The sequence below is a fragment of the Camelus bactrianus genome, chromosome 10 (assembly GCF_048773025.1).
Source record: "Camelus bactrianus isolate YW-2024 breed Bactrian camel chromosome 10, ASM4877302v1, whole genome shotgun sequence".
Classification (NCBI taxonomy): Eukaryota; Metazoa; Chordata; class Mammalia; order Artiodactyla; family Camelidae; genus Camelus; species Camelus bactrianus.
This window is the reverse complement of record NC_133548.1, coordinates 12,390,865-12,462,953: the sequence shown is the minus strand read 5'-3', so window position 1 is coordinate 12,462,953 and position 72,089 is coordinate 12,390,865. Positions and strand designations below refer to the sequence as shown.

The 72,089-nt window shown below is 39.2% G+C and overlaps 4 protein-coding genes and 1 pseudogene across 4 annotated transcripts in view; all 5 read right to left on the bottom strand.

Moving 5' to 3' along the window:
* The window catches only part of LOC105081026 (olfactory receptor 5G9-like), a 1,570-nt gene extending 1,561 nt beyond the window's left edge, over positions 1–9 (bottom strand). The window contains exon 1 of the mRNA XM_010970146.3: positions 1–9. This exon is cut by the window's left edge and continues 1,561 nt beyond it. The gene's annotated coding sequence lies outside the window, so the exon portion shown is untranslated.
* Positions 10–10,776: 10,767 nt separating this feature from the next.
* Positions 10,777–11,719, bottom strand: LOC141578942 (olfactory receptor 5G9-like). The gene is given in 2 exon segments (XM_074373023.1): positions 10,777–11,287; positions 11,289–11,719. Coding segments are annotated over 2 exon segments (942 nt in total).
* An 11,518-nt stretch (positions 11,720–23,237) lies between these two features.
* LOC105081024 (olfactory receptor 5G25-like) lies at positions 23,238–24,173 on the bottom strand (annotated as a pseudogene).
* Positions 24,174–27,737: 3,564 nt separating this feature from the next.
* LOC105081022 (olfactory receptor 5G3-like) lies at positions 27,738–28,676 on the bottom strand. The gene is given in 1 exon segment (XM_010970143.3): positions 27,738–28,676. A coding segment is annotated over 1 exon segment (939 nt).
* A 5,502-nt stretch (positions 28,677–34,178) lies between these two features.
* Positions 34,179–35,117, bottom strand: LOC105081021 (olfactory receptor 5G3-like). Its single transcript, XM_010970142.3, has one exon. It carries the CDS (start codon positions 34,989–34,991, stop codon positions 34,179–34,181), a length of 813 nt encoding a protein of 270 aa, XP_010968444.3. The 5' UTR covers positions 34,992–35,117.
* Between the last annotated feature and the right edge of the window lie 36,972 nt (positions 35,118–72,089).

The window sequence follows — 72,089 nt, the reverse complement described above, 5'->3', positions numbered from 1 at the left end:
CAGAGGCCTCACAACAGATTGGGTGGACGGATCTTCAAAAGGAGGACACAGGAGAGCATTGGAGAGGATATGACTTAGCTACACACAACGGCTAAGGAAATACAGGCAAGATAGAAGCCAGCGCAAAAGATCAGACCTGAAGCTACAATATTTTAAGACTCTACAGAACCCTGTCAGTATATGGATGAGAAAACGTCAGCCTAGAAGCTCGAGTTCCTGTAACTAACCTTTAGCAGAGGTGGTTCCAGAATAAACCCAGTGACTGCAGCTTCAGTGAGTTCACCAGGTGGACGCACACCTGGTGAAGGGACGCAGGAGAGTGGAAAGGAGGCAAGCTGGAGAAGAAGGAGCAGCCACTCCGTTTCAGGCTGAATGCTGTGCACTTGGTGATGATACAACCCAAGGCTAAGTGTATGTTCTCCAGTGGCCCTGGAATCTACCCGACTGGCCCTGGGAACCCTGACTTTTCTTCATCTGTGAGGCAGGATTACACCTATGTTGTAAATTGTTGTGAGGATTAAATGAGATAATGCACGCAAAGCAGCATCTTATTAAGAACCAAGATAAGTGCAGGATAATTGTTGGTATTTTTGCCTTATGTACTCCCTTTAATAAGGCTGAAAACTAAATATCATTATTTCACCTTGTTTTTTAATGGTATCTTTGATTTTTAATTATATTATTTTTTTATTTATTTTTCTTTGACAGGAGGGAGGTAATTAAGTTAATTAATTAATTAATTAACGAAGGTACTGAGGATTGAGCCCAGGACCTCGTGCATGCTGAGCACACACTCTACCACTGAGCTCTACCCTCCCCCCATTATTTCACTTTACATAAGAGGAAGACTGAAGATCAAGGCGTGCTCATAACGCTAGCAACTGGCAGAAATGGGCTTAGAACATGTATCGGTCAAAACAGACTGTGCTCTTTCCTTCTTCACACTGTGGAAATGTTTCCTGTGTCTTCACAGTTCCTTTCACCTCAATGAACATCAAAATTCATTGCAATATGAGTACAGGATAATGCATTTTTGGCTTCCGACTCCTGGTGTTAGGTTCTAGCCAATGGCCATTGGTAGGAAGGCCACTGGATAATAGAGTGTCAAGCTTAATATCCCCTTTATGGAAACAGTATAGGGAAGAAGCCGGGAAAAGAGCCTAACTTGTATCACCTCTGTATCATCCATATATCCTTTTTCACCCACTTATAAGGGTAACCTTGGTTACATCAGCTGATCTCTTTCAACCTAAGTTGCTTCATTCATTCAGTGTGGCTAAAACCCTTGATCTCCCAGAATTCTCATCCACTTAGAATGAGAGGGTCGATGAGCGCTCAGAAAACTTCTTATACTTTACTTTTAACTTTTCTTTTTTACCAGCCCATGAACACTGGAATTCAACAGCAGCCTTATGCTGGACAATTTCCTTCACTTCTCTAACTTGAAATTGATCATTCGACTTTCGCAAGGCCTCCTCTGAGGGCAAATACTACAGCTAACGTGACACCCTTCACTACAGGGGAATTAAAGAAAAAGATGGATTAGCCAGTGAAGCTGTCCACCCATCACACTCACCTCTTGCTCAAGTCTCTTCAAAAGTCTAACAGCTCCTCCAGGATCAGTCACTATCGTCAGTGCTAACTCTCAGTCTTCCACTTGACAATTGCCCAGAAGTCCTCAACGCTTCCTTGTTAGTCTCGGTTCCTAAGCCTGCCCAAGCCTTCTCTGCACATTTTAATGTCTCGGTTTTTCTTTGTGGCTTGGTGCTTAGGATAGAATGCAGTGCTCCATACGGGGTGGGGACACAATCAGATCTCAGGTTCAGAGCCCAAGGATAATATCAACACAGCCCATGACAGCCTTGTCTGAGCAAGGAAATCACCCCGGTGGTTTAGACCAGGTTGTGAGCTGAATTCAGTGCTACTTTTCCCCTGATCCTGCTGCTGCAGTGTCTCTGTCCCATTTCATACTTACTGGTTATAGTTTGACCCAGTTGCAGAACCTAAACGTATCTCCCCATGTCACCCTTTCTGAGACCTTCCTCAGTCATCAAACAAGGATGAGGATCATGCTGATCTTGGCCAGGAACCACATATATCGCTTACTTTGATCCCACTTTCATTTGTGTTCTCCTAACTTGCTAAAAGTCAGGTAGAAAGAAGAACAGATAATGATGCAGAAGGTCGCAACTTACGTTTTAATGGGCTCCCTCTTCTTTAAAGATGACAGGAAGAACTAAAGCAAAAATGAGCCAAGTTTCCCAGGGTTCATCTCTTCCCTTAACGTGGCTACATCCACACACACAAAAATGGGTCAGAATTTTCAATCGTCATTTAATTTTATTCTGTATTTTCTTCCAAAAAGAAAACATGGAAGACTCCACTGTAACACACATTCAGCAGCTTCATCAATTAGCTAAAATCTCCCTGGACCAATTGCATCATTTTGTCTTTCTTGTTGCTATGGAAGATCCTCGCTCCCCAAAGTGTACCATATCCTGGGAATGAGCTGCTAAGGGAAAGATCAATTAAAGTTTTGCTTCATAGCATAAGGAAGCCCCATGAGATGTATTTTCTGGTGATTTTATGTTTGTTTCTAACTGAATATAGGCTCTCCATTTTCTCTAGTTCCAAGCTAAGCAAGGAGACACTATGGAATCCTTTGTAAATGAAAGTAGCAGAGACGATGGTGCCACTGGAGGATGTAGCTTTCCCCATCCTTCTTTCTTATGCATTAATGTTTTGGGAGCAAGGGCAAAGAATGTGGGAAATGGACTTTCCTCAAACACAGTATTCACCACACATTGCCAAAGAAGTTCATCCTCCTGAGACTTTGTCCAAAACACGTAAAGAGTTTTAGATGCATCAGGTAGTCTGTCAATTTCATTTGCTTAAAGAAATGTCACCTGAAGCTCTCTGCTCTGTTTCCACATCTAGTGCACAGTTATCATCTTGGGATGTCCTTTAAACATAATTCTTCATGTGTGCATCATGGGTGAAAACATGCGTAAAAGAGATGGGTGTGCCTGTGCCTGAGAGCGAGGAACGCGTGCTGTTAGGCAGCCTGAGCGCTCAGAGAATGTAAGCCATCAGTAACCAATCACGAAATCGCCCCCTAAGCCAGGATATAAAAACAGGAAACACAAAGGATATAAAAACAGGAAACACAAAGGAGTGGCGCCATTTTTTTCCTCTCTTGGATTGGCCTGCTCCCATTTCTCAGGGTGTACTATATTTCACTACCTTTTTACTTCACTAATAAAATCTTCTGTTTATATAACACTATTTATCTCTTGTTAGAAATTCATTATTTGGGGGGGGGGTGACTAAGAACCCAGGTAACTTTTATTCCCCTACTTTTACTAACAGAAGGGCCAGGCAAGGATTAACTTAAATTCAAGGGCTCACAGCTGGAAACTCAGATGTTGCAGATCATTTAGAATGATTAACCACATTGGTAGAAATGACACTTGGCAGCAGACAGTAGGGGAGTCATCTGTGGAAGGAAATCTGCTTAGTGAAGTTGATGCGTTTATATTGTTTAGTCTTTTATTATCTTAATACTGATCACTGCTTCTCAAAATGTTTATCTGTATTTATACAGGCACCATCCAGATGAAAATATAAGTATTTTTTTCTTGTACCATAGGAGAGAATTACAGTGGACACCCAGGGATTTATGGAAACACAGTTTAAGAAATAAGAACTTAACCAATAAAGTGCTATGAAGTATATTACTCAATTGGGAACTGTCAGAGTGAGGAATGTCAGGGAAAAGAAACCACAGATTGAATGAAGTGACTCCCGTTGGCAATTTATATAGAAAATTTCCATTGACAAATTACCAGATTTTTATAAGGATTTTTTTCAAATTTACATTTCATTGAAAAAATAGATTATCAATGTATATAAAACATTTCATTAATAAATATACCAAGAAAAATTCAAAAAGTGGTAAATGGGACATAAAAGTCCAGGCATAGTGACCTACTAAGAAGATATTGTAGAACAGTAAGAGTTAGAACCAGGTGATTCTGGGACCAAAGCAGAAGACTGAATAAAACAGATGTCAGTAAGACTTCATACATATGACATGGGGGACAGTTGGATGAAGGGAAAAGAGAGCTTGAGAACGAAGAAGAATTTATCTGACATCTGTGTCTGCCATTTCCTGCGAGGCATCAGGAAAGTCACTGCCCTCTTAGGACCCTCAGTTTTCCTTGTCTCTTGAATGAGGACAATTCCTACCTTACAGAATTATCTTAAAATAATCTCTACAGGACTTACAACACCACTCGCTACTTAAGAATTTTACATCACCTCTTCTTAAAGAGTGTTTTAGTAGCTCAACAGACAGTAGCATTTTACAATTACCATTATTATTAATAGTCAAGTATTATTTCATGAAGAAAAAAATGATTACTCTTTAGGTACTTTTTAATTCCTGAATAATCAGATCAAAATACAAGTATACAAAAACATAAAACATAAAAATAAATATTTGCCAAACACTCCAATCTATGGTCAATATGTATTTAAAGATGAATATAGTAATAAAAAAGTTTTAAAAATACATAATTTTATTTTTTAAAGTTGTAATGGATAGACTAGACAATATTTGCAGCTAATGTTAAAAAGTCTTTTATTATCATTATGGTGACGTAAGGAATTATAAGAACGTCGATGGAGTAAAAAATCTGTGAACCATGTGTTTCCAGAACAAGAGTGCCATAATTCTGTTATGTATAATAAGAAAATCATTTTCCCCCTTTATGCTTTAGTATCACAAAATAAGAAAATGAAAATAAGAATGTTAGAAGAGATGAGAGATTTTAAATTTTTATGTGTCATGAACTTTAAAGAATCTGTAAGACATTTCTTTTCCTGTACGGAGGTTCAAACACAAAACTTGTATACAGTTTCACAGCCTTTCAAAATTAGCTCTTAGATTTTCAAAAGCTTTTTTCAAAGCCTACTATGTTCACAATGCTTTTGATTATGAAAAGAAACGTTAGTGGACAATTTTACTGTGATTGACACGCTGATGCTGCCACCTAGTGGCACAGTTTAACAACATCTTAAGAAGGAACCACGTCAGTCATTGCACAAGAAATGGTGCCTACTCCTTATTTGAACAAGCCTATACTCACAGAGACCGTGCTAATCGGAGATGAATAAAGAGCAGAAGGGAGAGGGGTTCATTAAGAATGTGAAATAGTGCATCTCATAGTGCTGAAAGTATAACAACTTTGACAAACTTTGACCCTCGTGTTCAAAAATAATACTAAATATTTTAAACTAGGTTTAAGAATTTAGAGAATAAGGTCATTTTGAGGGAATCTTTATTAACATGAAATTGGAGCAGGACTAATATCAACCTTAAAAGTTAATAATGTTTTTCATTTAAAAGTCTACAAACAATCAATGCTGGAGCGGGTGTGGAGAAAAGGGAACCCTCTTACACTGTTGGTGAGAATGTAAATTGGTGCAGCCACTACAGAGGACAGTATGGAGGTTCCTTAAAAAAATAAAAATAGACTTACTATATGATCCAGCAATCCCACTCCTGGGCATATATGCAGAGAAAACTAATTCTAAAAGACACACGCATCCCAACATTCACAGCTATTTACAATAGTCAAGACATGGAAACAACCTGTATGTCCATCGACAGATGACTGGATAAAGGTGTGGTATGTATCTACAGTGTAATATTACTCATCCATAAAAAATAATGAAATAATGCATTTGCAGCAACATAGATGGCCTTAGAAATCACCATTCTAAGTGAAGTCAGTCAGACAGAGAAAGACAAATTTCATATGATGTTGCTTATATTTGGAATCTTAAAAAAAAGATACAAATTTTATTTACAAACCAAAAAAAGACTCATAAACATAGAAAACAAACTGGTTACCGGTGGGGGGGGAAGCAGGGGGAGGGACAGATTAGGAGTTTGGTATTAACATATATACATTACTATATATGAAATAGATAAACAACAAGGACCTACTGTATTTCTAGCACAGGGAACTATATTCAATCTCTCATAATGAGCCATAATAGAAAAGAAACTGAAAGAAATATATATGTATGTATGTATGTATATGTAAAACTGAATTGCTTTGCTGTATACCTAAAACTAACATTGTAAATTGGCTACACTTTCATAAAATTAGAATTAAAAAAAGTTAATGATGTTTTATCACATTGTCTCCAAAATGACCTCAGATAGATTTAACAAACTTCTAGTGAATAACCTCTTCAGTGTCACATATTGTCCTAGACTCCAAAGATAAAGAAGTAGTGTTTACCCAGGACATATGATAAGGGAGGATTCTTCTCTTTCTAGGCTACTAAAATTTTATCAAATTAATCAGGAGCAGATGATGTCTTACGCCTTCCTAAAATTTATAGAGATGATCATATGGAATTTTTGTTAGCCTCAAGAATATCAATAAGAAGAAGAATAGAAATATCACTCACAATCTTCTGAGCACTTATCTATAAAATCTTATTTAATTTTATATTAATATAGTGCCCTACATAATGTTGTCCCCATCTCATAAATGACTATAAGAAATTTTTTGTTTAAATTATCTGTAATATTAGATATTGATTCTTATTTTGAATTTTGCAATATGTAGTCTTACTTGCATAACCTGAACATAATTGTGACATTCCCATTTAAATTAATTCTCCTTCTCTCTCTCTCTCTCTCACACACACACACCCCCCTAAGCATATTAAAAATAAATGTTTTTTTTTTCATAGAGTGTTTCTCACATTGGTAGAGGATAGGAAAGTATGAAAATGGTCTCTTTCTTGTTTGAAATCATCTTCTTTAAACCTTTCTCTCTATTTCCTCAAAGTTCCATTTCAGTGTTTATCTGCCGGACCAGATCTCCCATTGCCCTTTGGCAACAGAACCACTCTTTATCATAGAAAACTTGTCCATCTCACAAGTTTGGTGGGGCTGTCAGTCATGAGACCCTGCCTCCCCCAAACCACAGAGGTAAGTACTTGGTCCAGTAGGGGAAGTCAGTGAGGGAACCCCAACACTCTGGACACAGCCACCAGATCAGTAAGCAAGGACTGAGCCAAACTCATAGCATTGGTTTCTCTTGAAGGGTGTCAAATGGAGAGGGAGAAAATGAACAGAAACATTTTCTCCCCTGTCTTTTGAATTTCATTATCTTTTAATGCACTAAACCTAACAATCAAGCCAAGAGTCAACCAAAGTGCAGTGTGGATGCTCCGTTCCCACACTCTGTCTCCATTTGTGTCCGTTTGAGTTAGGATTTCCTATTTCTATGATAGTAAACTCAAAATAACAGTGACTGTTAAAAAATATTTAAAGGGATTTATTTTCTCTGTCATAAAATATATCTAGAGGTAGCCAACATAGGGCTGATACGGCTGATATACAACATCAGGAACACAAAAGTTCCCTCGTGGTCCAAGATGACTGCTTAAGGTCCAGCTATTAAAGCTGCATTCCAGGCCATGCAGTACAGCTTGTCCTAGTGGAGTCTCCAGACATTATGAGATGAATAAAATCTAAGACTCTGAGACCCACATTGTTGCTGTCATCAGTTCAGCTCCCCAGGGCTGCAAGAGTCAAGTATTATGCGAGGAGGATGCTGGACTGTGCCTTGGATCAATTACGGAGCTGAGACTCAAGAGTAGCCACTGGTAAACCATAAATGAATTCCTTAGCATTACCATTATGTAACTGTCCTTCTCCCAGATTACTTCAGAAGTGTCCAGAATCACTCACTCATCCCAGGGGTTATGTGGGGCTACAAAGCTCCCTGTGGGCCCCAGGCTCAACCAGATCTACCTCGATCCCAAAAACTCAGGTGTAGTAGGATTTTGGTCTTTTATTTTTAATGTCGCCTATTTTTCCTAGTCCAAAATCATAGATAAAAGAGATCAGAATTGTGACTCTATCTTATAGCATCAAAGTTAGATATTAGAAGTTCAACTGCCAAAAAAAATTCACTGGGGGTTGAGGCAGGGAGAAACGAGGAAGTGCTCTAGAACTTCTCTTGGTGCAGAGATCTAATAACGAGGTTTTGAGGACATGTCTGGGGTTCAAAGTCAGGATGAAGTGCAGTCTCCTGGAAGCAGAATTTGACTTGCTGAGCATGAGGTTTGAACTTTGATTCTTTCCCTGGGAAAGGAGGGAACACGCTGGTACCCAGATGACAGAAACATTCTGATCAGGCAGCCACGCCTCTGCCCAGATACTGAGAAGCACAGCTAAGTGGCCTAGAAGCACAGGAACATCCCCAATCCATTTCACTTGCATAGTTCTTTTTTTTTTTTTTTTCCATTTCCTGGATATGAATTTATGTCTTAGCAAAAAAAAAAATCTTCTTTATAGTTACTCCTTTTGGTGGTAGGACTTCTGTGTTAGAGACCCCACTCTTTTAGAGAAAGCGAGGAAAACGTGAAAGACTGAGTCATAGAGAAGTGATTCCCATGCGGCATAGAGATCATTTATGATAAAAGCAAGAGTGGAGTAGAGGGCTGCGCCCTCTAGCAGCTCAGTGGAGTCTCACAATGGCAGCAAAGAAGCAGACAGAGATTATCCAGACGGTTAGACCACTGATGTGTGCGAGGACTCCAGACACAATCAGAGCAACAATCTGGATGCTGGGAACTCTGGATGAAGTGTTCATTGTAATATTTTATTATTCTATACATGTAAAAATTCTATAATAAGAATGTTTTTAAGTAAAAATATGCTGCATGAGGTGCCAGAATATTTGATGGTGAATAGTCGGGAGGTGTTTCATAAATGACCATGGAGAGTAACTGGAAATCAACAGGGGTCATGAAGTACGGTGGTGTTCACGAACACAAAAGCATAAACCCTGCCCCACCACCCTGACACAGCATCTGTGTCACATGGCAAGGAGACAGAGCTCTGGCTTCTAGAAGATATCCATATACCACGGGAGATAAGAGGAACCCCTCGCCAGCCACAAGAATCTACAGAACTTCTGCTCTAAGGCACAGATCAAAACACTGATAATTAACCTTCCAGCAAGAGAAAGAGAAGTCACTTTAGTTCACCACTAGCAGCAAACATATGTACATGTGAAACTGTTCATCCTCCATCTAATTAATTGCTTCCACAATAAATATTATAAATTAAATGGAGGAAAATTTTCAGTTAGCATCCGGATCCTTTTGATAGCATGCTATTGGCACTATTTCTGTCTCTCTGGTTATGTGGCAAGGGACTGATCCCTTCTGTCTGAGACAGTTGCTTCACTGAAACTATGATTATCACCAGCCTGTAAACCATTTCCACTTCTTGGTATCCAGTTCCCTGCATAGCCTGCTCACTTCCAGACTCAAGCCACTCCATGCCCAGACCCTGTAATGCACTGTTTTATAATGTAACTGCAATATTCAAAGCAAGTTCAACTAATTCTGGAGTGAGGAAGAGTGATCGTGACAGTCATCTCGTCAACACTGCCTAAGAGAGCATTTGCTTATCCAGAAACTCCATTAAGAAAGTTATTTGGACAGAAATCTACACCCGAGTTTTTCACTACTGTATCACTGTTTTTTGTTTGTTTGGTTTTTTTTTTTTTTTTTGTCCTTTTCAGATGTAGCTCTTTCTATTAAATAGTGATAAATTTTACATTTTTAGAACATGCATAGCTATCAAGGCAAAAATGTCTGCAGAATCTAGTTTGTACCAAAAAGATGCTTTTCAAGAATCACTTATCTTCTTTGAAAATGATTATAATTCCTCTTGAATTCTTCAAAGTATCTTCAGAGTCAGGGCAGGGGAGAAACGTGTTAAACTTTTTGAACTTAATTCTATTGTACTGATTTTTTTTTAATTTGGAAACAACAACAAAAAAAGACTAACATGAAAATAAGATACACATTTTCTCCACTTTAGTTGACCCTTAACTTCTCAACACCTATTGTCTGATTTTTTTAGGATTTTTCTCATTTTCTCATTCACTTTTTTGCATCTTAGAATTTCTAACTTCTGTTGTAAGCTATCCCTGTTTATTTTTATTTAAAAGAACTAGGAAAACCTGAGTATCAATTAATGAAGTGATAATTAGAACAACTAAAGTCAAATAGTCAGAGAGGCATCTGGAAATTATTACCAGAACTTGTCACTTGGTGGAAGAATAAGAGTTAAGATCTTTTTTTTTTTGGTTAATGTTGTTCTTCATTTGCTTGTCTACATTTTCTTTTTCTTTCCTGTAATGTTAATGACATTGTATTTTTAGAAAGCAAGAATAAATCAAATAGGCATAAAATATATGAAAAAGAATATGATATGGGGACTCACTTGGTTACAAAAAGCATTTGTAAGCAAAGTAACTGCTCTGTTTACTCTTTTCAATTCTTTATTTAGGAATAGGGAATGTATATGCTGTTCCAAAGACTCTCACCCAATGTGGACATTTATGCTGGTCCAACTAGAGCAACAATATTAGTAGCTAAGTGGCCCCAACATTTTTAGATTTTATCATATTCCCAGTAGTGAAGGTGTCTGAGGAAGCAGAAATGCTCTGACTCTGTGGGTGACTGGGGAGTTTTATTATTTATAGGGACATGATGAAATGGAGCTTTTAAAAAGGTACCAAAATAAAAATCATACAGAGAATGGAAGTATGACATCCCCCTAAATTCTTCAAATTCTTTGGCCTCTTTGGATGATGATGGGTAATCTAGCCATGTTTGAAAAGAAGCTTTTCTCTTTTTTTTCTCTTCTGTATTTTAGATGGAAGTCTATCTTCTGATGCAAAACTTCCTCCTGGTGATGGTCCTACACATGGCAGCTTTCACTTCTTTATTTCTCAAGCTGTAGATGATAGGATTCAACATGGGGATGACTGCTGTGTAGAATATGGACACCACTTTATTGAGGTCCAGAGAGAAAACTGCCCCCTGCCTCACATAGATAAAGAAGAGAGTCCCGTACAAGATGGAAACAGCCGTGAGATGGGAAGAGCACGTGGAAAAGGCTTTGGGCCTCCCATCAGCAGAGCGGATCCTCAGGATGGCGAGGAGGATGTGAAAATAGGAGATGATAATGGTCAGGCTACTGACCACGAGGACAGCTCCAGCCACAACGAAAACTAACAACTTATTGACCCGGGTGTCCGCACACACGAGAGAAAGCAGCGGGGACATGTCACAGAAGAAATGATTGATTACGTTGGAGCGACAAAAGGGAAGTCGAAAAGCAGCTGTTGTGTGAGTCATGGTGTTCAGAAACCCCGCAGTGTAGGGTCCGACCAAGCTGGATGCAGAGCATCTGGGACATGGCAACGGAATACAGCAGCGGGTTACAGATGGCCACGTAGCGGTCGTAGGCCATGGACGCCAGGAGAAGGCACTCGATGGCCACAAAGAACCCAGAGAACCACTGCTGCAAGGCACAGCCCAGGAAGGAGATGGCTTTCCGCTCAGCGAAGAAGTCGGCGAGCACCTTGGGACCCACCACTGACGAGAAGCAGGTGTCCACAAAGGACAGGTGACTGAGAAAGGAGTACATCGGTGTGTGGAGGCGGGAATCGAGCCGGATGAGGATAATCATGCCCAAGTTTCCTGTCACAGTAACGAGGTAAAAAAGTAGGAAGAGCAAGAAAAGGAAGACTTGCAGCCGAGGATGGTACTGCAAGCCTAGGAAAATGAACTCTGTGATCTTCGTAGAGTTCTCATCAGCCATTGGTGGGTTTTGGTCTCTAGAGTGAGAAAAGGACAACTGGTAGCGCATACAACTTTACATTTCTTGAAAGTATAACGTGATACACAAGAAAAGAAATTACAGATTTTTGATTTAGGAGCACTGGTGTTTAAAAAACAAAAAAAGCCTGAATAAAGTGCTAGCAAGTCAAATACATGACAGTTCTAAAGAGCAACACGGCTTAAATGCTTTAAAGAGAAAGTTAAGGATTAACTGAGAATTCAGTCTGCATTAGAAAACCTATAAAACTATTCACCACATTTACGTCTTAAAAAGAAAAGCACTAGTATTATTTCAATAGAACTTTTGTAAGAACTTGATTAAATGCGGCTGTCAAAAAAAAAAAAAACTTTTCAATGTGGACAAAAAAAGGGAACTATTTAACATAGTAAGAAAGAACCTTCCTGAAGCTTTCAGAAGAAGCATGTGTAGAGTAAAACATGAGAAACATTCACATTATAACCAGAAACTATATAAAGATGCTCACAATTTATACTATTGAACAAATATTGGAGATTTCAGCCAAAACACTAAAATATGAATAAGAAAGATATAAGAATGTAGAAAAAAGAGAAAATACAGTCACTGTTTGCAGGCAAAATAGTCATCCACGTAGAAAAGGACGAGTCAACTAATAAGATTCAAAAAAAAAAAATTGAAGAGTTCAACAAAGTAATAGTTTAGAAGATCAATGTAAAAAATTCAGTAACAATTGCTTATGAGTTATAATGAAAAAGTTCATATTTATCAACTCAAATTGATCAAATAACTATAAAATAAGCCTAACAAGGAATCTTCAAGATTTGTATGAAGAAAAGTACAAACTGTGGAACTTTACGGAAGCAAAAAGAAGAAGAAAGTCAGTGGAAAAATGCATTTTATGTATTTCTTATGTATAAAATGGAAACAGACTCAATTATAAAGATTCATTTCCTCCTGAGAAAGTAAAAATTAACTCAGACTCGGGGAGTAAGGACTTGTGTGGCCATCCTGCAGGCGGGAATAGCAGACCCAGGTAAATCACTGTGAGGAGAACAGGGAACAGTACTTCTCCCGCAGATAACCCCGCAGCTGTCAAGCGTCTAACAACCCTTTCTCTGAGTGACAACCGCCTTATCACTCAATGAGAAAATTTATTTTCTAAAATTATAGGCTAGCTAAAAACATTCATTGTTAATTATACCAGCAAGATGAAACATGCCACTCTGACCAGGAAGAGCTAAGTCAGTCACTTCGACATGGCGAAGGAGCCTCAATTTCCCGCACAGGCACAGAGCTCCACAGCAGGGACTTCCAGATACCACATGCCACATCCATCCTCACTTTGTAGTTTCCAGGGAAACAGGACCCTGTGTCCGCACTGTGGGCGTGTTGTGAGATTGCCCCCTTAACATACAGCCTGCTTTGTTTTGAGCTTATCAAAAGTTTTCTTGATTTAAATTTCATCTAAACTCCACCCTTTTTAAAAATCCCACAATAACTTTATTTCCTCTTTGCTCAGTGAGATACCCATGGTGCTTCTGGTGTGTGACTGTCTCATTGGAATGGCTCAATAAAGCTGGCTTGGTCCAACTACACACTTGTTCCTGGTTGTCTTAGGCCGACCGAGCAAGGACAGTCACCAAACTATGTGGCTAATTTAATGCAATTTCAACCAAAATCTAAATATACTTTTTAATGAAACAATCTGCTTTAAAAATATATGGGAGAAAAAATATGTAAAAATAGGCAATATAGTTTCAAAAAAGAAAAATAAAGATATTCAATGCAGATTTAAAGCTATCATAATTAAAACAGTAAAGTGTTTTTACTAGAAAAAGAGATGAATAGAAAAGGACAGGAAACCTTTAGAAAAACCACAGGCAGACCTAGGCATGAATGTCAACAGACTATGAATAAATGTTTTATTCCAAGTCAGGAAAGCCAAGATTCAACAAGGCAACACTCATTAAAAAAAAGTGTTACAATAGTTGGATGGCTATTTGAGAAAATACTGTTAAAATTCTACCCCACATCATTTAAAATATAAAAATCATAACTATAAATATATTACATGAAAATAGTGAAGAATAGTGTTATGCTCTATTTTAATGATCTTCTTAAATAGAACATAAAAACCACATGAAGAACATGTTGTAAATTTTACTATATCACAATTTTAAATAAATATATGCCAATATGCATTCTAAGTAAAATTAAGACACAAAGATTGGGAAAAAATATTGAAACATATATTATGAAGGATTAAAATAAGAACACACAAAGAACTACCACTAATCATCAATTAAAATAGCAAATACTCATTGTAATGATAGGCAAAAGATGTAATGCATGCCACAAGAGAGGACACCCAAAGTCCCAATAAGAATAAAAAAAATGCTTAATTTCACAAATAATCATGGAAGCCAAATTGAAAAAAATGACACACTATTTTCACCTGTCAAATTGGCAAAATATTAAGTAAGAGTATAAAATACTGATGAGACAGTTAGAAGAAATAATCACTCATACTGCAGGGTGGAGCCTCTGGATGGTAATTTTTCACTATTTTGACATTTTTTTGGAAAAGCAAGTACTTAATGACTCACAAATTCCATTATGTAATATCTACCCCAAGGAAACACAGAATGGAAAAACAAGGATGTCTACTTCCTCATTGTTTAAAATGATGAAAAACTGGAATCCGCATAAATACTGTCCACAAGAGCAACAGCAAAATAAATCTTGGTACAGTCATTCTATGGAATACTGTGCAGAAGTTTAAAATTAGTTAATTCTGTATATACAAACATGGTTATTTTTCCAAGATATGTGAAGGAGAAGCAAGTTACAGAATGATCTCTGCAGTATGCTTTTAGGAACAAGTTTTAAACCTTAATATTTCCGTTAATTATAATCATTTAAATGTATGTAAGTAGAATAAAACGAAAAAAGTCTGTAAGGATATACACCAAATTTGCAATCATCATCTCTGAGAACAGAGGGGCTGTGAACTGGTACATGATGGGTAATCAAAGGTGACTTCATGTACATGCAAATTTGATACAAGATTTTGGTACAGGGACAAAGCATACACGCATTAGCTTTATGTTTTAAAATAATCTAAAACAAAATCAAAAACTGTAGTAATCTAAAACAAGCCCCAAAGGTATTCCATCAATTTTAAAGAGTGAGAGAAGAAAAGAAAACAGCTACAATCAATTTGGGATGAGAAATGTGTGAAGCCTAGGAGGTAGAAAGCGAGAAAGTGAGAAACAACTGCAAGTTATGCATCTGGAGTTCTCGATTTCTAAAATTCTAACAAGCTGAGAGAACTCCAAATTCACCCTTTACAAATAAGAAAACTGAGTTCCCAAGATATCTGAGCCAAGACCACACAGACGGTGGCCAATACACCATCACTTACCAGCGTGCTGTGCTAAAGCCCATGGTTGGCTTCATGACACAACATAATTGAGGCTGCATGAGTATGCAACAAGGAACAAGCATTTATAGAATATTCAAGTCTTACCAGACTCCGCCCCAAGTGCTTTGCCAACCTCAGCCCATTTGATTTCCACCCAAACCTGGATAAGAAACACTTTGTTATCCCCATTTTATAGAGCAGGCAGTAGAGGTTTTAAGTGCAGAAGCTGGAGCCTAAAGTCTGAGAGCCAGGATCTCATAGAGTTATCTGAGATTAAGACACTGCCCTGGCTGAATACAGAGTCTATCCTTTCAACAATGTCACTCTCCCAAGAGGGAACCTTAGACCTCCCGATGTCCCAGCCCAGTTCTGCATGTTCTTTGTGGGATACGGAATCATCGATCACTGTCCAAGTGCAGATTTAATGCTGAAGGGTCTGTTGATTACAAAGAAAGCAATGATGTCTCAGAGAAATAGAGTCCAAGCTTACTCAAGCACAGGGGCTCTCAAACTTCTGCAAACTGTGCTCTTGTTGATAGTTTTTCCATTAACCTCCCCATTCTGTGCTTTGAGCGAGATGCCCATAACCCAGTGCAATACTGCATCCAGATGGCACCACACCTCGGGGTTTGGGGGTGGGGGCGGCTGTGCCCAGCCTCTCTCCGATTCAGGCACAGTCACTGGGTCCTTAAGAGGGATTTCACTTGACTGTAACCTCATGTGCATTTTACAGGATTTCACATTACTTCTTCCTAGACTGGGTGCAACATTCTAACCAGATACATGTCAATGTACCAAATGAACATACTTTAAATGTCAGACATTTTTATTTTCCCATCAATCTATTTAACTCATTTTGAACTTCTTGAAGATAAACAGAGAAGCAGAAATGATAATAATAAAAAAAATCTAAACTTACATTTGAACGAATTCTTTTTTCTTTAGAATTAAAATTAAAATGGAGTACAAATTGCATTCTTTTTCAGCATGCATTTCATCTTCCCACCTCCCCTCGCCCCACCCCCCGCCCCACCCCTGTGCCTCTGCACAGAGAAGTCAGACTTTCTAGGAGTCACTTGGTTTTATTCTTAGTTTTCTTCCCAAGGAACTAGTATGATTCCACTAGGAAACAAATAATCTTCTTCTCGTGGTTTAAAGTTTCTAGAAGTAGTTACATCATTTTTTGTCCTGGGAGAATTTATGTCCCTAAAGTATGTCATACCTTGGGGATTTCATTGTTAAGAAGGATGTAAATTAAAATGTTCTTGCTTCCTTTAAACACTTTAAAAAAAATCCACTGGGATCACTGTATTTGTTTAGATAAACGCTTTATTTCTTACCTCCTTCTTAAACTATTTAAAACGTAAACTTTAGTGCAATGATGTAATAATGTCTGCATTTTCCCCACAAGAAGTACCACAAAATTTCTGGAACTGCTCAACTAAAGCACATTATAATAGAGGATCCAACACAAGGGTACCTTATTTAACATTATAATTGTTTATCTTTTTCCCAACACTGACAGGAAAATCACTGAGAATCAGAATGTGTGAAGAATTTCTATTCTATTCATACAGGCTTTTTTCCTGAGAAATTGAAAGAGGTTTCACTGACAAAGGCAAGCCTGATGCTACATTTTTAAGCTTCTATTGATAAATAACAGAGAGAAAAATGTACAAATCTTAAGTGTACTGCTCAGTGCTTACTACAAAGTGAACACAAGCATGCAGCCACCACCTACGTCAAGAAACACACCATCTCCACCATCCACATCATGTCTGTGAACTTCACCCCTGGTTGAATAAATCTCTAGTTCATATACTGCATTGCTGTTAGTATTCTAGTATGTTGATATTTCACAAATGATTTATCCATTCCTGTGTGGCTGGGCATTTGAGTTGCTCCCAGCTTTCACCTTTTGGGAATTTTTCTCCAATGATCATCCAATGAATCTTTGCTGTTCATGAGCACACATATCTCTTGGGAAGAAGCCTGATAGTAAAATTTCCTTGTTATAGGGCACATATATATTCATACTGACTGATAATTCAAGAAGTTTTCCAAAACCCATTATTTACACTCCCAGTAGTAGCACATGAGAGTCAGTATTTGTCATTTTAGCCATCTCGGTGAGTGTGGAGTGGTATCTCATTGTGCCTTTAACCATCATTTCCCTGATTTCTAGGGAGACTGAGCAACCTATTGCAATATTTATAGGACATTTACCTAACCACTTTTATGAACTGCCTGTTCAAGTGTCTTGCCCACATTTTTTGACTGGATTGTCTGTCTTTTTTAAAAGTTTGTAGTTATTCATATATTCGAGGTATATCAACTATATGCATTGTAAATACATTTCCCTTGTTGTGGTTTACATGTTTATGCTCTTCAGTGTAAGCTTAAGTTCTCAATTTTAATGTGATTCAGAGAATCAATATTATCTTTCCTGTTTAGTATTTTTGTAGCTTATTATTTTTTTAATTCCCAACCACATGTAACAGAGATATTCTCCAATATTATCTTCTGGATACTTTAATTCCTTGCCTTTCACATCTTGATCTCCAAATCATCTGGAGATGATCTTAGTGTGTATTGTGAGATGGGGGTAAATTCCACTTGTTTTCCATGCAGACATCCAATGGATCCAATATCATTTTTTAAAATCAGATACTGTCTTCCCAAAGTACACTGCACCATAAAGCAGAAGTGATTATCTCTGACAGCTTTACACCAAACTCTTTTTTAATCACGTAATTTTACAAAATCTTATCTGAATCTTATTAAATAGTAACCTTCTAAAACATTTGTCCTCATTTTTGTTTGGAAGAATAAACATATGTGAATCCAGAGAAATTCTAGGGGAAGAAAAAGAATGATATCCTGTCACTGCTGAATGGCCTTCTACTGGCTACATCAAAGGCCTGGGCTTTGGAGAACTCAGAGTGGGGTCACACACCACTTCTTCCATTATTAGATGCCTGATCTGAGGCATGGGGCTAAAGTTCCCTGAGTCCTCAGTCTCCCCAGCTACAAAATGGACCTAATGACTCATATCAGGTGGGAGCTAAAATATTAAAGGTTTTAATGAAACATTTAGTGCAGTATCTATGGTACAGTTGATCCTCAGCAAAGATACAATAGCATTTTATCAAAGAATAAATATTCTGTATTAATAAGAGCTTTAAAAATTACATTAGCATGAAAGAAAACAGGAAAAAAAAATCAAAACTACAGGCCCAGGAAAGAAAAACACACACGCAGACACACACATCACACATTAGCTAGGATAAGCTCAAATGTCAACTCTTCCTCTTACTGATTACTTGTCTTTAAGAGAGCTGCTTATTCTGCGAGTATCAGTGTGACTGGCAGAATTTCTAAAATGGTCCTGCAAGGATCCCTAATCTTCGTCTCTTTTTTAATTGAAGTATAGTCAGTTTACAATGTTGTGTTAATTTCTGGTGCCTGATCTTTGTCTTAATCCCTGGAATCTGCGAATTTGATGAAATAGCACTCAGTGTGATTCTGTTACAGTGTATGGCACGGTTAACCTTAAAAGAGGGAGATTACCCTGGATTACCTGGGTGGGTCCAGAGCTTTCTCCAGCTGAGAGCCAAAGAGTCACAGAGGTTCAGGGAATGGGAAGCAGCACATGTGTTTCTGCTGTTCTGAGGACAGAGGGACCACATACGAACGAATGCAGGCAGCCAGCAAGGAACAGGCACAACAGTCTTACAACCACAAGGAACATAATGTTGTCAAACACACAAATGAGCTTGGAAATGGGGTCTTCCTCAGAGCCCCTGGGAAGGAGCCAAGAACCACTGACATGTTGATTTCAGCCCTGTTAGATCCTGAGCAGAGAATCAGGCCATGACGGATCCAGACTCCTGACCCATGGAAACTGCAAGCTATTAGATTTGTGTGGTTTTAAGGTACTAGTTTCTGTTAAATCTGTAATACAGCAGTAGAAAATGACTACAAGAGTATATTCATCTTTAAAATGGAAATAGTAATATTTTACTTGTGTGCATGTGTATAACAGTATAAAGACTACAGATAATGAGACTGGAAAGCACATAACTTATGTCCTGTTACACCGTGGAAGTTCAATCAATGGCAGTTATTACCAGGATTATTCAACAGATGGAACTGGGCTGATTATCAAAACAGAATCACTTAAGAATGACTAAGATGCCCAACTAAATAGAAATATTTAAATAGAAGTAAAATCCCAGTCTAACCTAGTTCACTCTCCTGGGGTACGCTAAATAATCCATTTTAAGCTTAGTTTCATTAAAGAAAAAAACAATGAATATTGAATACTTTTGTAAGCAAAAAAAAAAAAAATTGGACAACATATCCAAGTTCCTCAGTTGCAAGCTACAGAAATAGGAAATTCGTCTGAAGTATATTAGGCAGCTCACAGCACCAATGGGAAGGTGAGAAAACAGACTAAAACCTAAACAAGAACCAGGACAGTTCTGGCTGTCTTGGTAGCACAGACTGCCTGTTGATTCAAGGGCCCTTGGCTAAGATGAATGGGATCCAATCACCTTTCTGTCCCTGTGTCATTCTCCTTACAACTTAACATCCAAGAAGAAATGGTTCATGCTTAGGTCATTTGACTGCACCTCGCAACAGGAAAGCAAGGGAACTTGGTTAAAGTCCTTCTAAGATTGAAATCTGTAGCTGAGAAATAAATCTCCATAAGGAAATCAGGGCACTATTGTAAATGTAAGTAGAGTAAATTGACCTCTGTAACAAGAAACAACTAAATATCACAGGGGGAAAAAGTGCAAAATATGATGCTTTACCAAAAAAAAAAAAAAAGTCATATCACTGGAACTGCCTTATAGTGATAAATGGAATAAAATCATAAAGGAAAAAAATCAATTCACTCCTTAAAAGTTATCATTTTTTGTCATCTATTGCATACCAGACTCCATGTAAAGTCATACATATATTCATGTGTGTGTGTGTAGTTATTCGTACTGTTCCTTTTTTTCCAATTTGTGCAGATAAGCCTTTCATCCAAGGAATCATAGACAGAGTTGATAACTGAACCTATGCCCATCAAACTAAAATGCCCATGAAATAAATAATATAATGTTGAACACATATTTATTGTTCAATCAACAAATACACATTGAGCACCTATTATGTGCCAGACAGTGGAGTCAAGTACAAAGTAATGAACATGAAACAACTCTCTCTCATGACTCTTATCTTCAATGGGGAGGAACACACAATAAGTAAGCAAGTAAATAAATAAAATTTGGGTGTTTTTAAGTACTCCAAAGTATAATAAATTTAAAAAGGTAAGTGGTTGAGAAATGGGAGGAGGAGAGAATTATTTCAGGTAAAGAGGTCCAGATGGCCTCTTGGATGATGTGATGTGAGGATTCGAGCAGAGACTTAGTGAGGTGAGATGTGAAATGAAGCACTGCTCCAGGAGGAGGAAACAGAAGATGCAAAGGCCAGGTAAGACCCCAAATACGACTGAAGAAATCCCACAGAGGAAGCCTCTAGATGGTGCACCAGCCATGTAGGGCAGTGTGTTCCAGCAGTGGTTTACAAACAAACAAACAAAAGGAATCAGACTGAATCACAATCCACTGCTTAAGGCTACCAAGATAACTGTCCAGCTTTTTGTTTTATTTTGTTCTCATGGTGCTTGAAGCTTGGAATAACTAGGAAATAATAGACCACAATTAATCCAGCACAATGTGCCTACAAAATCTTAATTTATGCAGCAAAGAGTCACCTGGTAAAAAAGGTAACAAGTATTTTAATCTCTTCTTAAAAGTAATTATTTTTATTAGCTCTCATGTAGCTCATAGTAAATCCCCTCTACCAACGGACATAACAAAATAACCTCCTACTTTCAAATTTCCATTCCCCAAACACCTGCCTCATAAAAAGGAATGAGAAAATTACTCTGAGGATAAGAATAAATCAGTTTCCCAACATTGCCCTCCATCCTAGAACACCCAGAGGTCCCGTTAATATTTTGCAGGGTACTTTCCCCTTTTATGATTCAAATAGTGGCATCGAACTCCAAGGAAAACCATACCATAAACAGAATTCCTTTATCCTTCCCAATCCGTGCCTTCTTAAAGAGGCTTTTCTTTACTACTCTGGCTAAAATACACTCTATCTTGGTTCATTTTTTGTCATCTATTGCATACCAGACTCCTATCTTGGTTCCTCAATTATTTTTTTGTCATAGAAATCAACATAGATGTGTAATCATTTTTTAAATCTCTTTGCTTGTTTACTTGACTTTCTACTCCACCAGCCTGTAATTTCCATGAGGACTTTTCTTCTTAATACGAATAACACCCAAAAAACTGTCAGGCACATAAGAGACATATGTAAAATCGGTTACATTACTCATTGATTGCAGCATTCTTTGATTCCCGTTTCCTCTTAACTGAATATCATTTGACCCAAGTCATCACCCAACAGAGACATCAAGAAAGCATGGTGAAAAATAAGCAAAATGGGGGGCAGGGGTACAGCTCAGTGGTGAAGCACATGCTTAGCATGCATAAGGTCCTGGGTGCAACCTCCAGTACCTCTATCAAAATTAAACAAACAAACAAACAAACAAAAACAGAAAAAAGAAAAAGCAAAACAGGAAACTCGGGGGAGGATGTAGCTCAGTGGTAGAGTACTGCACTTAGCATTAGCATGCAGGAGGTCCCGGGTTCAATCCGCAGTCCCTCCATTAAAATAAATAAATAAACCTAATTATCTCCTCCTCCAAAAAAATAAATAAAAACAAAAATAACTTTTAAAAAAAACCAAGAGACTCTGTGATATTACAGACTATTATAGCCTTCAAAGTTATTGAATTAAAATTAAATGTCTTTTAAAGAAAGCCTTCAGAGATGACAGTGTGGATCTCACTGAGTCTTAACTTACAATGGTACAAAAACATGCTTTATCTCCCTCATTTCTTGGATGTGTTACTATGTTCCAGGAAATAAAACACAGAATATGGTTGAAAGAATATTGTATGTAGAAAAAATTAAAATGTGAGACCAAACTATGAGGTCATGGGCAATCCATTGATTCTTCATGACTGTTTGGCTCATTGTCTGTAAAAATAGAATTAATATCCTGCCTATGACACAAAAATCAATAAATGATAACAATAAGTAACACTTTATTAAAGAACTGGAATGCATTCTACACTTCACATGCACAAATCATGGCAAAACCCCAGCAAGTTATTATTATGAGCAAACAGTACAGGGGACGTATAATGCCTTGATAAAACACCTACTTCAAGCATGAAAGTAGTAGTAGACAGGGCTATGGCTGCATAATCCCTGAATAATTCACTTTTTTTCAGTTTTATTGATATACAATTGACATACATTGTGTTAGCCCAAGGTGTATGACATGAGGATTCAGTATTTTTATACATTGCAAAATGATTACCCTAATAAATTTATCAATTCCCTAACAGAGTTACAAATTTTATTTCTTGTGATGAGAACTATTAAGATCTACTCTCTCAGCAACTTGCAAATATACAATGCAGTATTGTTAACTATAGTCACCACTGTATGTTACAGCCCTAGACATATTTATCCTGTAAGTGGAAGTTTTTACCTTTTGACCATAGTATACTTTTTAACAGTTTGCATTTAATGAGTCAAGGCCAAGATCACAGACAATGAGATCTCAACATATTATAAGCAAAATAGAAGTATTTTTAAGTCGCTGGTTATGATGATAACATTTATTCAGGATTTAACAAAGAAACTCTCATATCCTAGTCATAAATTTTTTTGCGTATGTGAGTAACAACACTTTTTTAAAGTCTTGGGATTCAGTAATCTACTCATCTGAGTTTAAAGTTCTAAAATTCATTTCTGCTGAATAAGAAATGAGAAAAACAAAATGAGAAAACTGTAACCTAAAGACATTGTGTGACTTATCAATGACACAGTAATAGTGAATCTCAACAGAAAATTTGCAGTTTTTCCATTGTACATATATATTAGCTCTCAGTCTCTAGTACAAGTGATGTTCTGATTTATTTACCTTCTTAATCTATAATACAAACGATGTCATAGTTCACTTACTCAAAAGAAATTTCTTCCTTTCAAATGTCCTTCTGAATGAATCCTTGATCTCTTTGTTTCTTAGGCTGTAGGTAAGTGGGTTTAACACGGGAATCACAGCTGTGTAGAACACAGAAACCACTTTGTTAATATTCAGGGAGAAACTAGAACTCCAACGTACATAGACAAAGAAGAGTGTCCCCTAAAGGATGGAGACAGGTGTCAGATGTGAAGAACAGGTGGAAAAGGCTTTCCGCCTCCCATCAGCAGAACGGATCCTCAGGATGGCGATGCCAACGTAAACATAGGAGACCAAGGTGATCACACCGTTGAGTACTCCTAGAGCTCCAGCCAAGATGAAAAGTAAACATTTACTGACCTGTGTGTCTGCACATGCCAGGGAGAGAACAGGAAGGTCACAGAAGAAGTGATTGATGATATTCGGACCACAGCAAGGCAGGTGAAAGGTGAAAGTTATGTGGATCATGGTGCTTTTAAGACCCATGGCAGCATAAGGCCCTACCACCAACTGCACACAGACACACATGAGTGTGCACAACAAGGGCTTACAGATGGCCATGTACCACTCATATGCCACGGAAGCCAGAAGGAAACACTCAGTCACTACAAATGGACCAAAAAGCCAGATCTGGGCAACACAACGAAAGAAAGAGATGAATTTTTTCTCCACAAGGATGTCAGTCAACATTTTGGGACCAATGACAGCAGAGGAGCAGACATCTACAAAGGACAAGTGGCTGAGAAATAAGTACATCAGGGTGAGGAGTCGAGAATCCATCCAAATGAGAGTCATTATCCCCACATTTCCCAGAAGAGTGGTAAGATAAACCAAGAGAAATACCACGAAAAGAAGAAGCTGGTGCTGGAGGTGATTTGTTAAGCCCACGAAAACAAACTCAATCACCAAAGTTTGATTTCCATTATCCATTTCTCTGATCTAATCTTTAATGAGAAAGAGAAAGATTTTTCTTTTGAATCAATTCCTAATTGGGCTTTTTCTTTTTAAAAATGAATACAGCTTCTATATTTTTACATTTCGTAGAGTAGACTGACAGATGACATGCCTGCTTCCGACCTCTTGGTGGTCATCATAACTACTTACTAACTATCTGTGTGATACTGAGTAAGTCACTGAACCTCACTGGCTTTTCAATTTCTTCTTGATCAAAACAGAATTTTTGAAGGGAATCAGATTTTTTAGGTGTAGAAGTTCCCTTTGGAGATTATCCAAGGCAAGTCCTGTAACGGTGCCAGATTACATTTCTAAAAATCCCTGCTTTTGAAAGGAGGATATTTTAAGACACATTTCATAGATAAGGTATTATGTGAATTTGATGAATTCAGGCTGATAGCTCTCACTCTCACTCTAGGTGATGGGTGTTAAGAATGTATCTTCCTTGCCAATTCCTTTAGATTCTAGAAAAATAGTGTTTTATCTAAAGGATAACTTCTGAAGTCTAAGAAGGAGTGCAAGCTCAGACAAAAGAAGCTAGTTTTTGAACAGGATTCAAAGTCCACAGCAGTGTCTACTCTGTGACTCCTTCTCCAAAACACCTCCTGGTGTATCCTTTTCATCCTTAAGATATTATTTTTCTTTCCCAGCTTCTGATAATACTCCACTGGTTGCAACACTGACTCCATATTTAAGAACTGGTCTCTTCTTATGGACTAAAAACTTCAATGGAGTTTGACAAGATTAATCAGTGTATATACTAACAATATGAGGAATGTAGGTGTTTTGGAGAATAATGATTGGGATTTCCTCAAATTAATGTTAGACACCAAACCATAGATCCAGGAAGCTTAGAGAACACCAAGGAGGATAAATGCCAAAAACAAACAAACAACTATACCTAAGCATAAAATTTTCAAACTACATAAAATCAAAGATAAAGAAAAAATCCTGAAGGAAGCCAGAAGCAAAAAAAAAAAAAAAAAAATCTCTCGAGAAACCATATCTCATTAAAATTGATGCCCTCCTCCGAGGCACCAATACTGTAAATCGGGATTTTAGTGTGTGGAGGCCTTAACTGACATAGAATTTCTCTGCTCCTCATATTGGGACCTACCCTTTCATTCCAAAATATGGAGAACCACTTACAGATCTATGAGATGAACAAAAAAAATGTACCTCCAAGTGAATTTCCATCATGCCTAATACGAAGAATCAGCTGGGAACATTTCTCACTAATAAAAACAAAGCAAAACCAAAAACATGATCCTAATATGCACCATGTTACACTTATAAAGTCTGAAGGAAAAGAATATGGTGCTGCAGTATTGACAGGGTAATTAATCCTCTGAATGGAAGCCACACTTAAGCAGTGTTATCCATGTAACCATGGTACAGAGAGTATTCTAGACAGAAAAAAACACTAGGGCATGAGAACAGCAGTAACTAGAGCTTCAGAGGACAGTTGGTTTTGCATATTTTTGCACATATTTGCATATATTTAGAGAAGGAACTCAGAGACATTGAGGAAATTTATAACTACCACTTGCTTCCTACTGTTCTTCTCCCAATCCCCTTTCAATGGATGTTAAATCATAAATGTTTAAGGAACAATTAAAAAGACAGAAAACACTTCGGGCATCATACCAGGAAATGACCATCTCAAAAGGTGACTTGTGGTTTGAGACATGTTACACAGTGAAGACCCAGAATAGAGGCAATTTAAGGCAAAATTTTACTAGGAAAGAAACTGTTGCTCTTCTGTAGATAAAAATAGAAAAAAATACATTTCCCTTTGTCACACTTAGGCCCAGGTTTTAACAATTCTTAGTAAAATGTTGTTAGAAAATTTTACAAGACTGACAGTTAGCAGTGTTAGTATTATATGGATACATTTAAGGTAATATTTACTATACCTTTCAAGTTTCATCACACTTGCATTGTGTCATTTTTAGCATTCTGCTATCATTTCAGAGGTTTTAGAAGAGAGAAAGCATACCACTATGTATAGAAGTTATAGGCTATGGGGGTGGAGGAAAATGCAGATCTTTAGAGGGAAAAAGTGAGAGACTGAAGCACAGAGTGGCTGAGAACCTCTCCATTTCACTTCGGTTTTGACCAGTATTTCCGTCACCAATGTTCAGAAGTATTTCATGAAGTCAGAGAATGTTAGAATGTAGCAGCAGCCTTCAAAGAAGGCCTTGAACCCATCCTCCTCAACTTATTTATCTACTGATAAATTTATTCATTCAGTTTTGACACAGATTGTAGCTTTTCAAAAGTGAATCTTAATTACAAAGGTAAATGTATTTGTTATAAAACAAGTTCGACAACCCGGATGAGGATGGACCACCACCCCACCCTCCTGCTTCCAATGGGCCATGCCACTGAAGTAACCGGTGTTCACAGTTCGGTCTGTAGCCTTCCACACTTCTCTCTATCATCTTGTATAATGTGCATACCAATATATTCTACACAGTAGATAGACTGCCCCCACATTATTTTTACTAAGTGTAATCATTTTGGCAGATTTTACTTTGATTTGGGATTTTTTTTTTTCCATTCACCTACGATAGTATCAGGGAGTTTCTTCCAAACAAAAGCACAACTATCTAAATCATTCTTTTTATAATTAGCTGCATAATGATTCATAGGAAGAAGATTTCCTTCTCCTAATGATACAAAATCAGACTGTTTCCTTTTATCCCCCCTGCAAATGATGCTGCAACATTTGTGTCTGGTATTTATATTTCTATAGCATGAATTTCGAATGTAAGACAGCTAGGTCAAAGATCAAGTGCATTTTAATAGAAATCATGAAATTACTTTCTGAAAATGTACCCACTATAGCTAAGTGTAGAATACCCAAATGGTGACCTTACCAGCATTGCACTTAATCAGTTTAATGTTCCCCAATCTGATAGATGAAAAAAAAGAATAGGATTGCATTTTCATTTCATTTACTTAAGCAACTGAAAAGTTGAGTAGTTTTTTTATATATATTTATGCTTTGGGCCATTTGCAATTAGTTATGTCATTGCCCATTCATTTGGTGGTTATTTCTCTACTGTGTTTCATACATATGTATACATACGTTCCAACGCTTTCCTGTTGGGACACTAACTCATTGTGAGTCACTTGTTCTACAGCTGTTCTCTCACTTTCCACAGTTCAGCTTTTATCAAGGTTTATGAAACCTTTATGGATGAACTTTGTTGATCTTTTTCTTACAATGTTTGCCTTTCTGGGCTGGAATAAAATGTCTTCTCACATGTAAGAAGAGATAAATGTTCTCCTGGACCCTCTTCTGGCATCTCTTACATTTCTACTTTCAACATGTATGTAAAGTGTTTTATATTCCCCATCATTTTGCCAAGGAGAAGACTGAAGAACAACAATATAAACAATATGTCTAGTATATGAATGACCTTGAAACTAGCAGACCCAGGAACTAACGGGAATGAGACATGTGTCTCTTCCCTTGAACACACATAACTGAATTAACATGAGTGGTGCAACACAATTAGAATTCTATTTTATCTATTTAAATTTTTTTTTCCTTTCAAACTTCCTACTGAATGCATTTTTCACCTCTTTGTTCCTCAAGCTGTAGATCAGGGGGTTCAACATGGGGGTTACCACAGTATAAAACAGAGAAATCACTTTATTCATATCTAGGGAGGAACTTGAGCTAGGTTGGACATAAGTGAAGAAAAGAGTCCCATAGAGGATGGAGACAACTGCCAGGTGAGAAGAACACGTGGAGAAGGCTTTCCTCCTCCCATCAGCAGTCTGGATCCTCAGCACGGCCACCAGGATGCAAACTTAGGAGACCATGATGATCAGGCCACTGAGAACTCCTATGGCTCCCGCTAAGATGAAAAGCACTAACTTATTGATCCAGGTGTCTGCACACGCTAGGGAAAGCAGTGGTGAAATATCACAGAAAAAGTGATTGATGCTATTTGGACCACAGAAGGGTAAGCAAAAAGTGAAAACTGTATGAGTCATGGTGCTTAGAAGACCCACAGCATAAGGGCCCACAACCAGCTGCACACAGACCCTCCGGGACATAATGAGGGTGTACAGCAAGGGCTTGCAGATGGCCACATACCGATCATATGCCATGGAAGCCAAGAGCAAACACTCAGTTGCCACAAAAAGACCAAAGAACCACATCTGTGCAGCACAACCCATGAAAGAGTTGCCTTTTTTTTCTACAAAGATATCACACAGCATCTTGGGGGCAATGGAAGAAGAGGAAAACATGTCTACAAAGGACAAGTGGTTGAGAAAAAAGTACATAGGTGTGTGGAGTCTGGGATCGATCCATATGAGAGTGATCATGCCCAAGTTGCCCCCCAGGGTGACAAGACAGACAAAGAGAAAAATGACAAAGAGGACAATCTGCAGGTGGAGATGATCTGTGAGGCCCAAGAAAAGGAATTCAGTCACTGCTGTCTGATTCTTATCTTCCATTGATCATCCGTAATCTAAGAAAAACATTTATTTTGAAAAAACTATTTTTAAGAGTTACAAATATTATTTTAATCCAGTAACTGAGCATCTCATACAGGTCTGTAACAGACAATTATTGCAATAGTGTTGAAACGGAAGATAATATTCCTAGATACTAGGTCAGGGCAATTTGTGAAAAGATCCTGTGTTACCTGGATATTCACCCTTGATGTTTGCTCTGTCCCGTCAAGAGTCCAACTCTTTTACCTAAAACTCCTTCAAGTTATAAGTCTGTGCATGAACTACTCCCCAGGTTCATCTTAACTGTATGGTATGTTTAAAAAAACCACACACACACACACACACACACACACACACAGCTGGAAGACTTACTGGGAATACTGTGAAACCAACGAGATACTCAGATCCTAACATATGACATCTGGGAAAGACTAACCAGGGGAGTTCTTGATCATACCGAATGATCTGTACCTTTCTAATGTTATTAGGACACAATTCACATGTGGGTTTTTCAGTCCATTCCCTACTCCCATCTGTAAAAAGCTGTGGAAAGGACAATATACACAAATGACAAAGGGGTTACTCATATAAAATGATGTGAAGCCACAGAGGGAACAGGGAGGCCATGCCTGTAAGATTGAGTGACCTGGCAAATGCTGGACAGCAACCCGTCATGGAAATTGTGTACAAAGCTAAGCATCCTGTGCACCAAATAACATGGAATGACTTTATGTGATTGCCCATATTTCATATAAACCACGTTTTAGGGCACTTATCATGAAATCTGTGAGGCATTATCAATTATAGTAATCATATATGTAAAATGCATAATGCTTTACCCAGGGAACGCATTCAAAATATGTTACTTTCTGATTCAGTCAGGGAAGAAAAAAAATCAAGCTGTTTCAAATTCCTAAGAGAAGATCACTAGGTAGATAATTTACATACAAAAAAAAATCTGATTTAAAAAATGCTTATTATCACTACAATAATGTCTTTTTAGGTAAAACAAAAGCAATGACTACTTTGAATCATCTGGTAATTACATGTGGAGCTCAATAAATGAAAAAAATGGTGGCTGCATCTATTTGATTTATGATTATTTATCAGTATCATGATTACTTGCTTAATGCTATGTAGAGTAGCTTTTCAGCAGTCACAAAGACAATTCTAGGCTTAGATTAGGAGCTATAATGCAGGAGTGTTTTTGTCCATCCAAATATGCCAGTATAAGTGCGTGAAAGTAGGGGGCTGAACAGACTGCTTCTGGTTTTGATCCAACTAGTATTAATTAATTAATTAATTAATTAACTAATTAGAATGTGAGTCATTTAAGTCTTCCATAAAACAAAGAGGATGCCACTTTCATAGCTAACATCTGTAACTCTAGAATTCCATACAGGCATTGCAATATCTCAATGTCAAAAAGAAATAAACAAGAAAATCATTTCAGAGAAAGTCACAAAAAGCAGTTGCTTAGTCTCATAAGGATGTGAACAAAATGCCAGTCTGCTCTCTTTAGAGAACCAGGACTAGGGGATGGCTTGTATTCCCAAAATTCAAACTCATCCTAATGTTTCTCCGCCATATTTCAAAAACTTCATAGTATCCAAAATGCAATGTACTCACTTCTTTAAGGATAGCCTTCATGGAGCTCCTTGAAGTGCTTCAGGGGAAATAATCATTATCTAGAAATAAAGACGGAACTTTCAACTTCCCTCATGATGGCAACCTTTTCTAAGAGGCATGGTTTTCTAGGTATTTGGTGAAGAAGACAAATCCCTCATCTTGAACATCCTGGAGTAAAGAGATACTATTTGACCTGCACAGTGATTCACATGCTGCACAGAGTAAGGGACTTTTTCTTTGGAGTTTTCAACATTTAGATTCAGGTCCCCAAGGAACTAAAACCTCAAGAGCTTTCACCTACAGGGACAAAATTAACAAATTTACATGATCTCGGTGGCATTTGGACCATGTCTTATTTCCAAACTGTATCTTTTTCAAAGAGAAGATTCTTAAGAAAACAATGTGGGTTTTTCCCCACATTGGAATCCTATTTGCCAGAAGAGAGCTCTCTTTTCTATAAGTGGAGGGTGATGCATTGAGCACTCAGCACCAGCTGAGATGAAGTAGATTCCTGCCTAGATTCTGAAGCCACATTGTCTGGGTATAAATCTAAATTTTATCACTTACTGGCTGTGTCACTTTGAGCAAGTTTTTAAATTCTCTGTGCCTCACTCTCTTAATCCCTTAAATCAAGAAAAATGCTTTCTAGCTCACAAAGATTTTACAAGGAATTAATGATGTAATAAATTTAAAGTATTAAAAAAAAGTGCCCAGCGCAGAATCAGTGTTCATTAGTCACTTAGGATAAGAGATCTGTTTAACACAGTTGAGGAGACAATATCTAGATATATGTATGTATGTATATATATATATATATATATATATATATATATATATATATGAATCAGTTCAAAGTAGCATTTTCTCATCTCTAGGCAAAAATTTAAAAAGTCACCGAACTCATAAGGTATGACAGATCACTGTCATCTTGAATATTTGGGAAAATTGTCCAACAAGAAATTTTTCTGACAAGATAAGTTTAATTTAGAGAAACTGAGGTTAAAGGGAAAGGCATTCGAGCAGTGCTAATGAGATGAACAGAAGCAAGGAAGCAGAAACTAAGTGAAGGCAGTTGTCTGGGAGAGAAGGGTCACATGAGAAAGAAGAAATGCAGAGTCGATGACAGAGGGTGAACTATCTCAGTTATCAGCTTCTGTGAGAACCTGTTTATCCCACCAAGAAGAGCTGATAACTCATTCTATCAATCCCCAAAACACTTCAAGGCCAGCCCATTTTTAACCTCTATTAAGCATCTCTCTCAAGTCTGTCCAATACTTGGTGTTGTGCATGAATTTGCTGAATCAGTGGAAAACAAACACATAGAACTAGATGTTAATATTGGTTTATGTTTAGCAGGTAAAACTATTCTCTATGCATTTTGAATAAAGATGTCAGGGGAAAAGCATTTTCACCTGTTATTCTTCTTAAAAACTACTTAAAAGCAAAGAGAAAACAACATAAACAAATTGAAACAAACAAATGACACTTTGTTAAATCTACCTAAAAGGAATATAAAAATTAACAGGGCAAACAAAGCATTCTATTAACAAAAATAATTATGGGAAAATAATTCTTTATTACATTTTTAAAAATCAAAGCATGTATTCTGTGAAAGAGCATGGTTGACAAAAGCAACAGCAAAATCACATCTGGGGATAGGAAATAAGCCGGCTGAGCCCAGGAAAGGCAACAACGTCGAAACTGTCAGTCACATGTAACAAAACACAGGAGTACAGACACGACTTTCAATTACAGAAGACATTAGAAGATTTTAAAAATAAAACTTAAATTTAAACTGCAACTTCCGAATATTTAGAGAGAAAATGATTAATAAGGCAGAAGGGAAGATCTAACACACAATTGGTATCTCTGAAGAAGAGAGAAGTAATATTCATTTGCAGTTTTGCCAAAACTCTATGTTAACTCTCCTGCCCTTTTTAACATAGTCTGTGGATATCTGGTCCCCTATCCACTTACACTCAGAGGATACAATACTTAGCATCCACCACACTGACAGCATCATACTAACAGAGCAGGTTACACAAGCAGTTGCTTCAACATTGGAGGCCTTGATAAAACACATGTGGTCCAGAGGGTGGGAGAGGAACCCAACTGAGATTCAGGAACTAGACACATTGGGGAAGTTTTTACAGGCTCAGGAGTTAAGGACATGCTAACACCTCCTCCAAAGTAAAATTCATTAAGAAAGAACCAGAGTGTGCTGGGAGCCTTCTTGCGGTTTTGGGGGCAGCTAGGACTAGTTCTCCAGCCTGTATACTGAGTGGCAGAGAAGGCTGCCGGTGGTGCGTGGGATGCAGGGCAGCCACAGCTCTGCAGCAGGACCCAGATGCACCACAAGCAGTCCTGCCACGTGGGCCACAGGATCCAACAGACATTGTGGTCAAAGCTGTATACTGGGAAAAGAAGCAGGTTGGAGCATTACTGCATACAAGCTTCCAGGGGAGAAAAATGCAGGTCCTGGGGCCTTAAGAGCAATTCTATGCCATTTACAACAGAGAACGTTATGGCTCTTGAGGAAGTGCTCCTGTCTTGGTCTGTTTCTGGGCCCTGAAGAAGAGGGAACACTTGCACAAGGGGCATCATGGGAGGATGCTTCCAGCCAGCCATCAGAAGCTGTGTCTTGCCAGATCCTCCAGTAATAAAGTCAGACAGGCAGAGCAGCACGCTATCATACGATGAAAATGGTACAACTTATCGAGCCCAAGCAGGACCAGCCACAATTCAAATGTGTTTGAATAAAAGCTCTCATTTCCTACTTCCAATGCAACTCCCACTGAAATAACCATCGTCAGCAGTCATTATATACCATTTACAGCTTTCCCAGTGCTCACTTACACTTGCAGATACACGTACATTTTAATCATTATATAGGTTTTGATCTTTTTCTTAACGATCAGAGCTACAACTTGATCTTCAACCTGATTTTTTTTCTTCAACTAACAGTAGACTGGATATAATAGTTCTCTCCACCTCAGTTGATCCTAATTCAGTCTTCATTTGCTGCAGAAAATTTTACTGAAAAGAAGTGTACTTTTCTTCAGTGATGGATATTCAAGTTATTTTGTCCATTTTTCTTTGCTACTACACATAAAACTGAAATACATGGAATCTGAGGCATTGGCATTTATATTTCTGTAGTCTTATTTCTCATGGAGGGATTTGTGGGTCAAATGCCATGGACTTATTTCAAATGGAAACTATCAAATTGCTCTGTGGAAATAGAGTGATTCTTCCTATCAGCAAGAAAAAAAAAATGAGTGTGCATAGTCAACTAAGAACGTCACCATCAATGAAACCATTCAGGCACTGCACTGGCATTTTAATATTGTTTCATTTAACTGACCAATCATGGTGTTGAACATTTTCTCCATTTGGCAATTTGCATTCCCACTTTTGTGAATTGCCTCTTCTTTGTTTGTTTATCTGTTGTTTTCCTTTTGATTATGAATTTTAGACTGTTCTTTGAATATTAGGAATATTATCTCATTGTTTGGCACATTTTCCCTTGTCTTATTACTGTCTTTTAATACTGATTGTGTTACTTTAAGTTTTCCATTAAAACTTTTAGTTTTCATGTCCAGATTAAATGCTATTCATTCATTCACAATTGTACAAATATTCAGTGAAGTTTTCTTTTATATTATCATCTCATTTCTAAATTACTTGGAAATCCCCCTCATGTCACAGAGAACAAGACTGGAGCAGAAAAATACTTGAGAACCACTCTATTCTTCAAGTCATCTTGGATAGGCAGAGTCAGGACTCACATACAGATTCTAATTCCCCCCTAGTGTTCTTCTTACTATACATTCTGCATGAACAACTATAGTACTGCACAAATAGAGTTCTACTTTACCTACCTATTAGAGAACTTTTCCTTTCAAACTTCCTACTGAATGCATTTTTCACCTCCTTGTTCCTCAAGCTGTAGATCAGGGGGTTCAACATGGGGGTTACCACAGTATAAAACAGAGAAATCACTTTGTTCACATCTAGGGGGGAACTTGAGCTAGGTTGGACATAAGTGAAGAAAAGAGTCCCATAGAGGATGGAGACAACTGCCAGGTGAGAAGAACACGTGGAGAAGGCTTTCCTCCTCCCTTCAGCAGTCTGGATCCTCAGCACGGCCACCAGGATGCAAACATAAGAGACCATGATGATCAGGCCACTGAGAACTCCTATGGCTCCCGCTAAGATGAAAAGCACCAACTTATTGATCCAGGTGTCAGCACACGCTAGGGAAAGCAGTGGTGAAATATCACAGAAAAAGTGATTGATGCTATTTGGACCACAGAAGGGTAAGCAAAAAGTGAAAACTGTATGAGTCATGGTGCTTAGAAGACCCACAGCATAAGGGCCCACAACCAGCTGCACACAGACCCTCTGGGACATAATGAGGGTGTACAGCAAGGGCTTGCAGATGGCCACATACCGATCATATGCCATGGAAGCCAAGAGCAAACACTCAGTTGCCACAAAAAGACCAAAGAACCACATCTGTGCAGCACAACCCATGAAAGAGATGCCTTTTTTTTCTACAAAGATATCACACAGCATCTTGGGGGCAATGGAAGAAGAGGAAAACATGTCTACAAAGGACAAGTGGTTGAGAAAAAAGTACATAGGCGTGTGGAGTCTGGGATCGATCCATATGAGAGTGATCATCCCCAAATTACTCCCCAGGTTGACAAGATAGACAAAGAGAAAAATGACAAAGAGGACAATCTACAAGTGGAGATGATCTGTGAGGCCCAAGAAAAGGAATTCAGTCACTGCTGTCTGATTCTTATCTTCTATTGATCATCTGTAATTTGTTGATAAGAAAGAGAAACATTTTATTATTTAAAAATATATTACTAAGAGTAACAAATAATATTTTAATTCAATAACAATATTTTAAAAAGGCTTGTTATAGAAAAGTAGTGAAATAATGTCAAGCTCGAAGATAATATTCCTAGATACTAGGTCAGGACAGTTGATGCAAAGATCCTGTGTCAACTTAGATATTCACCCTTGACGTTTGCTCTCTCCCATCAAGAGTCCAGCTCTATTATCTAAACCTTCTTCAAGTGATAAGTTTGTACATGAACTACTCCCCGAGTTTCATCTTACTGTATGATGGGATTAAAAAAAAAAAAAAAAAAGAAACAGCTGGAAGACCTTACTGGGAATATTTTAAAACCAATGAGATATTCAGATCCTAACATATGACATCTGGGAAAGACTAACCAGGGGAGTTCTTGATCTTACAGAATGACCAATACCATTGTAATATTATTAAGACACAATTCACATGTGTGTTTTTCAGTCTGTTCCCTACTCCCAGTTGTAAAAAGATGTGGAAATGATAACACACACAAATGACAGACATTACTCATATAAAATGATATGATGCCACAGAGGGAATGAGGAGGCTGTGCCTGTAAGATGAAGTGATCTGGTAAATGTTGGACAGCAACATGTCATGGAAATTGTGTACAAAATTGTGCACCAAAATAACGTGGAATTACTTTACGTGATTGTCCATATTTCATAAAAACTACTTTCAGGGCACTTATCCTGAAATCTGTCAGGCAATATCAATTATAGTAATAATATATGTAAAATGTCGAATGCATAACATTTTATGCAGAGAACACATTCAAGAATATGTTATTTCTGACTCACTAGCAAGGAAGAAAAAAGTCAACTGTTTTAAATTCCTAAGGGAAGATCACTATGTAGGACATTTTTTGTGAAAAAATACTTTCAAGCAACATTTATTATCACTGAATGTCTTCTTTCAGTAAAATGGAAGCAATATATTACTCTTAAGTCAGACAAAGACAAATATCTTATGGTATCCCTTATATTTGGAGTCTGAAAAATTATACAAATTAACTTATTTATAAAACAGAAATAAACTCACAGATACAGAAAACAAACTGATAGTTACCAAAGGGGGAAATGGGAGGAGGAATTAAATTAGGAATTTGGGGTCAACAGATACACACTACTGTATATAAAAGAGATAAAACACAAGGATCTGCTGTACAGCACAGGGCACTATGTTCAATACCTTGTAACTACCTATAATAGAAAGGATCTATAAAAGGAGATCATATATGTAACTGAATCACAATGCGGTACACCTGAAACACTATAAATAACTATACTTCAATTTAAAAAATTTTAAAGCAATATACCACTGTTGAATTATATAGTAATTACATGTGGAGCTTAATCTATGTAAAAATAGTGAATATATCCATTTGATTTATGATATTTACCATTATCATGATCATTTGCTTAATGCTACATGGAGTGTATTTTCAGCACAAAGAAAATTCTAGGCTTAGATATGAAGCCTTATCCATTGCATGAATATTTTCGTTTTTGTCCATCCAAATATGCCAGTATAGCTGTGTGGAGGTAGGGGGCTGCACAGCCTGCTTCCGGTCTTTGGTCAAGCCACTATTAATTTATTTAAATGAAAGTCCCTTTCAGCAGGATTATCTCTATGCCACTTTCATAGCTAACGTTCTACGACTTCAGCATTCCTTAAGGACGTCACAGTGTCTCTATGTCAAAAAGAAGTAAATAAGAAAATCAGTTCAGAAAAAAATCACCAAAAAGACCAGTTACTTACTCTCATAAGGATGTTAACAAAATGCCAGTCTGCTCTCTTTAGAGAACCTGGGCTGAGGAGGGGGATGTTACCTTCCCAGAGTGCAAACTCATCCTGCTGCTTCTCCACCATATTTCAAAAACTTCATAGTATCCAAAATGCAATGTCCTCACTTCTCTAAGGATATCCTTTGTGTATCTCCATAAACTGCTTCAAGGGAAATAACCATTTTCTAGACATAAGGATGGAATTTTCAGCTTCCCTCATGGTGGCAAATTTTTTTAAGGAGATTTCTTAGATTTTCTAGGTAATTGGCGAAGAAGGCAAATCCCTCATCTTGAACATCTTGGGAGTAAAGAGATACTCTTTGACCTGCACATTGATTCACATGTTGCACAGAATAAGGGACTTTTTCTTTTGGAGTTTTCAATGATTTAGAGCCAGGTCCCCAAAGAACTAAAACCTCAAGAGCTTACACCTGGAGGGACAAAGTTAACATGATCTCAGTGGCATTTGGACCAAGTGTTATTTACCAACTGTATCTTTTCTCAAAGAGAAGACTGCTAAGAAAACAGTGGTTTTTCCCACTTTAGGATCCTCCATCGTCAAAAGAGGGCTCTCTTTTCTATGAGTGGGGAGCGATGCGTTGAGAACCCAGCACCAACTGGGAGGATGTCGTCTGCTGCCTAGTTTCTGGATCCACGTTGCCTACAAACCTTAATTTCATCACTTACTGGCTGTGTCACTTTGAGAGAATTTTTAAATCTCTCTGTGCCTCATTCTCTTAATCTCCAAAATTAGACAGTATCTGATAAAAAAAGAAAACATCAATTCAAAGCAGCATTTTCTTATCTCGAGGCAAAAATGAAAAAACAGTCACCGGACACCTGAAGTATGACAGATGATTGTCAGCTTGAATATATGAGGAAATGTTCAAAGAAGAAAAGGTCTGAAAAGATAAGTTTAATTTAGATAAACTGAAATTAAGGGGAAAGGCATTCTAGGCAGTGCTAATAAGATGAACAGAAGCAAGGAAGCTAAGTCAAGGCAGTTGTCTGGGAGAGAAGGGTCACAAGAGAGAGAAGAAATGCAGAGTCTGATGACAGAGGGTGAACCGTCTCAGTCACCGGCTTCTCCGAGAACCTAATTGTTCATCCCATCAAGAAGATCTGATAACTCATTCTATCAACCTCCATAACATTTCACTGCTAGCTCGTTTTTAACCCCTATTAAATATCTTTCTCAAAAGTTCATCAATAATTGGTGTTGTGTCCATATTTGTTGAATTAGTGGAAAACAAGTCCATAAAACCTACATAATTCATAATGGTTCATATTTAGCAGATAAAATGATGCTATCTACTTTTGATTAAAGATGCCAGGAAAAAAGTGTTTATACCTGTTATTTGTCTTAAAACCACTTAAAAGCAATGAGAAAACAACAAAAGCAGATTCTTAAAAATGGCACATCATTAAACCTACAAGAAAAGAAATGGAAAACAACAGGAAGAAGTATTCCATTAACAAAACTATGTGCAGGTGACATGTTACTATGCACAGAAAACACGAAAGACTCTGCATGAAAAATAAATACTTAGGAATAAACCTGACCAAAGAGATAAAAGACATACGCAGAGAACTATAAAATATTAAGAAAATTAAAGATGATTTAAAGAAATGGGAAGATATCCCATGCTCTTGACTGGAAGAATTAATATTGTTAAAATGGCCATACTACCCAAGGCAATATACAGATTCAGTGCAATCCCTGTAAAATTACCATTGACATTTTTCACAGAAGAGGAAGAAAAAAATTTAAAATTTGTATGGAAACACAAAAGACCCCAAATATCCAAAACAATCTTGAGAAAGAAGACCAGAGCTGGAGGAATCACACTCCTTGACTTCAAACTATACCACAAAGCTACAGTAATCAAAATGGTATCTAACTGGCATAAAAACAGACAATATAGCTCGATGGAACAGAAGTCCAGCAATAAAACTACACACTTACAGTCAACTTATCCACAACAAAGGAAACAAGAATATACGATGGAGAAAAGACAGTCTCTTCAATAAGTGGTGCTGGGAAAACTGGACAACTACACGTAAACGAACAAAATTAGAACATTCCCTAACACCATATTCAAAAACTCAAAATGGATTAAAGACCTAAATGTAAGAAAGACCAGATACTATAAAACTGCTAAGGGAAAACATAGCAGAACAGCTACATGTAAATCAATAAAACTAGAACACTCTCTCACACCATACACAAAAAACTAAACTCAAAATGGGTTAATGACTAAACAAGACACAAGACTATAAATTTATAAGATTTGCACAGCCAAGGAAACCATAAACAAAATGAAAACACAACTTACAGAATGGAAGAAAATATTTACAAATGATGCGACTGACAAGGCCTTAATTTCCAGAATATACAAAGAGCTCATACAACTCAATAACCAAAAGACAAACAACCCAATCAGAATTCGGCAGGAGCTCTAAATAGACATTTCTGCAATGGAGACATACAAATGGTCAACAGGCACATGAAAAAAAGGCTCAATATCACTAATTATCAGAGAAATGCAAATCAAAACTCCCATGAGGTATCACCTCACACAGGTCAGAATGGTCATCATTAAAAAATCCACAAGTGAGAAATGCTGGAGAGGGTGTGGAGAAAGGGGGACCCTCCTACCCTGTTGGTGGGAATGTAGTTTGATGCAGCTGTTATGGGAAACAGTATGGAGATTCCTTAAAAAACTGAAAATAGATTTATCCTATGTCAAGCAAAAAGCAAAAGCATATATATCCGAGAACTCTAATTTGAAAAGATACATGCACCCCAATGTTCATAGCAGCACTATTTACAATAGCCAAGACATGGAGGCAACCTAAATGTCCATCAACTGATGACTGGATAAAAAGTTGTGTGTATATGTACACACACACACACACACACACACACACACCAGAATCGTATCAGTCATTAAAAAAGAAAAAATAATGGCATTTGCACCAATAGGGATGGAACTAGAGATCGTCATACTAAGTGAAGTAAGCTAGAAAGAGAAAGAAAAATACCATATGATACCATTTTTATTTGGAATCTTTTTTAAAAGTACACCAAATGAAGTTATTTACAAGACAGAGACAGACTCACAGACATAGAAAACAAATTTATGGTCCCCAGGGTGGAAAAAATGGGGGAGGATGGAGAGATAAATGGGGAGTTCAGGGTTTGCAGAGACCACTATATACAAATTAGATCAGCAACAAGGTCCTACTGTACAGCACAGGAAACTCTACACAACATCTTATAACAGCCCATAATGAAAACGACTATGAAAAGGAATATATATATGCATAACTGGATCACTATTGTACACAAGAAATGAACACACATTATAAACTGTACTTCAATTTATAAAATGTTTTAAATATCTTCATAAGAATCTGTTTGGAGTAGATGGGAAACTTAACATTTATTTACATTTGGTGTTATGTAATTTAAATTTTGTACTACGTGCAATCATACTTTATAAGTGGAGAAAAACACTGAAAATTATGTTGAAAGGAATATATTTAATCAGATGAAGAGATAGATATTCATATATTTATTAATTGAAAAAACATAATAAAAAATAACATGCATAGTACTATGATCTGACTAAGAAATTACTTCCAAATCTAATGCTTGCTCATGTCTTCACCTCTAAAGCTCAAAATTTTACTTTCTTCCTATAGTTTTATCAAAAATAAATGGGACATGTAAGCCACCAGACACTAAGCAAGAAATTTACTTTTCTGGAAATTGCAGATGCATTTCAACAGGTATGATGCAGGTGTCGGTAAACTCAGAGGTCCTAGCTTGCAGACCTTCTAATTCTTGATGTCCCATGTCACATCACCATCTTTAATTCTTTGCTATGTAATCCCTTTTGTGTCCAGTATCTACTCCCTGGTACGCAGCCAAGTAGCAGTTATAAAGCTGGCGCCACCGACGTGATAAATGAAACTAGACCGTATCCTAATATTCCCAGCTGTTTATTTAAGACATATTTGTAGTTTCTCCTAAACTGGGACAAAATTTAAAATGGGCCTTTACGACTTACTGGGCACTCCTGCCACACTTTGAGAACACTTCTCCACTTTTTAGCCAGCAAGAAGGTTTTAAAGTCGCATCTGAGATAAATTTCAGGCACTACAGAAAGTGTAGGACACACCCTGCTTCCCACGCTCCCACTGGTCAGCACGGCAGACTCCGTTTGAGCCTCACCCTTATCATTTCCATACAAACCAGCCAAATTTCACTGCCACCACCTGCAATTCTTTATTTCAGGATTTGTCTTTCCTCAGCTTCTCCACCACCACCAAGCCAGATGTGCCCCAAAAATGAACATTCCCCAGGGGCAGATTTCAACCAAAGACTGATGCAAGGAAATAAGGAAAATGAGGCAAAAGTTAATAAGGAACAGACAAAAAGAAAACAAAAAGCAAGATAACAGATTTAAGCCCAAGCATACCAGTTATCACTCTATATATAAATGCTCTAAATAGCCCAATTAAAAGGTAAAATTTTTGTTGTTGTGAATAAAGCAAGATCAACAATATGACTCCCAAGAGAATCCTACTTTAAATATGAATGTAATAAGCCAAACAGAGAAAGACAAATACTGCAAGATTTCACTTACATATTGAACCTAAAAATAAACAAACAACCATAACATACCAAAACAGGAACAGACTCACAGATACAGAGAACAAACTAATGATTACCAGAAAAGAGGAGGGTGGGCGGTTGGGTGAAATAGGTGAAGGGTGTTAAGAGGAACATGCTTCTGGTTATAAAATAAGTAAATGATGGGGCTGTAATGCACAGCATTGGGAATACACAGTCACTATAATATTGTAACTTTGTATGGTAACTTGAATTAGTGTGGTCATCATCTAGTAATGTATTTCAAATGTCAAATCACTATGTCGTCTCCCTGAAACTCATGTAGTATCGTAGGTTAATTATCCTTCAACAACAAGAAAGAATCCACTGAATCAGCCTTCAAAACCTGGTCAATGTCAAGAGATGACCAACAGGTGGCAGTACATCCACATACAAAGAGGTCAGCAGAACTGATTTCCAGTCTCTTCAAACGTTTATCCTCTCCCCGTTCAAAAACACAACAGAACATCCAAACTCGACCATCAGTACCCTGACCACACCACAGTGTCTCCTGTGCCTGTGTAAGCTTCAGAGATCCCTAGTTAGGAACTCTGCTACCAACTCAAAACAGAATTTCTAAAAACAGTTTGTTCCTGAAATCCTTATTATTAATTAATTGATTTGCCAAAAGCAAAAACCACTTTTTAAGAAATTAAGGAGCATCACTGCATCTGAGATTTAGCTATTACTAATTTAATAATTCATATTCAGTTAATGGAGTACTTAAATTAAGAATTTAATCCTAGTATTTATCAAGTGAAAAAAAATTACCTTATATCCACAGCTCTTCCTCTCCAAAAAAATTTTTTTTTAATAAAAAGAATTGTCCATTATGAGAGTAAAACTGTGAGTGGAAAATAATTGAGAACAATAACAAAAAAAAAAAAAAATCCAAAGTCACCTTTGAAAGATCTATCCTGTTTCATTGGACAAAAATAAGATTAAATCATTGCCTTTCTAAAGACAGAGTACATCCATTAGAAGAGGAATTTGCCAGTAATGTAACCACCAAAAAAAAAAGAAAGAAAGAAAGAAAGAGAGGCTAAGGGTGAAAGTTCCTATCCACATGTATTATATGGGGTAAGAAACTGGAATATCATAAGAATGATATCATTCTTATGACAGCTTAACCAGATGTCACTAAATATTCAAATTTTAGCCACAACTCCCTTACTCATTTCCATACCCACCAAGCAAGTTTCAAAGTGGCATATGGCACCCCACACGCACATATGTAGATATTCTCCAGGGAATCTGAATGAATGAAGCCGTGTGAGCTCTGCTGTCCGTGGAAACCACACACCGAGTGCTACAATCATAAGAATTCTGCTTTAGTCTTGTGGAGGCTTTCAGGTATCATTCGTTGGTTCAAGAACCCATCAATCCAATTACCCTTGAAATCAAGATTCTGAACTTGAGAACCTAACTAGATCCTGGACTAGAATTGTCCGAAGGAAATAGTTTTGTAAGATCTTTGGGCAATCGCTCAGCTTCCTCTCATGACACTTCACATCCATGGACAACACTCAAACACTCAACGAATCCGCTTTGGTGAATGTTCAGCTTACTTACACACACACACTCACATTTGTCCTGCAGAGATGGAAAGAAATGGTCACCTGACCTCATCCTAGACTTAATGATGGCCAATAACCTGCCATGCAGTCTCTTTCCCAGTCATACAGGCAATCAGACAATTGGATGATATCAACCAGTAAAGCTGATTCCAACGAGAAGCAAATCTGGTGTAATATGGTTTTAGGCCAAACAAACTGACCACCAAAAATCTGTTAAACCACACTTTTTCTCCAGTTCAAAGGTGACTTGTTAATCCTCCGTGCCACACCTTTTTTCTTTCATTTGTCAAGACAGTGAAAGGTGATTACTTCACTGATTTCACACAAAGCACTTGCCCTTCTAGTCAAGTGTGTTTGGGTAATTGATTTATCCATGGCCACATGAAATATTTAGCTGAAGGGCACTCCAGAGATTATTTCTTACTTTATAAATAAGGAAATGCAGGTCTCACACAAGCAATGTGGCTCGTGATCATGTAACCATTGGCTGGCAAGGTTCCAGGCTGATCATAGGGGACACTGGTGTCATGTTAAATGACCTCAATAAAAATAATATTGATATTTTATTGGGGGTAGAATTGACCCCAGCTTAAAATAGATGAACGTTCACTGACCTTTCCAGGTGCCAAAGTGGATCCATGGTCACAATAATCTACATGGCATCATTTTAAGTCTCTGTGAAAGTCTCGGGTGTCCCCACTTAGGAATATATATATACAAACACCTGATCACCTGACTCACCTACAGTCAGGCAATGTTTGATATGCATGATTTCAACAGCATTACTTTGTAAGCTAAAGGCTTTGTCACCTGTAAGATTTGGAATGCAAACACACCTGGGAGATACGTTACCAGCCAGTCAACACTCAGTAACTCTTCAAAATGAAAGAACTCTTTTCTTCTAAAGAGCTATTTCTTAATTCATCGATTTCTTTGATCATGCATTTAATGAGTACCTATTTCTGTAAGAGACTTGCCAGAAGATGGTGGAATTCATGCAAATGAAAAAGAAAGGACTGCTGTCTTCACAGATTTCACAGTCTAGACGGGGAAAGGGGGATTTAATAGTATGTGATGTGTCATAGAATCTAGGTTTATAACCTTCTCTCCTCAGCTCCACAGCCCAAAGCATTTAGCCATAGCCTATTTGCAAATATATAATAAAAGTCAGAAGTGGTATGAATATAACCTTGGGGGGTAAAAAACATAGTGGAGGATGAACTCCCCTTTCCAGGGAGCTGGGCCCAGAGCTTAGATGTCCTGTGAGCAGCTCGTCACGAAGAAGGCAGAGACCAGACAGAAGGAGCACAGGGGAAAGAGGTCAGTGATGGGATGGGAGAAATGAAACGGAAAATTCTTCTGAAGCAGAAAACTGAGTGGCTCCTGGAAGTTGTAAGTGCTAGAAAACGAGAGGACAGAGGAGAATATGCACTTTGAATTTGAATTTGATAGGCTGTCACTAAATGTGAAAAAGCCAGCTCCTTTCTTTGAAGAACCGAAAAAAATTTTTTCGAAAGCAAGATGTTCACAAAAGATGTACGAATGCCTATTAACATATGAGAAAGATGTTAAAAACAAAACTGCATTAAAATAAAAAGGCATCATTGATCTATTAAAGTGGCAAATGTAGCAGGAGACTCATAAAGGAGCCACCCCCCACCCGCCCCAGTTCCCGCCCTAAGAGGTTCATTACTCCAACTAAAATCTTCTGCTGCATGAATTTGTGGTTAACCTGCAGCCTCCACCGTCCCAGTTAAAAATGACCTGCCAGGGATGCTCCTGGTACAAGTCTAGACCCCAAGCGCTTAACATGAAGTTCACCTTTACATCATCAGTACGACAATGATGGAGATTTATAGAACTAAAAGACCCGTTGCTATTTGGGGGTTTGTGAGGATGAACACAGCATATTTTAAGGTTTGTGGCCTACAGACAAATCCTCCCCCAACCAGAGGTGTCGAGGTCCTCAGGAAATCGTGTCAGCCTCACCGCACACAGCCCACCTGCTACAGTCTTACATCATGCCGCCTGCATGAGGGTCCTCTTGAGAGAGCCTAGCCATCTGCTCGTAATTGGCAGCTTTGTTGTTTTGTGTTCATTGTGAACACTGTAACTCATGTAAAGGGATGAACCTTATTTTGGGGGGAGGTCAGTGTGATTTTTGTTAAATGTCCCTATTACAGCCATTATGGAAAACAGTGTGGACAGTCCTTAAAGAAACTAAAAATAGACTTAACATATGATCCAGCCATCCCACTCTTGGGTGTATATCTGGAGGAGACTATTTTAAAAAGATGTATTCACCCCAACGTTCATAGCAGCACTATTTACAATAGCCAAGACATGGAAGCAACATAAGTGTCTATTGACAAATGATTGGATAAAGAAGATGTGGTATATAGATACAATGGAATACTACTCAGCCATAAAAAATAATAAATAATGCCATTTGCAGCATCATAGATGGACCTGGAGATTGTCATACTAAATGGAGTAAGCCAGAAAGAGAAAAATATCACATGATATCACTTATATGTGGAATCTAAAAAGATGACACAAATGAACTTATTTACAAAACAGAAATAGACTCACATACATAGAAAACAAACTTATGGTTCCTGGTGGGGGGTGGAAGGATAAATCGGGAGTTCAGGATTTGTAGATATAAACTACTATATATAAAATAGACAAACAACAAGGTCCTACTGTATAGCATAAGGAATTCTATTCAATACCTTGTAATAGCTTATAATGAAAACTAATATGAAAAGGAATATATATGTAGAACTGAACCACTCTGCTGTACACCAGAAACTAACACATTATAAAATGACTGTACTTCAATTTTTAAAAATTTAAAAATTAAAAGATAAATGAAGAATTTGAAATGTCCCTATAAAGAAAGCCAACTTCTAATATTGGAGATAGAAGTGAAGACTCCGAGAAAGTAATAGTTCTCAGACTGAAAGCAAAAGGTTTGCTTGAATGTAAAAGTGGAATATCAAGTTTGGTAATAGCTTATGTCTCCAAGGTGAACGAGTCCAAGTACGCCCTACACAGAAATAGAAGAACTTAACCAAACTATTTAGTACATGTTCTCACTCGTGAAAAACATTACTCACCAAGTGAGAGAGACAACAGTAGTGAAAGCTGAGCAGGTGGCTGACTTGTCATGAGAAGATAAACACAGGAAACAAAAGCCTCTTGGTAGGAATGTACTTCAGGGCAAAGCCAGGAACGTGCAAATACACATTCTTAAATCATAAGCGGTAAAGCTGCTGTGAACTTGGCCAAACAAAGCTTACCATCAATTAAAGGCTGGTGGAAGAATTTTAAGAATTGTTTTTTCCTTGTTTAATGTAAATTTACTTGAAGAAAGAACATTGGTTTTGAGGTTTTTCTGGTTTTTTTTTTTTTTCTTAAATTGAAAAGCTGAAAAGGCTGTGGAGAAGGGATGGACCAGGATAAATGCTCAACACACAAAACATACCTGTATTAGATGAAAATGCTTTGGCACACAATGATATCCAAGTTAAAATGAGCTTCTGGGTTTAGCAGGTTAACGCTGACTGACTGACTCATTTTTGGGGTGGAGGGGGACAATGCTGCAGGCTTTATTATTAAGCTGGATTTGTTCCACCATCAAGAAAACCCCTGGCACTGACAGAGAACAATGAGAACTTACCACAGGCATGTTGGCTGTACCAAAAAAAAAAAAAGAAAAAAAAGAAAAAGCAACTTGGATAATGCCATGTAGAATAAATTTTAGAAATATATTTTTAGTAACTTTATAGATTATTTTAGTCACATAATGTCCAAAGGAACCAAACCCCAAATGAAAAAGGAAGAACACCACTGTTCTCAGAAAATGAAATATAAACGCAGCCCTAACACATATGAAAGGTACTTATCCCTTTCATAAAAGGAAAAATGCAGATTAAGACTGTACAGAAATATTTCTCACCTATGTGACTGGCAAAAATTCAGACGTGTAACACTATGCCAGCTGCTGGGGACGCCGCAGAGAAGCAGGTACTGACTTACATTGCTGGCAAGTATGCAGGATGTTTGAGGATCTAGGGAGTGCAACTTTGTAATATCTACCCAATTTATAAATGCATTTACTCTTTGATTCTGGTTTTCTACTTCTGGGACTTTATCTGATAGATATTCCTGCATTACTTTTGTCGGTTATTTGCCAAAGTACTGTTTGTGATAGAAAATATTAGAAACTACCCAAGTGTCCATCAGTGTGGGACTAATGGAATATATTGCAATAAAAAATGAATGAAGAAGCTCTCTGTGTATTGATCTGGAAAGATGCCCAGTATGTATCAATTAAAGCGAAATGAAGATCTAATGGCAAACTACGTTACCTTTGTATAAGAAAGATGAGTCGGGGATCAGCAAATACATTCATGGTTATTTTCATATTAAAGAGACTCTGCGTAGAGACTCAAGAAAGTAACAGAAGTTGTTACAAACATGAGGCATTAGCAGATTCAAGAAGGAGTAGATAGGACTAGAGGTAGGAATGAGGTCTGGAATAAGGTGCATGGTGTTGATTTATGACCTATATGAATATATATCCTATAAAACAAATAAAACAAAGTCTAAGAGTCACATAAATTTTTCAGTAAGCATTTATTACACTTTATAAGAAAACATGTGAGGGACATAATGCAGAAACTCTTTTGTCGAGATCTTTGATCTTTAAGTGGTAATTGTCCCTGGATGGATTTTAAGGTGCCTGTGAAACCTTGAAATGAACATAAAATGTTGGCTCTCTTTGCCTATGTGCATATTTCTAGGGAAACTGTTCATAGCTTGTATCATATTATTCAAAGGACCCCAGGACCCAAGACATTGTGATAAGTCATGAATTTGAAGATCCATAAAAGTCTGGACATTCTTCCTGAATATTAGGGTATTGTGTGACTTGATGGTTATGAATATAAGTTCTGGATTCGAAGAGAGCTAGGCTCTCCATCAAATGTCCCCACCTGCTTGTTGTGTATCCTTGGGCACTTTATTCAAACTTTCAACCCTCAGTTTTCTTATCTGCGATAGAAAGAAAACTGCATAGCTACTCCAGATGATGTGGTGAGGATTAAATTAAATAATGCATGTGAAGGGCTCAGCAAAATGCCAGACACATAATAAGAGCTCGAGAACATCGCCTTTTAAAATCACTGAACTAAATGCTAGCACTGTGATTCCTTAGGAAGCTCTGGAAGGGCTCAGAATATGCGTGGAGTTTTGGACACATTGAGCCTGAGGTGCCTGCAGGGTACCGGGTGGAGACACCAGCAGAAAGTTGGATTGAAAGGTCTGGGGTGCTGGGGAAGGGCTCTGCTGTGTTACCGAGTTTTTGTTTCTGTCCACGCTCACTCCCGTGGTGCTCTCATCTCATCTCACCGTTGTATGTGGGTGACTCCCAAATGTGTATGTCCAGGGGACCTCCTCCCTAACACAGACTCCAAATACCTACTCAACAAACATTCTAGGATATTGTATAGGCATCTCAAAATTAACATGTCCCAAAACAGACCCTTGATCTTCCCCTCTTAACCCAATCCACCTACAGCCTTTGACACATTAATTAACAGTATTTCCATTTTTCTGGTGACTCAAGCCAAAACTTTTGAAGTCATCCCAATTTTCCTTCTTCTCTTCCACCCCACCTCAAATCCATTCATCAGCACTACTGGTTCTTCTACAAAATACTACATCCACATTCAGTTATTTCTTACTCTTTTCTTTGCCACCACTCTGGTCCAAGCTGCTAACAACTCTCTCACTGGGATTATTGTGACCAGTCCTAACTGGTTTTCCCTGCTTCCACCTCTCCCCCTAGAGCAGTGGGGCAGAATCTTGGCACAGTGACCCAGTGATTCTCTAAGGAATCAAACCACATCACTCTCCTCAAGATCCCAGCGGCTTCCATCTCACCTGACATACAACCAGAAGCCCTTTCCACGCTCACGGCCCTAACCCTTCATCTCTCTAACTTCATTTTCCATTTGTATTCTCCTGACTCATTACTTTCCAGCTCCACGGACCTCCTCCTGTCCCTCCACCGTATACCTGAAACAGCCCTACCTTCTACCTGAAATTCTCTTCCAGATGTCCGTGAGGCTCCCTTTTCCACCTCCTTCAAGTTTTCGCTCAAATGTCATCTCCTCAGTGGGATGTCTTCCAACCAAACCAACTTAAATCGCAACTCCCCCACATCCTCCTTTACTGCTTTATTTTTTCCAGTTAGCACACTTATTTCATTTCACTTAGTTATTTTATTATCTGACGCCCATAATGAATATAAGTGCCATGAAGTTGGATATTTTGGGTTTTTTTTCCTTCTCCTAACTCCCAATTCCCACCCCACTGATTTTTCCCCAGTGCCTAGAATAGTGTCAGCACATCATAGACACTCAATATATATTCACTTTTATTTAAATTACTCTAACTTCTCATAGTGCATTCACTCTACCTCTGAATTTGCAAAGGATTTCCCTCAGGTAGGTCAAGAGACTTTGAGATTTGTGTAACTCTGGGTCAAAACCAGATGTTCCTTCCCAGCCAATGTCCAGCCACTACCCAGGAGCCAAAGGCCCTCACTGCTTGCCTGACTCAGAGAGACCCCCTCACCAATACAGGGAACGCTCTGAGAAGCTGTGTGGTGGGCAGAGATGTCTTACAATCCTTTTTGCAGAAGTTTGAGTCCACTGACCCTGAGGCCTCCTTCAGACGACTTCTTAAGATGCTAATCGAATTCTCCTTCAAGGAAAACTGGCTGCTCCCCCTAAATCCCCTGACTAAGCAGAAGAATTTTCATCATTTCTCCTTCGGCGCAAGCTAGTCTGGGAAGAGACGTGATACGGTGGGATGGTGAGTAGAGGGTGTGCTCTTAGGCCTGACACTCAAAAAACAGTCTGAGGTCCATTTTGCTTTGAACATTTAGGGATACAGACCCTATCTATGGACTGAATCGGTCAGTACCAAGTGCTTTACAGGCTCTCTGCATTTCTCCTCATAACTCAGGCCATCATCACTGACGAGACCAGATTTAAGCCCTGAAAACAGAGATCACAGCACCCTGCCTGGGCTGAGAGAGAAAAAGCCAGATCGCCAGCTGAGGAAGGTGGCAGGGTGAGAAACAGCGAGGTTAGGAATGTTCCCATGGAGACCAGGGAAGCCAGAAGACAGTACAACTTCCCAGACATGAAGCCGAGAGACTCCTCCCATTTCATTCTCCAGAAAGTCTTCTAAAGATCCTCCCCCATCCCTCCAGAGGCCAACCTGGAGATGAGCAGGGAGAAGAGGCACCTAAAAGACAGGACTCTTACAGGTGATCATTCAACAGGTGGAACTCAGCACCAAGGCTCCCGCTACTGAGCAGCATGTGGACCCATAAGGGGAAATGACTTATAGAAAAAAATGTTGCAATAGAGATAATCTGCACATCTGAGCACAATATAAGTGGGTTTCCCCCTGCTACATTTGTCATGGGCAATCCAACCCCACAGCCTGGATTTGCCAAGGGCATCCTGATGAATCCTCTGTCTGGGCCTTCTTGCCAGGCTAGCCTCTTCAGTCCCGTGCACAGCACATTACCCCAGCCATCATTCATTCATTCATTCATTCACTTGTATTTCTTTTGAACACCACAAAAAACGAGGCCAGGTGAGGCAGAGCAAGAAGAGTCAGTTGAGACAGAAGAGCTGGTGCCAGCAGATACCTGCTCTGTGACTTGGAGCAATCTTTTAACTTCTCTGAGTACAGGTTCCCGATCTATAAAATAAGCATCATAGGCCCAACTTTGAACTACTGTCATTTGTATTAAATGAAATAATAAAAACAAAAGACATTGGTGCATTTCAAAGTGCTCTGTAAACTGAAGGCATTGGTTTTTACAGATACTGAAAAATAACCATCAGTTGATTGCCCACTCTATGCTACTGGAGGGTGCAGTTTTGAACAAGACACATTCCCTGTCTTGAGCTTTTACCAACATAAGGCAGTAAAGCCGCAGGTTCGCCTGATTTACCCTCTGGATCCTGCTCTAACTTATCAGACATCAGTTTACTTCACGCTGGGAAAGAAGGTTCACACTGAGGAAAATCACAGGGTTGGATTCCAGTCTCTGACCTTGAAATGAGTCACTTGATCATCTACAATTCCCTGAGCCAGGGAAGCAGCACCTGCACAAAACTCTATTTCCTCGCACCCCAGGTAGACAAGAAATGTAACAGACACTCACGCACACTCACGCGGGGGGACTGAAATGGATCTCACAGAAAGTGTGTGCCTCTCCAGACTCACATCATGCACATCTCTGTTAAGCTCTTACGTGCAAAGCAAATCTTTCAAGATTCCTTTGCATAATGTTTGTAATATTATATATGACTCTCCCAGCTTGCGCACCTCATTAATTCTGTCACTATACATGTAGTAGGAAATTGAAGTCATCTACCAAATAATGAACACCCGAAAATTTGCTACTGAAGGGCCTGGAATTAGTCAGATAAGATGGTGACATCAGGCAAAGTGATTGGAAAATAACGCATCTCTCCACCTCAGTTTGCTAAAACTATACACCCACAGGTATATATGTGCATATAATGTTATATACGATGACATTATAACAGACATTTTAAATTTAGCATGAAGGTAAGCCTCTCACAGGTCCCACTGCACTTGGACATGCGGAAAGGGAGTCCAGAGGAAGAAGTACGTGGATTGGAGAGAACTTAATTCATACCATCGCACACATGCTGTGTTTAGGGCCTTACTCCCTGACGCCACTCTAAATATTTCTCTAGAAAACCAGAAAACCAGGGTTTTTTAAAAAAAACTATTTGCATGAAGAAAATAAAAATATATATAATTTTTTCCTCTTCTGTTTCCCCAAGGTGAAATCAAGTTCAAAGATATTACTTTTCCGAAGGAGAAAAAAAAAAGGAAGAAGAAAACAGACACTGAACTTTGTCTCCAGAGACTCTGCAGCGGGAGAAGATAATTAGGCTCCATCTCTGATAAGATATGCAAACGAATTATGAGCAATTATCTGACACCAAGGTACACGCAGCTGCAGGGCGGCCTCCACTCTGAGCTCGGTCTTTGGTTTCCGTCTGCAGTGGAGCAAAACCGGGGGAGATTGTAACGAGGCTGGAAGGGCATCAGAAGTCTAATTAAATGTGAAAGGTCGACCTAGGGAGCAGAAGAGTGGCTTGTGTTTTCTAAAGGCTTTTCATTTTATTTAATTCTTACTCCAAATCCTACCTCAGTGAGGTAAGTCTCACTGTTAAGGTTAAACAAATAAATACGTGCTTCCGGACTAGTATTTGGGTCATTAACGTGAGAAGATAATGCCCATGATAAATACATAGCCTATGATAAAAAGAGCTAAACCCAGCTGAGCCTCTTCTATGCATCTCTCCTCGGGTACACTCATTCATTCGAAAACTGTGTCTCAGACGTGAGGCATGTCCCTGGGTCCTTGAGATTCAGCTGTGACAGAAGCAGGCAATGCCCTCTTCCCCTGGTGTTTATAATGAAGGGGACACAAAATGTCAAATAAACAAGGAAGTTTAAAAAAAAATTCGAGGAAGTTCAGCTAATGATAAGAAGTTATAAGGAAAACAAATAGAGAAGTAGGCTTGATATGTTATAAAGGAATCTTTCTTCAATTTCTGACCCCTCCTCTATGGGCTGGCTCAAAGTTGGAGGAGCAGTACACAACACAGTGATTCGACACTTCTGTACATTTCGAAATGATCACCATGGTACGTCTAGATAACTTCTGTCGCCACCCAAAGAATCACATTATTATTGACTCTATTTCCCACACTGTGCAAGTCATGTCACAGCTCATTTGTTCTGTAACTGGAAGTCTGTACCTCAGTCTCCCTCACCTACTTCCCTCCTCCCCCACCCTCCTCCCCTCGGGCAATGACCTGTCTGTGTCCTGTATCCATGACTCTGTTTCTGTTTAGTTGTTTGTTCATCTGTTTTGTTCTTTAGGTTACTATCTATTCTGAATCTCACCTGCAAAATGAGGCAAAAGGTCAAGTTAAGACTGCTTGAGAAATTGCAACAAACATTCTGGAAGCTAGTAGTTATGCAGTAAAAAGTAAAAACAGCGACAAGAATCAGAAAATCACCTGCCGTGCTGAACGCACAGGCACGAGATTGCCTCTTGCAGCAGCAAACACTTCTTAGAAAACCAGGGTTTGGGTCTTTCTCTTGTCACCTGAAGAGCTTGTTAGGCCTTCAGAAAGCACATTTTGCCCTTAAGGAGAATTTTTTTTAGCAGACTCTGCAATTATCATCAGCTTTAAAGATGATGCAAATGATACAAGAATATAAACAGCACATCAAAAAAAAAGTGCACCTGGAATTAAAGACCTAAGGACATTTCTAATTAGGGTGAGAAAGAACAATCAGGGATGATGCTGAAATGAGTCACAAGGCCTGGCGCTGTTAAGATGAGACAGGAGCTGGGGTGTTACCGTAAGGGGGCCTTGCACCCACCCACCCTGCCCCTCCGTCACAGAGAACCTATGACAGAGCAGACAGTGAACATCTCGGGGTCTTAGTTATCCACTGAGCCATTCGTTCACTCTGTAATCAAACACTGAGCACTAGTCAGTGCCTGGTTGAAAACTGCCTAAGTGAAAAAAGGAACGCTCCCTGCCTTCAAGCAACTGATGGTCTAGTGGAGGAAAGAGACAACAATGGTGACAACAGCACAAACACGATGCGACAAGAGCCACAGTCACACCGTGCCCAAGGGACAGTGGGAACACGAAGAAGGAATTTCAGCTTTATCAAGGTGAAGCATGAAAAAATCAAAGTGCTGCTTAAAAAACTGAGTTTTGAAGAATGAACAGGAGCCCCCTCGAAAGACAGGGTGGTGTGTACAAGCGAAAGCACAGAGTCCTCTCTGTGACTCCACAAACAGTCTGGTGCAGGAGTGTGGGACATGCAAAAGGGGAGGAGATGGTAAACCATGATAAGCAGCAATCACACACTCTCCCTTTCCTGTGTCTTGTTTAAGAATGCCTAGTAGGATGCTTGGCACATGTGTGCTCAGGTTTATTATGAAACCTCATGTTACCTGTAGACTTAATCTCCATAAGTGATGGAGCAGAATGAAGTCCACTTTGTCTGTGGTCAGGGAAGAAGACTGAAAATTTCTCAGAGCAAGGAAATCAGACATGGCTTCTTTTTATCTAAGAGCTGGAAGGAACCTCAGATATTATACAATGCAGTGATTCTTAACTAAGCTATGAAAACCTCAGATATTATCCAGTGCAGTGATTCTTAACTAAGCTATGAAAAATTCTGTTCACATTCAGATGTTTTAAATATTATATATATATATAAGGATGACCACCTTACTGTCTAGTTCTACCACGCAATTGTGGTACTCAAGTTTTGTACTTGTGGTTTTGAACATCTTGACTCCAAACGATCAGGCAAAATCATAATTTCTGACTTCTAATTTGTACTCTTTGGGATTCCAGAGGCCTCGAGTTTGAGGACAATTTGATGCCATCTCTCAGTGGGACATGAGGATTACCCAGAAGAGGGAAATGGCTTTGTAATGCATCCAGCTAGTCAGAAATGGGGACTAGAACCCCAAATGCCTGGATCAACGGTTGCTTTATGACAGTTTAGCCACCATCCCTCTGAATAGGCAGCCACTGGTCCCATGACTTTCAGAATCTCTAAGCAGAGACCCAAGTTCATAATTCACAATGATGCAGTTTACCTCTAAGGTCAGAGTTTCAGCTTCCTGTTTACCTCGAACTAAGTCTGTGCCCTATCTGACTGAAAAGCAAGCAAAAAGGGTCAGGATAAATGACTCCAACTTGGGATGTTAAAAATAGCTTTTTAAGAATCCACATTCTCTGACCTTGTCATATTACAGATTCGTGACTCCACACATAATGGAGGGACTTGTCTTACATTCTGATGAGATGGTATCATAAAACTTCTGACCTGAAAGTTAAGTGTCACTTTTTTGTTCACTGAAGGGAGGTGGTAACTGCTTTCCTACTAGGAAATGTTAAAAGCAGAGCAAGCAGTTGTTCTATGCTTTACATACATTTGATACTTAATCAGTGAACAGCAAATTGATGCTACCTAAAACACACAATTAATGCAATAAAAAGTCTAACTAGAACTGGGAGACGAGTGAACCACAGGGTATGGGAATTCATGAATTCCTAAAAACCTGGTTGTTCAGCAAAATCACCTGGGGAATTTTTGGAAAAGGCAGAATCTAGAATCCCAACTCAGACTAACTGACTCATAATTTCCACAGGCTGATACCCGGAACTCAATGTTTACAAAAGCTCTCCAGATAACTCATGATTACCTAATCCACCCAAATGAACTTCTGCAATATTTTTCAAAGCAAAAGGTTCTAAGTTAAAATGATGGAGTCAGCTACAGCAGTCAATTACAACACTACATGAGATATAAGAACTTCCAGGATCAAGGTAATTGGGACCTGCTGTCCTTTCTCTGCCTCAAGGTGTTCCATCTTCTCAGCACCCTGCTTATTTATTCATTGAACAAATAATAATTAAAAGCCCACTCTGCTAGACCTGAAGATATAACAGTGAACGCAATATAAATGGCCATTTTCTCATGGAATCGTTGATCTCAGTCACTCTGGTACTACTACAAGAGTTCCATCCAGGAAATCTTCCTGAATTTATAAACTTGTCTCTTTTTTTCCTGGTATTTCCTTACTTTTTCCACTGGCTACAGACAAGCCTTTGGGCTTCCCAGTCCAAATGGCGGAAAGCTACCATTGTCAACAGCTCTTAAATTTACATGTCCTCTATTCAAGATAATAGCCAATTCCAAAAGAAGTCCACTGGCTCAGCTAGGGCTGAGTAGCTCTCATGAATCAGCCACTGTGGCTTAGAGGCGAGGGATCACGTTACAGAGACACGGGTGCTCCAGTGGGACTACATCATCAGAGGTTGAGGCCATTAGAAAGAGATGATGGACAGATAATTTGATACACTTCAACAACACTTCTCTGAGGGCACTGCATGCACTTGAGCTCATGAGTGCTGGGCCATTCATTTGGGCTGCTTACTGTTTGAATTCTGGCTCTGTTCAGATAATTAAGTTATTATAGTCATTCTTTCATTATTCACTCATAAAACATTTATTAGGCATTGACCTAGTCCTGGTCCCAAAGAAAAGAAGAATAAAAAAGCATAGTGTTGTTCCTCTTGGAGCTCACAGTTTAATAATGGGAGGCAAACATTTAGACGCATAATAATAACTTAGTGTGATAGCAAAATGTACCAAGTCCCAAGAAAACACAAAAAAAGTTAGAGAAGTCATCCCATATTTCCTTAAATGGGTCTTAATGCATACCCGGGAATTTTCCAGGCTAGGTAAAGTGAGGAGGCTCTCAAACAAAGCATATGACAAAAACAAAGTTAAGATCTGCGCAAAAGGAAGTTTCATGGTAGTGCAGTGAAGTGTAGCTATGGCTAGAAGATTAGTCACGGTGTAAGTGATTTTCCCAGCCCTACTACTTATGAGCTGTGCAAATACAGGCAAGTTAGGAAAGCGCTCAGTACTTGTCTCATAGGACTGTTGTGAGGATTAACTTTTCTAATGCATGCGAAGTGTCTGGAAGAGGGCTGGCACATCTTGGGTAATTAATAAATGTTTTATTATTGTTACCGTTATTATCATCACCATTATCATTCATACTTCAAACAAATGTGCTGCTCCTGGGTGTGTTTATTTCACCTGTCAGAGGAGAGCCCATTTTGTTTATTGTCACACTACAGAGGTCGTGATTTGGACTTGGGCCAGGGTGCGAAGGATTAGGTTCAAAGATCACATGCATTAGGTCGCTGACAAGGTCATGGTGGCTCTCACAGGATCAGCAGAGGAAATCCCACCCCCCACAAAGCCACATGCTGCTTCTGCAGAGCTGTATACTCCCATCCTGAGGTTCCAAGCCTACTCTGTTTCATAAAAGACTTTCACTGGCTATCCCTGCCATTCAACTAGACTTCAACCCCATTCTTTCAGAATAAGGTTCCAAAGCATGAGCCAATCTTGGAGACCACAGCGCCACACCAGAAGGTCAGCTAAATTTCAACTTTAGAAGTAAAAAGTAAAAAATTCGAAGGACTTTAGCTAAAGGGACGAGACCAGCAACCCCTTAGGTTTGGGTAAGAATTATAGAATTCTCTCTATTCTTCCTACTTCTCTCTGTGTCTGCAATCATTTACCAACCATAAGGATAGTGACATTTTGAACCAGAAAATCCATCCCAGAGTCACTATCTTTGCTGATTTTATTCACATTTTCTCCTGACTTGGCCAAGGACTCCAACCTTTTCAGGTTTGCTTCTTCTGTACAGGTAATCTCTTCCTGCTAAAATCTGCCAGTCACTGTACAGGTGATTGGAAATGCAGATATACAAGTTGTGGTCTCTGCCTTTTAGTAAGTGTCCTTGTATGACAGCAGTCAGATGATTAAAATAGACACAATACAACATAGTAGGAACCAGCACAAGGCTGGCACAAAACAGACGTTAAAAAAGCATGTGTTCAACTGAATTAAGTTTATTTACCCTAAGCCATATGAAACTTATGACATTTGACGGACTTGACATCCAAAAAATGGCAATTATATATGATTCAACTTAATGTGGGTTCTGATGAGATTAAGCATTGGGTATTGTAGGAGTACAGGGAAATGGTTACAAGGACCAAGGACATATCTTTTTAAAATTGAACTTTTTTATAGATCAAAGAAGAATCTTGAAGAATAAATTCAGTTGCACAATCTCTCCATTTCCACTGCCGCTTCTGTAACACCATCCATCATCACCTCTTACCTCGATTACTAGAAGAGCTTCTAACTGGTTTCTCTTCTTTCATTCTTCTCTAATTTCTTTCTACATGGTCTCCAGATGGATGATCTCTGAAAATCTCAAATCAGATCATGTTTCTCAGCTATTTAAAACTTTTCATTGGTGACCAGTTGTACCCTAAATAAAATCCAAATTCCATCAAGGTAGCATGATCTTGTGTGGGTTCATCACCAGTTGTGGGTTCTGGCCAGCAGAAGTCCCACTGAGACAGAATGAATTACTCAAGACCTTGGAAAAAGTCAAGAGAGCAAGAGGGAGTCGGGAGCCAACTCCATGACCCTCTCAAATGCTCCCATATTTATTGAATACAGTCAAAGGAGGAATGCAGGAATTTAGGGAAGGACAGGGTGGGATCACAATGAGTACAAAGGCTTTGTTTATTGTTGGTTTTTGGCTCAAGGTCAGAAGACCCTTTTTGGTGAATCATGTTCGTGTTGAGCCTTTCAGCTTATCAGGGTGGAATGTATGGGAATCAGCTGCTTGACAACTTGGACTCAGGCGACTGTGCCTGTCTTAGGTTGCCCCTCTCAGGGGATCTTACCCGTCATTGGCTAACCAGCCTTCTCACCTCGGAGTCTGCAGCTTTTTATAACTTGTTTTCCATTCCAGTCCAAGGCTGTTTTGGGGATAGAAGACTAACAGCAGGCACGCCCAGCGTTTATAGCCGGGGGCCTGGGTCGTTGCTAAAACCTCAACTATGCAAGCAAGGTGTTACTAAGCACATCTTCTTTAAGGAGATAAGCGGCTGGGGTCTGTTACAATTTCTTAACCCAATCATGGGCTCCCACAATCTTGTATCTGTTATCTCTTTTACTCTGTGACTCTCTGACCACTATCTGACCCTCACTCAAAGACTCTAGGCACATTAGTCTTCATTTTCAGTTCCTCTAAAAAGCTTTCTATTATATCTAGTGGCTCTGTCCTCAGAAGAAGATTTTTCATTTAAAGAATAATGAAAAATTATATAAGAGAGCAGAACAAGATGGCAGAGTAGGAAGATCCTGGCCTCACCTTCTCCCACGGACACACCAAAGTACAACTACACATAGAGAAACTATCCTGAGAATGACTTGAAGACTAGCAGAAAAGGTTTTCCACAGCTAAAGGTAAAAAGAAAAGGCCACACTGAGATGGGTAGGAGGGGTGGAGATGCAATCTGGCTGGGACCCACAGTCCTGGGGCTATGACCCACAGGCAGGAGGGATGTCAGAGCCTCAGAGTTCCTCTGTGGGGAGCAAGGGTGCCAAACCCCACACCAGGCACTCCAGCCTGGGAAACCTGCACTAGGAAGATAAGCCTTCATGATGTCTGGCTTTGAAAACCAGTGGGGCTTACATCTGGGGAAAATGGAGGACTGAAGGGAACCGAGAATCTGCTTTCAAAGGGTGCACGCAAAAACTCACTCACTTCAAGTCCCAGTGATAGAGGCAGCACTTTGAAAAGCAACTGGGTCATATGTAAAAAAACTAATTTTAGGGCATGTGCCTGAAGAGCAGAGATCTGTTGGAACTTCTTCTGTGTACAGAGTAACCGCCAGGCACAAGTTTGGGTTTTGGTTGTTCGTTTTAGCTCACCCTCTACCTAACAGGCCTCATGCTGGCAGCACCATTTCTCACTCTTCCCATCTAACTTACTAGCATGCTTGCCCCACCCTGGGTTCACCTAAGGACCCAACCCAGATGGCACTCATACAAAGCAGCCCTCCCACCCCACAAAGCTTGGTGGGCACCCTTGGCTGACACTGGAGCCCCCCAAAGCAGCCCTTTCTGTCCCACCAGTCCTGGTGGATGCCCTTAGCCAGCACTGGAACCCCTCTAAAGCAGGCTCCTGAGCCCCACCAGTGCTGGCAGGCACCCTTGGCTGGCACCAGTGCACCCCTAAAGTGGCACTAGCACTGGGGGCTGGCCACACACACAAAACCAGTCAAGAGTTACTGCCAGGCCTTACAATCAGCCACACAGCGAGCCAGCCACACACACACACCAGTGTGCCTATAGCGCCAACCAAAAGACACAGTGGAGCTGAATGGATAAAAAACGAGACCCACATATATGCTACCTCCAAGGGACTCATTTTAGGTCTAAAGACACACATAGACTGAAAGTGAGGGGGTGGGAAAAGACATTACACGCAAATGCAAATGAAATCCAGGGTAGCACTACTTACACCAGACAAGCACCTTTAAAATAAAGCCTGTAGCAGGAGATAATAAAGAGCATCACATAATGAAAAGGGGATCAATCCAACAAAAAATGTAACACTTGTAAATATGTATGCACCCAAAATTGGAGCAACTAACCACATAAAGCAAACATTAACAGACATAAAGGGAGAAATTGACTGTAATACAGTGATAATAGGGGATTTTAACACTCCACTTACATCAATGAACAGATCATGCAGACAGGAAATCAATTTAAAAAAATCACTGGCCTTAAATGACACATTAGATCAGATGGAATATATAGATATATAAAGATATAGCTATATATATAAGGACCATTACATCCAAAAACAGCATAATACACGTACTTTTCAAGCACGTATGAAACATTCTCCAGGATAGATCACATGTTAGGCCACAAAATAAGGTTCAATGAATTTAAGAAAACTGAAATCATATCAAGCATCTTTTCTGACCACAATCCTATAAGACTAGAAATCAACTACAAGGGAAAAAAAACTGCAAAAAAACACAAACACATGGAGGCTAAACAATATGCTACTAAACAACCAATTACTAAAGAAATCAAAGAAGAGCTCAAAAAATACCTTGAGACAAATAAAAATGAAAACAAAAAGTTCCAAAATCTATGGCTGCAGCAAAGGCAGTTCCAAAAGGAAAGTTTATAGCAATACAAGCCTACCTAAGGGAACAGGAAAAATCTTAAATGAACAACCTAACCTTACACCTAAAGACCAAACAAAACCAAAATCAGTAGAAGGAAGGAAATAATAAAGATCAGAGGGGGAATAAATGAAACAGACATTTAAAAAGTAGAAAAGATCAAGGAAACTAATAGCTGGATATTTGAAAAATAAGCAAAATTGACAAACCTTTAGCAAGACTCATCAAGGAAAGAAAAAAAAAAGAGAGAGAGAGGAGCCAAATAAATAAAATCAGAAAGGAAAGAGGAAAAGTTACAACTGACACCACAGAAATATAAAGGATCAGAAGAGATTACTACAAACAATTTTACAATGATAAATGGATGACCTAGAAGAAACTGATAAGTTCCTAGAAACATACAATCTTCCAAGAGTGAATCAGGAAGAAACAGAAAATCTGAACAGACCGATTACCAGTAATTAAATTGAGTTAGTAATCAAAAAACTCCCCAAAAACAAAAGTACAGGACCAGATGACTTCACAGATAAATTCTACCAAACATTTAAAGAAGAGTTAATACCTATCTTTAAAATATTCCAAAAAATTCTACCGACTGACACTTACCACTGTACTAGATGATGAAGAGCAGAGACCACACCTTATTACATGAGAATAAGAACATATGGATTCTGCCAGAAATGACAACTAGCAACTGGCAGGCAGCTGGGCCCTTGATAAATCCTTGTTGAATGAAGCACAGATCTCCGAAGGTGGCCTTCTATGAACATAACACTGTGTTGTGGACATGAAGGGAAATGCACCTAGTCCCTGCCCTTGGGAGATAGGTCATCTTGTGAGGGAGATGGTCATTCAAATATCTGAACATACTACAGATAGAAAGGAAAGAAACAAGCATGTGCAGTTGGAGCAGAAAGAGGCACTTAACTCTAACAACTGGGGAAGGTTTTATCGAGAATTAACATCAATGTTAATTCCAAGATTTTATACGTTCATTTTTTTTTTTTGTGAAAAGCCAACTTGCTCTATTCCTTGAAAATTGACTGTTGGAAACAAGAAAGGAGACAAGTATTTGTTTGGTTGCTTAGCATAAGCAGGAATTTCACATGTATTTCAGTTGTACAACAGCCCAGTGAGCGAGGTATTATAATCTTTATCAGATGAAAAACTGGGGTTCAGAGCTATTGAGTAACTTGCCAAGAGTCATGCAACTCTTAAGTGGTGAAGGAGGTTTTAGAACCCAAATCTGCCTGACTCCAAAGTCATCCTCTCTCCACTCCACACTGGAAGATGTTGACAGTGACAAGAAGAGCATCCTAAACTGAGAGAAGCACCATCCCAAAGGCACTGAAGTGGTAAAGAACTCGGCATGTGTGGGAAATGGAACATCAACTGGCTTTGAGGTCAGATGAGGTCACCCACTGTTCCCTCAAATGGGCTCCTGAATCTACCTGCAGGTTCATTTATTAATTTCTTCTTCATTTTTTTAAACTGAAGTATAGTCAGTTACAATGTGTCAATTTCTGGTGTACAGCACAATGCCCCACTCATGTGTATATACACACACACACATATTCATTTTCATATTCTTTTTCATTAAATATTATTACAAGATATTGAATATAGTTCCCTGTGCTATACTGAAGAAATTTGTTTTTTTATCTATTTTTATATATAGTGGTTAACATTTGGGAGCTTGAGATTTGGAAAGATTAATTTCTTCTTGACTTGCCAACTTTTCTAACAACAACTCTGTCTCTTCCAGGCTCAGAGTTCACTTCTGCAGCATGACATGGGACACCTTTCCACATTCAAGAAGTCCAAGTGGAACTGCCTGCTGCACAGATTTGTGATATATCATCTCAAGGTACAGAATGTAACAGGGGGTATGATGGGATTCTGGAAAGTCATGTCATTAAGCAGTGGTTTCCAAGTGTGTCTGATTGTGTAAAATAATGTTTGTTGACACCCCACAAACAAATGTAAATATACTAACAATACAGATACTAGTTATATACACACTAATATGTAATATAACATTATATTATATACATGCTAAAATTAGAATTTTAAATTTTTAAGAGGAAAAGGTTTATTTTTATTTAAGAAGCTCTAATGTTTTTTTCTTACCCAATAAACTATTTAGGGCAATCCCTGATACCCTGTTAAGGAACCACGTCTCAGGAGATGTACCCTGTAAAATCGTGAGTAGGAATATTCTTAGAAGGGCTCTGGACATTTATTGCTGGGAAGCTAGGGGAATCCAGCAGGCCTGATTAGTCCTAAAAGAGTGGGGCTATGATGAAATAAAGGAAAGGAGGCAGAAGAATAGATAAAAGTAAAGAGGAATAGAAAGAGTGAGGAAGGACGGTCAAATGGCTCTGTTCAAGAGTTGAGAGTTCCTACACTGTTGGTGGGAAAGTAGTTTGGTACAGCCATCATACAAAACAGTATGGAAGTTCCTTAAAAAATTGAAAATAGATTTATCCTATGATCCAGCAATCCAACTCCCGTGTATATATCTGGAGGAAAAAAAGATACATGCACTCCAATGTTCATAGGTGTATTGTTTACAATAGCCAACACATAGAAGCAACCTCAGTGTCCATCATCAGAAGATTGGATAAAGAAGTTGTGAGATATACACACACACACACACACACACACACACATACAGGAATACTACTCAGCCATAAAAAGAAATGAAATAATGCCATTTGCAGCAACATGGATGGACCTAGAGATCATCATACTAAGTGAAGTAAGCCAGAAAGAAAAAGAAAAATACCATATGATATCACTTATATGTGGAATCTCAAAAAAAAAAAAAAAAAAAAGAAGGGATACAAATGAACTTATAACAGAAACAGACTCATAGACATAGAAAACAAGCTATGGTTACCGGGGGTGGGGGGGATAAATTGGGAGTTTGGGATTTGCAGATACTAACTACTACATATAAAATAAATAAACAATAAGGTCTTACTGTATAGCAAGGGAACTATATTCAATACCTTGTAACAGCCTGTAATGATAAAGAATATGAAAATGAATATATAACTGAATCACTCTGCTGTACACTAGAAATTAACACATGTAAATCAACTATACTTCAATAAAAAATAGTAAAAAGAAATTAAAGTTAAAATTAAAAATAAAGCAGGCTAGGCTAAGTAAGCCAGGTGGATTAAATGTATTTTCTACTTAACTGATATTTTCAATTAAAGATGGTTTGATCAGGATGTAACCCCATCATAAGTCAGGGAAGAGCTGTACAATGTTGTGTCTCATCAAGAGTTCTGCTACAAAGCTTTAGAACCATTTGAAGAGTTTCTCATGTTGGCTATTGATTGATGGCTTAGAAATTTTGGAGTCTTAATGTCATCTTTGTTTGCCAGTTGAACATTTTTCAACTTTGATTCGGAGATTATGTGATAAATACTTATTTTTCACCCTTTATATGGGTTTTGTATTTATGTGTACGTGTATCTATGCAAATAAAATTATATTTCCTTAAAACTGGTCTATCATCAATGTTTCCATCTTTCAGCGTAAATTACTCTTGTGGTTTTTACGTGATTACTGAGTCAAATATTCATTAACTAAAAGTGTGTAAAAAGGAGGAAAAAAAGAGAGTTGAGGGTTGCAAAACCCAGACTGCTGCAAAAAGCAGATGGCGATGACGCCAGCTGGTCTCATCCCCACGAGGTGTGCTCCAGGAGGGCAGGGACACTGTCCTGGGCACACTGCAGTGCGATGCCTCACAGAGAGCCCAGCACACAGCAGACCTTCAGTAAGCATTTGTTGAATAAATGGATGAATGGATGAATGAGTGAATGAATGAATGGATGAACCAACAAACACACCCAGGTAACAGTGCAGGACTGCTGAGAGTAGCTTTTAGCCCGAGCTCTGGTGATGCTCACTGGGTGACCTTGAGTAGGTCACATTCCATCTCCGGCTCTCAGTGTTCTCATCTCTAATATTAGGAGTCAGACCAGATCTCTGCTCTTCTATGACAGGCTAGGCTTGGGTGACTATGTACCCTGGCCCGGAAGCCTCTGAGCCTTGCACTAAGCCAAAATCCCTGCATTCAAGCCAGGTCATTTTAGAAAAACTCATAAGCCCTGACTCAGAGCCGCTTTCCCTTAACTAAGTGGCTTTATATTGAATTGGAAGATACTTAAATCACTGGCTTATCTACCCTATTTCCAGTTGAGCAAATGAGGTTTAAATAGATTAAGTCATACAGAATTGGATCTGGATTCATAGTTAGAAAGAACAACACACTGACATTTTACGTGACATGGGTCATTTAACCAGAAAAAAAAAAACGATATTTTTTTATCGTTTTTTATCGGACCTGGTTATCTGGTCCCCCAGCCTACAGTGACTTGGAAGTGGCCAAAAAATAAGAGTGAGGGGAATGCTGCGGCCAGGCCCGCAGAGAGCAGTGAGCAGAAACCCCGGGCAGCAGAGGATGAAGGAGGCAGACAGGAACGCTCACTAGATGAGAGCCTGTGAGTGCCAGGCTCAGGAGTGACCCCGTTAAGCAACTGTCTCATGTAATTCTCACACAGTGGGGATGACAGAACCCCTATTTTCCAGCCAAGACGGCTGTTCCAAGGGGTTAATTAACTCTTTAAACCAATGTCCAGAAGCCGGTAAGTGAGAGAAATCACAGCACAGTATTAAATGGTGCGGGCTCCATTGTGACTGTCATTTAGAGTCATCTGAGGGCTTTTAGAAAACACTGCCCACTCAGACTTTTCTGATTTAGGTCATTTATGGCGGGGGTCTGGACGTCAGTATGGTTTTGAAAGCCCCCCCAGGCGATTCTAACCTGGAGCCGGGATTAACAACAGCCACCCTAACGACAGCCCTTCCTTCTGAGCGAGCTCAGCCACTCGTCAGCTGAGTCACTTTGAAGAAGTTACTGTCTATGAACCTCAGTTTCTCCAGCTGTAAAATGGAGACTGATGATGGCTTCGACCTGTACTTAGCATTACAGGTAATACTTAACGCTCAACACAGTGCCTGCCGTAAGGAAAATGCTCAGTGATCATTACCTGTTACTAATATTAGGAACAGTATTTCCATAATCAAAATGAGGACCCAGAATCATTAAGAAAAATGTTTAACTGTAATGTTATTAAGAAGCTGGGGAAGGAGGCCATGAGTCACTGCATCATTAAACTGGAAGATACTTGGAATCACCAAGTCTTCTCATCTACCCTCTTTCCAGCTGGAAAAAAAAAAAACAAAACTGAGGCTTAAGTAGATTAAAACAAAAAAAACAGAATTGGGTCTGGATTCATATTAGAGTTATGTGTTTTACTCAAAATGGTTAAAATGGATAAGATTTTGCCATTTTATGTGACGTGTTTCATTTAACCGGAAAATTCTTGTAGACACACCGTTCCGCCCTCTACCCACCAGCGTTTCTGGGTTCACGTGGAAATCTTTACCACAGAAGAAAAGCAGAGATGGTTTCTCACGTCGTGAGATTCAGGCAGTGGACTCTCCTGGCCTCCCTCTCCTGCTCCGAGGGACCAGAGGGAGGTGAGACTTCTCTCCCCTGGACGGAACTAGCAGCTCATCTGATGCCAGTGGATGCAGTGTTTCCAATCAGCTCCACCTTTCCTGGTGTGCTTTTTTTAAAAAAAAGTCACTGCTTTCCTACTGGTTCAAATGTGTACACAGCGCTCTATAAACCGTGTCTCCACAAATGTGCACTAGTTGAGATGAATATAACCTTGATGACTCACAAACAGAGTCAGTCAATGGGAAATGGCTCTAAAAGCAAATCAAGCGTACCCTGCCTTTTTGCAAGCAAACCCAGTGATTTATGAGCCAAAAATGAATACAGGCTTCAACTTTGCGCAGGAGAGAAAATTACCTGTGGGCAGGAGGGAGGTAACAAAGAAAATCATAACATAAACAACAACATCCTTGCTTTCTACACGTATCACAGTTTCAAATTTCAAAACTTGACTTTACATCAACGTACCCTCCCCCTGGAAAACACACAGATATGAGATTCTTTGGAATTTTCATTCACTAGCTGTGCAAAAATATATATGTTCTGGTCTTTGCAGTGTTTGCAGAATAAAAGAGGCTTTCTGAAAATAAACCACGAAATGTCAGCATACATTTTGGATTTTTGTGCAATGCTGAAATCAAAACCAACTCCCTGTTAGCATATTTTCAACCCTCCCCCAGTATGCAAACTTTGAAAACTATGAGTAAGTTATTATTATAGGGATAAAGAAGCAGAATATTTGACGTTAAGACTTTCCTTGAAAACCTGGTCCTATACTGTTTCCATGACTACATCCTAAAATATTTTTCAGAGAGAGAAGTGTCAAGCATGTTATTTCCCACAATCCTTTCAGCGACCTTGTCCATTTCACAGATGAAGAAAGTGTCCAAGGCCACATACCTAGTAGCAGGAATTTAAATTCAGGATGGTTTCTTTATACTGCACCAAGAAAAGACGTAGCCTGGACATGAGGAATGCTTTAGGATGGTACCTGTATGAAACATGGTTCAGTGGAAGCCTATTTTGAAGGCAGCTGATAATCCTCACTTCCCCCTCGATCACCCTCTCTCTCGTCTTCAGTAACTGTGACTTCCAGACAGAGTGGCAGGCATGGAGCCAGTGGCTTTAGATCACACCCATCATGACCCTGACCACTGTTCTAAGCCCCAGGACCTTGCACTGTCAAGCTCTGCTCCCTGATTTATCACGAATCAAAACCTGTCTCTCCTATGACAAATTTCCACAGAGATTCGTTGATGAAAAGCGTACAGTTAGCTAGTGGGAGAGGCCAGAATGTTCACTCTTGGAAGACTTAACCGAAAAAGAGTATCATTGCTGATCGCAGTGTCCCTGTGTAAATGTCTACTGCCCCCATTAGACTGTATGTTTCATCAGTGTGGGAGGGAATCCCATTTTATCATATCTATCTTTCTATTCCAAATGCCTAGCTCAGTATCTGACACGTGGGACATACTTTAAAATAAATAATGAATAGGTGAATAAATGAGCGAATAACCGATTAGAAGCATGAGTGGGTGGTATGCGATTTGATGAGAGACGTATGGAGAGAGCAGTGCAGCCCCAGAACGTGGTGGTGAGTACACGAGGAACCTGAGGCTGCCCTTTCAAGCGTGAGAGTCGAGAGAGATCTGGGGTGGAGAGAGCAATTCCACTGCAAGGGTGTTAAGGAGTAGTAGAGGTAAGAATATCGTTATGATGGATGGGGTCAGAGGGGTTTGCTAAGAGAGGACGCTGCAACAAAGACTATGGAGAGGCACTGCTAACATCCACAGATTTTCAAACATACTCATCCCCCTCTACCAGAGTGTACAGTATCTCGACCAACGTAGTCCAACCAAAATAAAATACAAGCCATGATAAAATGACCTGAATCATTTTAAATTTTCTAATAGCCACATTTTAAAAAGCCACTTTATTATCAACCTCTATATTCAAAATACTATCATTTCAACATGTAATAAACATAAAAATTATTAATATGATGTTTTACAGCCCTTTTTTTATTCTGAAGCTTCAAATCCAGTATGTATTATACACTTACACATCTTAATATGACTGTCACATTTCAAGTGCTCAATACTCACATGTGGCTAAAGGCTACTGTATTGGACAGTGCAGACCTAAAACACGTACAGACCCATTACTGAGAGACGTCAAATATGCAAAACTACTTACTCTTCTATAAATGATTAATGTAACAAGGAAGGGGAGAAAAAATAAATATCTCAACATTCTACGTACAGCATTTCATGTCCCCTTGAACAATCCACAAATGTCAATGTCATTATATTATATTTACTGAAGATGGAATTGAGCCTCAAAGAGATTCAGTAATTTGCCCAAACTACACAACAACATTTATACATCTAGTACATGAAACTAGGTTGATGTGCTTTCAAATCCTTTGCTCTACCAAAACCTTCAGATTTTTACTGAGGGAGGAAAAAATCCCAAACAACCTAATCAGAGATGATATGAGCTTGGCATCAACTAAAATATCTTTATTCTCATTTATCTTTAATGAGAGCATTGAAACTTGAACATGCAATCATCTGAGCTAAGCTCCCCCTAGGAGATTACTTCAGATCCACAACTCTTTAAAATATTCATTGAATGGAACAGAATAGAGAGCCCAGAAATAAACTCACACAGCTACCATCAATTAATCTTCAACAAAGCAGGCAAGGATATGCAATGGAGAAAAGACATCCTCTTCGGCAAATGATGTTGGAAAAGCTGGACAGACGCATATAAATCAATAAAATTAGAACACTCCCTCACACCATGTACAAAAATAAACTCAAAATGGCTTAAAGACTTAAACATAAGACAAGCCACAATAAATCTCCTAGAAGAAAACATAGGCAAAACATTATCTCACATACATCTCAGCAATGTTCTCCTAGAGCAGTCTAGCACAAGCACAGTTTTCCCTGGGAAATCTTCCCAGATTTAACAGACCAGATTAATCCCCCCTTTACAAGCTCTTGTGCCCTTGTGTACAACTTATTTCTGCCTTTACACCCACTTAACTGACAACGCCATGAGGGTAGTGACCCTGTGTGCTCCTACTCACCACTTTGTCACCAGCCCCAGTCCACTGTTTGGCATTGCCTGGGTGTTCAATAAATGTTTTAATAAATAATTAACTAGATTAACTAGTTACTCTTTCTTCTCATGACAAGTATTCCAAAAATTCCTGGTAATTGCTGCCTAGAATCCAGCTGACGCTCTCTGTTCCATATGGATGGAGATAAAAAACATAATCAAATAAAACTCATCTAAGTGGATGGAACTGTTAAAGCCCATAAGTAGGAGCCCGTTGCTCAGTCCATTGGAAAAGGTTACGCAAGAGTGACTTGGGTCTCCCTCTCATTGGGACAAACCCAAACATTAACCCACACCAAAAGAATGTGCATTCCGACACAAGATTTATTGGAGAAGGACTAGGCAGAGCTGAAGAGATGAGACAGCGAGGCTGCCCTAAACCACAATGGGGAGTTTCCAGCCATGGGGGTGCAGTGCCCAGAGCCCTAAACTTGGGTTGTCTTAATAGTTACACATCTACTCCTAACTCTCTGATTATGAGCTTGCTCTTTCCTTTTAGAAATTACCTCCTTTGTTCATAGATAATGAATGAAATACAAGGAATTATTGGGGGTTTTAAACGTGCAACGTATGTTAGTGTCACCACCTTGTCTGGCACTGGTCTGCTGTCGTGGGCACTGCATTAGCTTCCTAAACTGTTCTCATTACTTCTCCTCTTCATCCCTCATCAGCAACTTTGAACTCAATGTCCTAGCTACCTGGACTCTCCCAGACACTTGCAATGAGCGGTACCTATTTATTACGCTAGTCACCTTACAACCCGTCCAATGTAGGCACAGAAACCTGTGCCCTCTCCTCCCCACCACGATTGCCTGTCATTCCCTAAGCATTAACCTGTTTTACTTTCTTCACAATTTTTTAACACCGTTCAAAATTATCGTGTTTATGGTTGTCTAACCTCACCTCACCAGAATATAAGTTTTAACACAGAAATGCGGAAGCATGCTTGGCAAATGAATGAATGAACGTTATTACACACTTGTCATTTATAAAGCGTAAGGAGAATGGGCACATTACGTCAGCTCGATTAGAGCAGAGGTTTGGGGCTGGTTTGTTTATGATTTCTCCAGCACCAAAGCCGCCCAGAGTGCGTGTTCAGTGAATACCTGCTTTCCGAGGATTGCTTTTTTCCCCTTCAATCCAGCAAACATCCCAGAGTGGTCCTGCAGAGGGTGCACGGTGCAGGCCTAGCCGGGACTTCTGAGGGCAAAGCCAGCAGCACAGCCCAGCGGCGGAAGACTGGGAGGGCGGCCGATGCCCGGCTTCAGAGATCCTTGTATTGCGGCTAAGATGCTCTGCCGGCACGTGGACTGTGGACACGCCACAGGTCCGCCCTCAAGGAGATGACAAAATTAGAAGACAAGACAAATAAATATTTTAAAGAAAGATAAGACGGCCGGGGCTGTCTCCGAAAGACCCCGGCGTGGGGCGGGCGGGCCGCTGCGCACCTGCGCAGTAGCTGCGGGCTTCCCGCGCGCGGGAAAGCAGCGCCACAGGAAGAGACCTGCCGGGCTGCTTCCCGCTGGTCCCGGAGAGGCCGATGGAGAGCCACACCCCGGCCCGCTGCGCGCGGTGCGCCCGGATAAGGAAAGGGCGAAGGGAAAGCAGGAGGAAGGCCAGGCCGCGGCAGCCAGCCCCGTGGCCGTCTCGGCCTCCCTCGGGCCGCCCGTCTGGGACGAGCCTTCTGGATGACGGCGAGTCTTTCCACCTAGAGTGCGTGGACCCGGCCGGCTTCCTGGCTGAGGAGGCATCCCCGCCGGCCCCACCCACTGGCCCAGAACTTGCCGCTGTCCATGGCCCACCTACAAGGGACGGAGTCGTCTTGCAAGGCGTCCCCGCTGCTCCTCCGTCGCCGTCTTCAGCCCTCGGAACCCACGTCCAGCCCAGGTTGGTGCGCGGCCTGTGGGCAGGTCCACCTGCCCCATCCTAGGAAGTCCACTGCCCGCCGAGGGCTGCCGGTGGCCACACACCCAGCGAGTCCCGTCTCCCGGGGAGGTCCTGGTGGGCCCGCAGTGGGGACAAACCCTCAGCACAGCACCCCCACCCCCGAGACGTCAGCCCGTGCCACAGCAGCAGCAGTTGGAGCCTTTGTGCCGGTAGCTGTGCTGCAGGTGGTCAGGACAGTGGAGTGAGCCCTTACAGCCTGGGGCTTTGCAGGATAGAAACCCCCTCTGCAGTACCTCAGTGCTGCTTTTTACCCCAATGTGCACTTTGTCACAGATTATTGGGAAACTTAGGCGATAATAATAATACCACCAGCCAACATTTATTTAGCATTACTCTGTGCCAGACATGAACACATAATTCCCGCCAAAAAGTTGGTAATCTTATCCCTATTGTATAAGTGAGAGCACTGAGGCACAGAGAAGTTAAGTCACTTGCCCAAGGTCACACAGCTGGTAG

Excerpts from the sequence above, each read along its gene's own strand:
- LOC105081021 (XM_010970142.3), bottom strand. The coding sequence starts at position 34,991 with ATGATCACTCTCATATGGATCGATCCCAGACTCCACACGCCTATGTAC.